The sequence below is a fragment of the Medicago truncatula genome, chromosome 6 (assembly GCF_003473485.1).
Source record: "Medicago truncatula cultivar Jemalong A17 chromosome 6, MtrunA17r5.0-ANR, whole genome shotgun sequence".
Taxonomy (NCBI): domain Eukaryota; kingdom Viridiplantae; phylum Streptophyta; class Magnoliopsida; order Fabales; family Fabaceae; genus Medicago; species Medicago truncatula.
Genome location: NC_053047.1, coordinates 35,402,643 through 35,474,731, shown reverse-complemented (window position 1 = coordinate 35,474,731; position 72,089 = coordinate 35,402,643). Strand labels below are relative to the sequence as shown.

The window sequence follows — 72,089 nt, the reverse complement described above, 5'->3', positions numbered from 1 at the left end:
ATGCGATGGAACATCGTAATATTATGAATACGCGCACGTATGATCCAGCAAAAAAGAAAGCACTATAAAAGCAATTTTAACAAAAAAAAACATAAAACTAAAAACACTTCTCTCTCTAAGTTAAACTTAGAGAGAGAAGCTCTCCCCTCCTTCAAAGAACACGCGACCGGAGAAGATGAAGAGGGGCGGCCGGAGCTGCTCCGGCGCGGTGGTCGGTCGGAGCGCCGCCGCGCCGGAGTTTTTTTTTTGCTTTTTTTTTTTGAAAATTTTTACATCAAACCACTCCTCTTCCCTTCCTCTACTCGAATCCGGTATCAGAAAATTCAAAACAAACTCCTACAAGTCTAGATCTAACAAAGAAAATTCAAAGAAAAGTGAGCCAAAAACACTACCTTTTGATCTTCTCCGGTCCGTTTACTCTTCTCCGGTCCGTTCTTTCCTTTTCCGGTTCGTTTCCTTCCTTTTCCGGTTCGTTTCTGCTCCCTTACGGTCCGGTTCCGCTTTCTGCTCCGGTTCGGCCTGCTTGCTGTTCTGGTTCGTTTGTGTTGTTGTTGCTTGTTTGGTTTGTTTTGTTTTTGCACAGATCCGGTCCGTGTTGTTTTTGTTGTTGTTGTGTTAGTGAACTTGATTATGAATTGGTGTATGATGAAAACGTGAATATGGCTGTTTATGTGATGTTCATCATATTTTGTGGTGTTTTGATCTGTAACTGTATGAGAGAGAAAGGGAAAAGGTGTTCTTGGTGGTGATTGGTGACTGATTTGACTCTCTGACGTGAATAGTGATTTTCTCCCCCATTTCCCAATGATTGACAGTGTTTAAATAGTGACAAATTAGGGTTGGCTCTGGTACAAACAAAAGACCAAAATGCCCCTGCAGCTGAGACTTGGAGAAAAAGATTTGACCAAAAAGATAAATAGATAAATAAAAAAACAAAATGAATAAAATAAATAAGAAAATAAAAAAATAAAAAGAAAAGAAAAGAGAAGGAAAGAAAAAAAAAGTCACGTGAATGACTTTTATAAAAATAAAGAAAATAAATAATAAAAAAACAAAACTAGCCTAAAAAAAGAAAGAAAGAAAAAAAATAAAAAGTCCCTTCGGAATCCGACATGAGGTACTTCAAAGTATCCTCCCTGCCGAAATTTTGTTTGAAAAGATTAATAAAAAAAACGCCTTTTAAAATGCGATTAGCCATTTTAAAATGACTTGTCTGTTATGACTAAAAGGATTATAAAATGCGTTTATAAAAATGCAAATGGAGTGATTTTAAATGTTGTAAAAAATGCAAGCGAGGACTTAAATGCAAGATGAAAGTTTTTAAATGATTAAGGACGAAAAACACGAGTTTTAAAAGGAAAAAAAACGAATAAAAGAGAATTTGAACTATTAAAAATGTGGACAAAAAAGATTTCAAATGGTCCAAATTTGGGGTATGACAGATGCCCCTATTTAAGTTTCTTCGTCACGAAGGGTTTAAAAGGGGACCTTTTAAACCAAAGGGTCGAGGAGACTTAAATATATAAAAAACGCCAATTTTGGACCGTTTGAAATGCCAGGGATGTGATGCTGATGAATGTGATAATATGACTGAATATGATGTAAGCATGAAGGTAAAGATGATGCAAAGACTGACTGGGAGACAAATGGATAGGTATCACTGGGGAAGGAAATGATAGGTAAGTATAAATGACATTGTTTCAAGGTGAAAGTAAAGACATGATTGGCCGACGAGTGGCGAAAGTAAAGACATGATTAGCCGACAAGTGGCGAAAGTAAAGACATGATGGGCCGACGAGTGGCTAAATTGAAGACAAGACGGGCCGACGAGTGCCTAAATTAAAGACAAGACGGGCCGACGAGTGGCTAAAGTAAAGACAAGACGGGCCGACGAGTGGCTAAAGTAAAGACATGACGGGCCGACGAATGGCGAAATTAAAGACAAGACGGGCCGACGAGTGGCTAAAGTAAAGACATTGTAAAGCTTGATATGAGTGGGGATTAACTTGACAAAGATACACCTGAGGGGAAAAACGAAATTGTCTGAAGACGATGGGGCAATTGTATAGACTGGTTACTGGCGAGACCTGCCACTTTGAAACATGATTAGTTTTATAACATACCTGAGTTTAGACCCATTTTGAGGATAATGAAGCAAAATATTGGGTAAAAAAGAAACTATGTATGAATGATGTTTATATGCGTGCTATGTATGCATGAATGAATGGATATGTATGAGACTCATATGATGGTGTAATGGTAAGATTGTTGAGACAGGACTGGGCAGGTCTACGAGGAGAATGGCCCGGCATCACTGTACGAACACTCAAAGCCTTCAATGGGGATAAAGTCACGGGGGATGAATCAACCATTGTTAGGGTACAGCCCTTAAACATACTGCTGAGGTAAGTCTTCACAAGCTGTGATAGAAGTCGCCATTTCATCAATGCAACACCGTACTGTCTTGTCTGAATGGTCATTGCTTTTTGTATATATATTTTTTTGAAATCCCTAACTTTTGCCTGGATCATCTTTTCGGATTTTTTTTGATCCATCGGGAGACACTTTTCTTTTTCTCTTTTGTATGCCCCTAATTTTTACCCGGACCGCCCTTTCGGGTTTTCGATCCACTAGGGCGTTTTTTTTTTTTTTTTTTTTTTTTTTTTGCAATGACTATTTCTTCTTTGTTGAACCTGCTTGTTTCGGACCAACTGTTGACACATACTTATGTGATACATGTTTTTAAAGATAATATGTTTGTCATTTTTGTGTTTTTTTTTTCTTTTTTTTTTTTTTGGAAAGAAAGCATAAAATCTTTAGAAAAGTTTTCAAAATTTTTGCTTCAAATACTAATACTAAAAACGAAAGAAAGATTTTTTTTTTTTTGCACATAGAATAAACAAGAATTCCAACAAAGGGGCACAGGCTCAAATTGATTTAATAGAAATGGTGACCGGCTAAAGGCATGGCACCATAGATTACAAAGAGTTGGAATATGGTAATTATAAGGGATAGGTACATTGAACACAATAACCGCTATACTTCTTAACCACTTTGAATTCCACAGTTTGGATGCTTCAACATTAGAGAACTTCTGACAGTCAAGGTGTCTCGGGCGAGTGGTGTTTCATCTGATGCAGTTACTTGTCTCGATCCTTAATTTTTGCATAGATCGCCCTTGCGGGTTTTCGATCTATCAGGATAATTTCCCTTCTTTTTTTTTTTTTTTTTTTTTTTTTTTTGTCTCTAATTTTTGCCTGGACCGCCCTTTCGGGTTTTCGATCCACCGAGACGCTCATTTTTGGTTTAAGCCGCCCTTTCAGGTTTTCGACCTACCGAGCTGTTCTTTTATATATTTAGACAAAGTATTTCTTGACTGCATCAGAATTCACAAGACGAGGTAACTCCTCTCCATCCATATTTGTAAGAATTAAAGCACCACCAGAGAAAGCTCTCTTCACCACGTAGGGACCTTCATAGTTTGGCGTCCATTTGCCCCTAGGATCTGGTTGAAAGGATTTGATACATTTGAGCACAAGATCTCCTTCCTTGAATTCGCGGGGATGGACTCCTTTATCGAATGCTTGTTTCATCCTTGACTGATATAACTGTCCATGACACAAAGCAGCCATACGTTTTTCTTCAATCAAATTCAACTGGTCGTACCTGCTCTGGCACCATTCAGCTTCAGACAAATCAGCTTCCATCAAGACTCTTAAAGAAGGAATCTCAACCTCTACAGGTAGTACAGCCTCCATACCATATACCAAAGAAAAAGGGGTTGCCCCTGTCGAGGTTCGCACTGAGGTACGGTATCCATACAAAGCGTAGGGTAACATTTCATGCCAGTCCTTATAAGTAACTACCATCTTCTGTATGATCTTCTTGATGTTCTTGTTTGCAGCTTCAACTGCCCCATTCATCTGTGGTCTGTAAGGAGAAGAATTGTGATGTTGAATCTTGAAGTCATCGCACAACTCTTTCATCATGTTGTTATTCAGATTTGTGCCATTGTCTGTGATGATTCTGTTGGGAACACCGTAGCGGCTGATGAGGTTGTTCTTGATAAATCTGACCACTACCTGCTTGGTCACATTGGCGTAAGATGCTGCTTCAACCCACTTGGTGAAATAATCGATAGCCACTAATATGAAGCGATGCCCATTGGAAGCCTTTGGTTCAATCCGACCAATCATGTCAATGCCCCACATAGAGAAGGGCCACGGGGAAGAGATGACATTGAGCATAGATGGTGGTATATGAATCTTGTCAGCATAGATTTGACATTTGTGGCATCTCTTGGCATGATCGTAGCAATCAGCGTGCATTGTTATCCAGTAGTACCCAGCCCTCAATATCTTCTTCGCCATGGCGTGCCCACATGAGTGAGTTCCGAAAGAGCCTTCATGAATCTCGCACATCAATTTTTCTGCTTCATGCTTATCCACACATCTAAGTAGGACCCTATCAAAGTTCCTTTTATACAAAACGTCTTCGTTAAGGAAGAAACGGCTTGACAATTTTCTCAATGTTTTCTTGTCCTTGTTGGATGCCCCAGGTGGGTATTTTTGAGTTTGAAGGAAAACTTGGATATCATGATACCATGGCTTGTCATCATCAATTGCTTCAGCTACAAACACATAAGCAGGTCGGTCGAGAAATTGGACATTGATTACTGGCACAGTATTGTGACCGTTCACATTGATCATTGAGGATAGAGTAGCTAAAGCATCCGCCATTTGATTCTCATCACGGGGCACATGGTGTAACTCTACTTTGTTGAAGAAAGTCAGCAATCGTCTCGCATAATCTCTGTAGGGAATCAAACCAGGATGGCGAGTTTCCCATTCTCCTTTGATCTGGTTAATCACGAGAGCTGAATCTCCATAGATGACAATTTTCTTGATCCTCAAGTCGATGGCTTCTTCGATACCCATGATGCAAGCTTCATATTCTGCGATGTTGTTTGTACAATCAAATCGAATCCTTGCAGTAAAAGGGATGTGAGTACCCTTAGGGGTAATGAGAACTGCACCAATTCCACTACCATAGACATTAACGGCTCCATCAAATATCAAACCCCATTCGGATTCAGGATCAGGACCTTCACCGAACACTGGTTCGTCACAATCTTTTGCTTTTAGATACATAACCTCTTCATCTGGGAAATCGAATTTGATTGGTTGATAGTCTTCGACTGGTTGATGAGCCAAATGTTCTGCCAAGATGCTACCTTTGACTGCTTTCTGAGTGCGATACTCGATATCATACTCGGACAATAACATCTGCCAGCGAGCAATCCTTCCAGTTAAAGCTGGCTTCTCAAATATGTACTTGATAGGATCCATCTTGGATATCAACCAAGTTGTATGATTAATCATATAATGACGGAGACGCTTGGCCGCCCAAGTTAAAGCACAACAAGTTTTCTCAAGTACAGAGTATCGGGACTCACAATCAGTGAACTTCTTACTCAAATAGTAGATAGCGTGCTCTTTCTTTCCGGTTTCATCTTGTTGACCCAAAACACAGCCCATGGAATCTTCCAGTACTGTTAAATACATGATTAAAGGTCTTCCGTCAACTGGAGGAACAAGAATTGGAGGTTCTAACAGATATTCTTTGATTTGATCAAAAGCCTTCTGACAATCATCATTCCACTTCACCCCTTGATCCTTGCGGAGTAACTTGAAAATTGGTCCACATGTGGCGGTCATGTGAGAGATAAATCTGGAGATATAATTGAGTCTACCAAGAAAACCTCTGACTTGCTTCTCTGTCTTTGGAACAGGCATTTCTCTGATGGCTCTGACCTTGTCGGGATCAACTTCAATACCCTTTTGACTGACGATAAAGCCTAGGAGTTTACCAGACCTAACACCGAAAGTACATTTGTTAGGATTCAACCGGAGCTTGTACTTTCTCAACCGCTGAAACATCTTCAACAAATACTCAACATGTTCTTCTTCTGTGCCAGACTTAACAATCATATCATCTACGTAGACCTCAATTTCTTTGTGAATCATATCATGAAAGATTTTGGTCATACCCCTCTGGTAAGTGGCACCAGCATTTATCAAACCAAATGGCATCACCACATAGCAGAAAGCACCCCAGGGCGTGATGAAAGACGTCTTTTCTCTATCCTCAGGAGCCATCCTGATCTGATTGTAGCCGGAGAAACCGTCCATGAAGGAGAAAACCTTGCACTTAGCAGTATTATCAACCAACACATCAATGTGAGGCAAAGGAAAATTATCCTTCGGACTAGCCTTGTTCAAGTCCCGATAATCAACACACATTCTGACTTTACCATCTTTCTTTGGAACAGGCACTATGTTGGCCAACCATTGAGGATACTCTGATGTGACTAGGAAACCTGCATCAATTTGCTTTCGCACTTCCTCTTTGATCTTGAGGGCCATATCAGGATGAGATCTTCTCAATTTCTGCTTTACCGGAGGACACTCAGGCTTCAAAGGCAGTCTGTGTTCAACGACATCAGGGTCTAGACCCGGCATGTCTTTGTATGACCATGCGAATATATCAACATATTCTCTGATAAGCTCAATTACTCTTTTCTTGACAGATACATCCAACGATGCCCCAATCTTGATTTCTTTCTTGTCTTCCTCAGTGCCCAGATTGATGATTTCTATCTCCTCCTGATGAGGTTGAATTGTCTTCCTTTCTTGTTCCAACATCCATTTGATCTCATTCGGGATCTCCTCATCCTCCTCTGCCACAGCCTCGTAAACCGGGACCTCAAAGTTGGGAGAAAGCATGGGGTCACTGTGTTCAACGGATTCACTTATGTTCAGTCTGCACATGATTCATGATTGATTTTAATGAGTAAATGCAGACCTTTGGTTTTGAAATTTAAAAGAAAAAGAGAATGATTTTTTTTTTGGATTTTTGTATTACCATTTTTTCCAGAAAAAGCAACAAAAAATAAAAAGTAATAAAAGCCGTGATAGAAACGACGATTTTTATTTGTAATAAAAGTACTAGAAGCAAAACAAAGCCCTACATGATTTCACTTTCGCCTTGGGCAGAACGAAAGGAGTTTTCTTAAAAAACAAAAAAACAACAAAAGACAAGACAAACACATTACTTAGAGCGGGGTGTCACAGAAGGAATGTCAACAGCAATCCAGTTGCAGCAAGCTCCTCCAGGCGTCACAAAGACCGGTGTCACTCCTCCAGGTGCATCATCTAAAATTGCATTGGTTTCTGGCGAATCATGAATGAAACCAGCACTGTGGAAAGAACCTCTGGTAGGGTCGAACATCCCAGGCTTACTGTTAAGGAAACCAATTCCCTCCTTACGCTTGTTTTCTGGCAACTCCACTAGCTGACCCCAGCCTTCGGTTTTGCCTTCCTGAATTACTCTCCGGGCATCCTTCAATGAAGCCATACAAGTCTCAATCTTACCGACACTTTCTTCGGCAGAGAATCCTTGGAATGATGGCCCGTCTGAACCACTACCACCGATAACAGAGAAAGCAGACAAATTGCTGATTAAAAAGGCCGATTCGCCACTCACAGTGATCAACTTTCCACGACTTACAAACTTCAATTTCTGATGGAGAGTAGATGTCACAGCCCCAGCGTCATGAATCCAAGGTCTGCCGAGCAAACAGCTGAAAGAAGCCTGGATTTCCATGACTTGGAAAGTAACCTGAAATTCATGTGGGCCGACCGAAATTGGCAAATCTACCTCACCATACACCGATCTCCTAGTTCCATCGAAGGCCCTTACTGTCACCTTGCTAAGTCTCAAAGGAGCCTCGGAGTACGCCAATTGGTCGAAAGTTGACTTGGGCATCACATTAAGTGCAGAGCCGGTATCTATCAGGACGTTGGATAACGAGTCCGTTCTGCAAAGTACAGAGATGAATAAAGCTTGATTATGCTTATTCCCCTCCGCCGGGAGATCTTCATCACTGAAAGTCAGACTGTTACACGCGGTCACATTCCCCACAATGCTTTCGAATTGACCCAGAGTTACATCATAATCCACAAATGCCTGGTCTAGTACTTTCCTCAGGGCATCCCGATGAGCGCCAGAACTTGATAACAGGGCCATGATGGAAATCTTCGCAGGAGTTTGTAACAGCTGGTCCACCACCCTGTATTCACTCTTCTTGATCAGCTTCAAGACTTCATCGGCATCCTCAAAGTCAAACTCTTTGGCCTGCTCCTCAGCTTTACCTTTACCGGCGTTTCGCTCTTTTACTGGCTCATCGACCGGAACACTAACACTCTTCGGACCCACCGTAGGAAAGATGCGGCCACTCCTCAAAATCCGGCTATTCTCTGCGATATTATCCACAGCAACAGGTGAAGTTGTCTCACTTCCGGGCTCAAGAATCGTGCCTTCGTACTTATAGGGTACAGCTTTCTGAGCCGTAGTAGGCGTGGGCCTAGGCACGCAGATTACCAAGGGAGTACCAACGGGCTTTGTACTGTTAGGGTTTATCACCAGCGGCCTCCTGGCTCTGAATACCGGAGTGACAACACAGACGTCCTTGCTCTCGGGTTCCCTTGTAACCACAAGTTCCCTTCTATTTAGGAGACCCTGCATATCATTCTGGACTTGTATACATCCACGAGGATCCATCAAACATATGTCACAAGCTCCATGATTGTGGTTGAAGAGAGTTGCTTTACACAGTTTCACATGTATCGGTACCAGAGGAGTCTTGATATCACCTACAGAGAGAATGCAAGCCTCTTCCTGATCGTCTTGAATCATATTAACAGCAGGCCCATGAGTAGGCAGAGGATTGTTCTGAGCTACAACATCAGAATCGGTGAAGGTTAACTCTTTACTATTTATCAGTTTCTGAACCTCTTTCTTAAGAGCAAAACAACGCTCCACATCGTGGCCTGGTGCCCCTTGATGGTAAATACAATGAAGGTCCGGACGGTACCAGCGTGGGAGAGGGTCCGGAATGCGAGGAGGTGGTATTGTTTGGACCAGATTCTGTGCAAGTAAAGAAGGGAGCAATGCTCCATAGGTCATTGGCAAGGGGTCAAATTGTTGTTTTTGATTTTGCTGGTTGTAGGGAGCTTGAGGACGGGGTTGTTGTTGTGGGGGGTTATATGGCCTTTGTTGGTATGGTTGTTGAGGATAGTAGGGTGGTTGAGAGAGTTGTTGTGGGTTATATGGTTGTTGATATAGTGGGGGATAGTATGGTGCAGGTCCTTGAGGTCTGGGTGATTGATAGTTTGGGTTCTGGGGTGCGGTCATTTGTGGGGTGATGTTGGCAACAAAGGGGTGATTAGGGTACACGGGCTGAGGTCCTCCATGAGCCACCATGCCAACCTCTTGAGCATTCCTCTTTGGGTAACCATTCCCAAATTTCTTATTACCATTGGACGAAACCCCTGAAGAACCACCTGAAGAACTTCCCGAAACAGCTGCTCCCTTACGAGCCCACTCCTCGATACGCATTCCTGTTTCCACCAAGTCAGTGAACTTCTGTGATGCACAGACAATCATCTTTTCTGAATAACAAGGGCTCAGGGTTTCATAGAACAATTCTGAAAGTTCCCTCTCATCCAAGGGAGGACGAATCTGAGCAGCTTTTTGAATGAACCGTTGTGCGTATTCTTTGAACGATTCTTTATCTTTCTGGGTTAAGGACTGCAACTCTTTGCGACTTGGCGCCAGATAGGTATTATATTTGTACTGTTGCATGAAGGCCTCAGCCAACTGTTCAAAAGTAGTGACTCCTTTCAACCCCATGAACCAGGTATGTGCCGGACCAGTCAAACTATCCTGGAAGCAGTGAATGAGTAAGGGAACATTATTCTTGTAAGCTATCATCTTGCTAATATACATAGTTAGATGATTTTGTGGACATGTGTCCCCTTGATACTTCTCAAATACAGGCATCTTGAACTTTGGAGGTATGTTTACATCTGGTACCAAGCAGAGGTCATATATGCTTTGGACGACTGTTTCCTTTCCCCGCATATTACTCATCTTCTTCTCTAGAGCACCGAACCTTTCTTCCCAATCGATTGCTTTATCATCCCCCATTATACTGTCAGAGTGATAAATCTGCTCTTCATGTTGTGGCCCAACATGCACAGTAGGACCTGCTTGAGTCATGGTAGCTTGAGGAATCGGTTGACTCATCTGGAAATGTGCCGAAGTCTGTTGACCCTGTGGGAAAGGCATTTCAGTAGCGCCTGGACCAAAAACCCCGTTAGTTGCAATCGGCATGCCCCAAGGGTAGCCTGAAGGCATGGAATATTGAGGAGTAGCAAAGGGACCCTGGGGGCCAAGAGGACGGAAGCCTGAGTTGCCCATAGTTGCCATATTACCAGAAGAAAAATCAGTCATCAGAGGCTGGGTGAGGCCGATAGTTGTAGTAGTAGTCGGAGATGGTTGCGGGGGACCCTCAGGTGCAGCTGTGACGACCACAACAGGAGTTGAATTGGAGATTGCTGCTTGCTCTCTCTCAGCCATCATAGTTTCCATCATAAGTGCCATTCTTTCCATCTCCCCCTTGAGGTTAACCAGTTCCTCTCTGAGCTGAGCGTTTTCCTGTTCTGCCGCTAACATCCTTTTCTTGATACGAGCTCGAGTGTTGTGAATGCGAGCGGGCTTGTACTGAATACGCCGGGCCACCTTGCTTCTCTCTGAGGCAGAAATGAGGAGAGTATGAGACTTGGATTTTGATACTTTTTATGAATGCAATATGATGCATGATATGCTATATGCCAAAATATGCAATTTTTATATATATATTTTTTTTATTTTTATTGAAGGACCTATAAAAGCAGTTTTGTAAACATACCAACCTAAACAAATCATAAAAACAAAATTGATTACAAGATAATTCCCTTTCTAACAACAAAGCCAAGGGATAAACTTTCAAAGGAAAACAAGATAATTCCCTTTCTAACAACAAAGCCAAGGGATAGACTCCGTAACTACACAAAAAACATCAAAAACAAACTGAAAGACTCTCAAGCCTCTGAACCGAGCTACTCCTCAAAATCAGAATGCGGCCCATCAAAGAGATCCATACGTTTCTTCTTCCGCCCGGGAATTTGATCCAGCGCGGCATCTTTCTCCTTGATACTCTTTTTCAGCTGGGCGATTATCACATCTTTCTTGTGGCTATCATAGGCTTCTTGCTCTAGTAAGGCCATCACAGTCTCATACTCCTGATCCTTCTTGCGGTACTTCATTTCCCACATGGACCTCTCACGCCTTTCGATATCCAACTGCTTTTGATACCCTTCTAAGGACTCGGGAGGTAAAGGTAAAGGTATAGCTGGGACGGTTGATGTTGCAATCCTTTGTCGTGGGTATGGCATCTTCAATTTGTTGGCTCGATCAATAACCCATTGGACATAAACTTCATGGGCGATAACCGATCTCTTTCCTAACTGATTCTTATCTTTCTTGACGATGGAATGCCAAGCTTTCTCGAACTGCACTCTTTGATTTGCATCATCTTTTTTGTAGAGGAAGAAATCCCTATCTAGGATGAGGTACACAGGCTTCATCTCCATATAATACCCAAACTGTCGTCTCACAAGAATTGGGCTGTAGCTAATTCCTCCCTGCGTACCAAGAAGAGGTACGTTGTTGAAGTCACCACAACTGTCAATAATGAACTCTGGGTCACAAGATGGGTTAAACCAGATTATGTCCTTTGGGGTCCAAGTCATGAGCTTTTGGGACCAGGGGATAGGTTCTGGTCTAATACTGGGACGGGGTAAGTGTGAAGTAATCCAGCGGTGGAGTAAAGGTGTACAACAGACGATGGTCCCCTTTCCATGACTAGTGCGATCATGAATAGCAACATACGTGTCAGCGAGTAAAACAGGAACCGGGTTTTGGGTTAAGAAGATCCGTATGGCATTTATGTCAACAAATTTGTCAACTTTCGGGAAGAGGACTATGCCATAGATAAGAAGGGCAAGGATAGACTCAAAATCATCGGTTTTGGATTTCTCGAAACAAGTGGTGGCCTTTTGGTGAAGGAAGTTGTAAGGTAAGCATGGGAGACCGTCTTTGGTTGTGAACTTGTCTTTTATGTCGGCTACTTCAAGGTGAAGGGCTTTTGCGATGGTAGGGATTTTAGGAATGGGCCCACAGGCATGAAAGGGTACTTCATCGAGCACCGGTAAACCAACCCAATGGGAATACTCCTCTAGAGTTGGGAAGAGCTGAAAGTCTGGGAATGTGAAGCCATGGTAAATCGGATCATAGAACTGGACCAAAGTATTGAGAAGCATTACATCCACTTTTGTCTTGAGAATGTCGAGTAAATTACCATACCGCTCCTGAAAATGACCCGGATTTTTCAACATCTTCGTCAAACCCCTCAAACCCTCTAGACTCTCTGTATCTGGTGCCTTGAATTTATACCCGTGGGTCCTCCTTCCAACAACCTCCATAACCTATGATGTTTATAAAAAAACCTATATAAGTCCTTCAATATTTCAATGGATGAGAAAATATGTTTATGAATGAATGCATGTATGTATGATAATGCTCAAGTACATAGAATACATGATGAGGGTAAGTTCCACAATGTTGGAGTCAAGGGTAACAACGCCGTTTGGTAAGGACTATGGTTTAAATTGCACTTGTAACAAAGGTTCTACCGAGGTTCCCAAAGTCATTGACCACTTCCGAATATTATCGGATACCGAGAAAACACCCGGTCCAACAACGTTCGTAGGAAAGTCTCATTTGAGTGTAGTATCGCGTGTCGACTAATTCCGAGAAAACACTCGGTTAGCCACCGCACTACATCCTAAAAGGCCAAGATGGGTTAAGGGTTACTAAAAGGTTCTTAGCTTCATTGGAAACTTAAGAGTAATAAAGTCTAAAACGTGAAAACACACGTCGACATATATTACTTCAAGCTCCTTTGCTAAGTGTGGTTATCTCACGTGTGACAAGACACGAGTATACTCTCGGTATGCCACTATGAGTCTACCACTCCTATCTTATATTTCCCTCAAGCTCGGGTGTAGAGCTTATCTCACCACTCACGTAATAAAGTAAACATGTAAGCAAAATATTTACAAAGCACAAACAAATAATAAACCACAAAATAAAGAAAGTAAGGTGGGTTTAACCCGCGTAGGATCTATGTCTCCCCAGTGAAGTCGCCATTTCTGTGCTCGCGATTTTCGGATATCAAACCATTAATTGATTTGAATCGTCAATCTTTGAACTCTCGATTTTTATTCTTGGGAAGGGAAAAAATGAGTAAAACCCTTATCGAGACTTTGGATTCGGGGGTTGGTTACGCGAAGGGAAGGTGCTAGCATCCTAAGCGTCTATGGTATTCCATAGGAACCTCTTACCTAAATTATCTTATGCTAAATTCACTTGGCTTACTTTGAAAAATTATTTCCTAAAATCTAAGTGAAAGAATGGAGGGAGAAGAAGTATGTTTTTGGTTATTTTTATTTGATTTGGAAGGACAAGTCCTCTGCCTACGTACCCTTTTTGGAAAGGGATCAAAACCGACGTAGTTCCACTCAAAAATTTCTTTGGTGGGTTAGGTTGATTTTAAGATTTTTTGAAAATGGTTTTAAGAAGAGAAAGAGGCCTCAAGGCATGAGATAAAAGAAAATGAGTGAGGTTGATTGATTTTAAATTTTTGCAAATGATTGAAGTTGAATTAAAATTGATTAAAAATTTGATTAAGAAAGTAAAGGGAAAATGTTGCTAAGAAAAAATATTTTTTGAATTTGACATATTTGATTTTTTTTTTTATGAAAAATGATTTTTCTAAATTAACGGTGAGAACTAACGTAACGTCGTAAAAAACTAACGGAAAGCGGTAAATAAAATGTGGTAGTGTCGGTGCATGTGTCGGTGCTTGTGTTACCTACATTATTACATCAATTCCTAAATACAACCCTAAGGCCTTTATGCCAAAATAAAATGCAAGAAATAAAATTACATCAATTCCCTATTTATACACACTAAGTCAATGACAAAATAAAATGATGGAAAAAATTAAATGTGCATGCTACGATTCAAGACAAAAATTTTAATAGTTAGTAATCACAAGAAATATTATGATGAATGAGACATGAGAAATAATAAGCAAGAATTAAGACAAATAATAATTAAGGTCATCATATAAGAAATAAATAAAATAAAAGAAAACAAATAGAATGGATTTTTAAAATTAGAGAAAATTAAAATAATGAGAAAAATATTTTTTTTTAGAATTTTTCTAAACACCAAAATGTCAAAAAGTGTAAAAAACAGTATTTAAAAATAAAGATAAACAAAAATAAGAAATAATAAAACATTTGCTCAGCAGGATTAATTCTGGACCATTGGATTAAATCAATAGTCCAGATTCATTCACTGGATTCATCACAGCCATAGGATCCAACGATCCAAGGGTCACAAAAACAACATAGAAACAAAGGAATTAAACTGAAAACACAGTGACCGTCAGATCAACGATCTGACGGTCCAAACAGAAGCCACACCACACTCACGCAGAAAAAACACACACTTGATTTAAAAACAGACCATACGGTAGCCGTCAGATCAAGGAACGATCCAGATCTGATGGCTACTAATGCGATGGAACATCGTAATATTATGAATACGCGCACGTATGATCCAGCAAAAAAGAAAGCACTATAAAAGCAATTTTAACAAAAAAAAACATAAAACTAAAAACACTTCTCTCTCTAAGTTAAACTTAGAGAGAGAAGCTCTCCCCTCCTTCAAAGAACACGCGACCGGAGAAGATGAAGAGGGGCGGCCGGAGCTGCTCCGGCGCGGTGGTCGGTCGGAGCGCCGCCGCGCCGGAGTTTTTTTTTTGCTTTTTTTTTTTGAAAATTTTTACATCAAACCACTCCTCTTCCCTTCCTCTACTCGAATCCGGTATCAGAAAATTCAAAACAAACTCCTACAAGTCTAGATCTAACAAAGAAAATTCAAAGAAAAGTGAGCCAAAAACACTACCTTTTGATCTTCTCCGGTCCGTTTACTCTTCTCCGGTCCGTTCTTTCCTTTTCCGGTTCGTTTCCTTCCTTTTCCGGTTCGTTTCTGCTCCCTTACGGTCCGGTTCCGCTTTCTGCTCCGGTTCGGCCTGCTTGCTGTTCTGGTTCGTTTGTGTTGTTGTTGCTTGTTTGGTTTGTTTTGTTTTTGCACAGATCCGGTCCGTGTTGTTTTTGTTGTTGTTGTGTTAGTGAACTTGATTATGAATTGGTGTATGATGAAAACGTGAATATGGCTGTTTATGTGATGTTCATCATATTTTGTGGTGTTTTGATCTGTAACTGTATGAGAGAGAAAGGGAAAAGGTGTTCTTGGTGGTGATTGGTGACTGATTTGACTCTCTGACGTGAATAGTGATTTTCTCCCCCATTTCCCAATGATTGACAGTGTTTAAATAGTGACAAATTAGGGTTGGCTCTGGTACAAACAAAAGACCAAAATGCCCCTGCAGCTGAGACTTGGAGAAAAAGATTTGACCAAAAAGATAAATAGATAAATAAAAAAACAAAATGAATAAAATAAATAAGAAAATAAAAAAATAAAAAGAAAAGAAAAGAGAAGGAAAGAAAAAAAAGTCACGTGAGTGACTTTTATAAAAATAAAGAAAATAAATAATAAAAAAACAAAACTAGCCTAAAAAAGAAAGAAAGAAAAAAAATAAAAAGTCCCTTCGGAATCCGACATGAGGTACTTCAAAGTATCCTCCCTGCCGAAATTTTGTTTGAAAAGATTAATAAAAAAAACGCCTTTTAAAATGCGATTAGCCATTTTAAAATGACTTGTCTGTTATGACTAAAAGGATTATAAAATGCGTTTATAAAAATGCAAATGGAGTGATTTTAAATGTTGTAAAAAATGCAAGCGAGGACTTAAATGCAAGATGAAAGTTTTTAAATGATTAATGACGAAAAACACGAGTTTTAAAAGGAAAAAAAACGAATAAAAGAGAATTTGAACTATTAAAAATGTGGACAAAAAAGATTTCAAATGGTCCAAATTTGGGGTATGACAAATAATAATCCATTTTATTGAACATCCATCTTTAGATATATTTATAACAGTCCAAAAACGCCTCTACAATACTATATCAAATTCTCCAAGTTCATTGTAAACAATTTCTCATTTAGAGCATAAAACTATATTCCACATTCTCAACTTTATCTCATTTCATGAACTAAGCTACTCGAACATGAGAGTTATCATAGAAAACCTGACTTTCTCACACAATTCACATACCTGTTATACCTGACCAATAAATCCAGTCTTAACAATTCAAATTCGAGCTTAATTTGGGAATCTCACCTTGTTTGTTGAAGAACATAAGAAATTGGTAAGTTGTGCGAGAAGGTGGTTGAAATTGAGTTTGGCAATGAAGGGTATGGCTCGGCGAGAGAGAATAAGAGAGAATGAGACTGGTTTCATTCCTTCATTCTTTCTTTTTAGGGTTAAATAAGTAAATAGTCCACATAAATGTACCAACATTTGATTTTAGTCCATCTAAAATATTTCTTAGGTTTTTGGTCCCTCCAAAATTATTTATCCATGAAATTAACCCCTATTCTCAATGTAGAGCAAGGACTAATTTGATGGATGAAAATTTTTAGAGGGATCAAAAGTCTAAGGATTATTTTTGTAGGACTAAAATAAAATGTTAGTATATTTACAGGGACTATTTACTTATTTAACCCTTCTTTTTATTTAGGGTTATAATGTTTTACCCCCTATAATATTGGTCATTTCCGGCTTTCCCTCTGTAAAATATTTTTTTTGAATTTCATCCTTGTAATGTGAAGATTTTTTGGTTTTGGACCTTCAGGGAAAATTTCACCCCTGTAATTTTATTAAATTTAAGTTTACCCCCTTATAGTTTGAGCAAATTTCGGTTTACCTCCCCATGTTAATTTGACAAAATTTCGGTTCATCCCCTACCATATCTTCGATTTGGTATAGTCAAAATTCATGAAGGTCCAAAACAAAAAATATTCAAATTACAAGGACGAAATACTATAAAAATATTTTACAGTGGGTAAGACCGTTAATGACATATATTACACGGGGTTAAAACACTATTAACCCTTTTATTTATTCCTCAATTGACTACATATTTCCCTTTGTCCAATTTACTTGCTTATCCTTCACACATCTTCAAAACTACTAGTTTGCCCTTTTCTTCAATAATTTCAATTATTAACTAATCCTCTTAGTCACCATAATTTCTATTTAACCTCTAATACTAAAAAAACATAAAGAATACTAATTATACTAAATGCAATTAAGTTTTACCATTGGGCACTAATGGTTATTATAGTTGTGTGGGATGTTACATTTACTCCTCATTAACACACACCCATATATATAATATTTTACATTGTAGATCCCTAGAATAGTAGAGTTTTTAAACAGGTTCCTAAACTAAAAAAATAAAAAATAGATGATTAAATCTTTTCATTACATGTTGGCTAACGGTTAACTAGCAAAATTGTAAAGAAATGACCTCATCACATAAAATATATTATTTTAATGATTTGATTACCATTTTTTTCAGTCTATGACCTCATCGCATAAAATATATTATTTTAATGATTTGATTACCATTTTTCTAGGGTGTTTTGATGTAATTTCTAAAAGAGCGTTTTGTGGGAGGCAACCCACGCTTTTAATTACTAATCAAAACCATATTGAATTGAATCAAGATTCCGATAATATAACAAGCATTCAAATCTGGGTTACAGAGCAAAACTTATGACTCAAATACCACATGTATACCCATACGAATTTCTACTCAAATGTCATAAAGCTCAAGTATAATCACTTTTAACAATAATAATCCATTTTATTGAACATCCATCTTTAGATATATTTATAACAGTCCAAAAACGCCTCTACAATACTATATCAAATTCTCCAAGTTCATTGTAAACAATTTCTCATTTAGAGCATAAAACTATATTCCACATTCTCAACTTTATCTCATTTCATGAACTAAGCTACTCGAACATGAGAGTTATCATAGAAAACCTGACTTTCTCACACAATTCACATACCTGTTATACCTGACCAATAAATCCAGTCTTAACAATTCAAATTCGAGCTTAATTTGGGAATCTCACCTTGTTTGTTGAAGAACATAAGAAATTGGTAAGTTGTGCGAGAAGGTGGTTGAAATTGAGTTTGGCAATGAAGGGTATGGCTCGGCGAGAGAGAATAAGAGAGAATGAGACTGGTTTCATTCCTTCATTCTTTCTTTTTAGGGTTAAATAAGTAAATAGTCCACATAAATGTACCAACATTTGATTTTAGTCCATCTAAAATATTTCTTAGGTTTTTGGTCCCTCCAAAATTATTTATCCATGAAATTAACCCCTATTCTCAATGTAGAGCAAGGACTAATTTGATGGATGAAAATTTTTAGAGGGATCAAAAGTCTAAGGATTATTTTTGTAGGACTAAAATAAAATGTTAGTATATTTACAGGGACTATTTACTTATTTAACCCTTCTTTTTATTTAGGGTTATAATGTTTTACCCCCTATAATATTGGTCATTTCCGGCTTTCCCTCTGTAAAATATTTTTTTTGAATTTCATCCTTGTAATGTGAAGATTTTTTGGTTTTGGACCTTCAGGGAAAATTTCACCCCTGTAATTTTATTAAATTTAAGTTTACCCCCTTATAGTTTGAGCAAATTTCGGTTTACCTCCCCATGTTAATTTGACAAAATTTCGGTTCATCCCCTACCATATCTTCGATTTGGTATAGTCAAAATTCATGAAGGTCCAAAACAAAAAATATTCAAATTACAAGGACGAAATACTATAAAAATATTTTACAGTGGGTAAGACCGTTAATGACATATATTACACGGGGTTAAAACACTATTAACCCTTTTATTTATTCCTCAATTGACTACATATTTCCCTTTGTCCAATTTACTTGCTTATCCTTCACACATCTTCAAAACTACTAGTTTGCCCTTTTCTTCAATAATTTCAATTATTAACTAATCCTCTTAGTCACCATAATTTCTATTTAACCTCTAATACTAAAAAAACATAAAGAATACTAATTATACTAAATGCAATTAAGTTTTACCATTGGGCACTAATGGTTATTATAGTTGTGTGGGATGTTACATTTACTCCTCATTAACACACACCCATATATATAATATTTTACATTGTAGATCCCTAGAATAGTAGAGTTTTTAAACAGGTTCCTAAACTAAAAAAATAAAAAATAGATGATTAAATCTTTTCATTACATGTTGGCTAACGGTTAACTAGCAAAATTGTAAAGAAATGACCTCATCACATAAAATATATTATTTTAATGATTTGATTACCATTTTTTTCAGTCTATGACCTCATCGCATAAAATATATTATTTTAATGATTTGATTACCATTTTTCTAGGGTGTTTTGATGTAATTTCTAAAAGAGCGTTTTGTGGGAGGCAACCCACGCTTTTAATTACTAATCAAAACCATATTGAATTGAATCAAGATTCCGATAATATAACAAGCATTCAAATCTGGGTTACAGAGCAAAACTTATGACTCAAATACCACATGTATACCCATACGAATTTCTACTCAAATGTCATAAAGCTCAAGTATAATCACTTTTAACAATAATAATCCATTTTATTGAACATCCATCTTTAGATATATTTATAACAGTCCAAAAACGCCTCTACAATACTATATCAAATTCTCCAAGTTCATTGTAAACAATTTCTCATTTAGAGCATAAAACTATATTCCACATTCTCAACTTTATCTCATTTCATGAACTAAGCTACTCGAACATGAGAGTTATCATAGAAAACCTGACTTTCTCACACAATTCACATACCTGTTATACCTGACCAATAAATCCAGTCTTAACAATTCAAATTCGAGCTTAATTTGGGAATCTCACCTTGTTTGTTGAAGAACATAAGAAATTGGTAAGTTGTGCGAGAAGGTGGTTGAAATTGAGTTTGGCAATGAAGGGTATGGCTCGGCGAGAGAGAATAAGAGAGAATGAGACTGGTTTCATTCCTTCATTCTTTCTTTTTAGGGTTAAATAAGTAAATAGTCCACATAAATGTACCAACATTTGATTTTAGTCCATCTAAAATATTTCTTAGGTTTTTGGTCCCTCCAAAATTATTTATCCATGAAATTAACCCCTATTCTCAATGTAGAGCAAGGACTAATTTGATGGATGAAAATTTTTAGAGGGATCAAAAGTCTAAGGATTATTTTTGTAGGACTAAAATAAAATGTTAGTATATTTACAGGGACTATTTACTTATTTAACCCTTCTTTTTATTTAGGGTTATAATGTTTTACCCCCTATAATATTGGTCATTTCCGGCTTTCCCTCTGTAAAATATTTTTTTTGAATTTCATCCTTGTAATGTGAAGATTTTTTGGTTTTGGACCTTCAGGGAAAATTTCACCCCTGTAATTTTATTAAATTTAAGTTTACCCCCTTATAGTTTGAGCAAATTTCGGTTTACCTCCCCATGGTAATTTGACAAAATTTCGGTTCATCCCCTACCATATCTTCGATTTGGTATAGTCAAAATTCATGAAGGTCCAAAACAAAAAATATTCAAATTACAAGGACGAAATACTATAAAAATATTTTACAGTGGGTAAGACCGTTAATGACATATATTACACGGGGTTAAAACACTATTAACCCTTTTATTTATTCCTCAATTGACTACATATTTCCCTTTGTCCAATTTACTTGCTTATCCTTCACACATCTTCAAAACTACTAGTTTGCCCTTTTCTTCAATAATTTCAATTATTAACTAATCCTCTTAGTCACCATAATTTCTATTTAACCTCTAATACTAAAAAAACATAAAGAATACTAATTATACTAAATGCAATTAAGTTTTACCATTGGGCACTAATGGTTATTATAGTTGTGTGGGATGTTACATTTACTCCTCATTAACACACACCCATATATATAATATTTTACATTGTAGATCCCTAGAATAGTAGAGTTTTTAAACAGGTTCCTAAACTAAAAAAATAAAAAATAGATGATTAAATCTTTTCATTACATGTTGGCTAACGGTTAACTAGCAAAATTGTAAAGAAATGACCTCATCACATAAAATATATTATTTTAATGATTTGATTACCATTTTTTTCAGTCTATGACCTCATCGCATAAAATATATTATTTTAATGATTTGATTACCATTTTTCTAGGGTGTTTTGATGTAATTTCTAAAAGAGCGTTTTGTGGGAGGCAACCCACGCTTTTAATTACTAATCAAAACCATATTGAATTGAATCAAGATTCCGATAATATAACAAGCATTCAAATCTGGGTTACAGAGCAAAACTTATGACTCAAATACCACATGTATACCCATACGAATTTCTACTCAAATGTCATAAAGCTCAAGTATAATCACTTTTAACAATAATAATCCATTTTATTGAACATCCATCTTTAGATATATTTATAACAGTCCAAAAACGCCTCTACAATACTATATCAAATTCTCCAAGTTCATTGTAAACAATTTCTCATTTAGAGCATAAAACTATATTCCACATTCTCAACTTTATCTCATTTCATGAACTAAGCTACTCGAACATGAGAGTTATCATAGAAAACCTGACTTTCTCACACAATTCACATACCTGTTATACCTGACCAATAAATCCAGTCTTAACAATTCAAATTCGAGCTTAATTTGGGAATCTCACCTTGTTTGTTGAAGAACATAAGAAATTGGTAAGTTGTGCGAGAAGGTGGTTGAAATTGAGTTTGGCAATGAAGGGTATGGCTCGGCGAGAGAGAATAAGAGAGAATGAGACTGGTTTCATTCCTTCATTCTTTCTTTTTAGGGTTAAATAAGTAAATAGTCCACATAAATGTACCAACATTTGATTTTAGTCCATCTAAAATATTTCTTAGGTTTTTGGTCCCTCCAAAATTATTTATCCATGAAATTAACCCCTATTCTCAATGTAGAGCAAGGACTAATTTGATGGATGAAAATTTTTAGAGGGATCAAAAGTCTAAGGATTATTTTTGTAGGACTAAAATAAAATGTTAGTATATTTACAGGGACTATTTACTTATTTAACCCTTCTTTTTATTTAGGGTTATAATGTTTTACCCCCTATAATATTGGTCATTTCCGGCTTTCCCTCTGTAAAATATTTTTTTTGAATTTCATCCTTGTAATGTGAAGATTTTTTGGTTTTGGACCTTCAGGGAAAATTTCACCCCTGTAATTTTATTAAATTTAAGTTTACCCCCTTATAGTTTGAGCAAATTTCGGTTTACCTCCCCATGTTAATTTGACAAAATTTCGGTTCATCCCCTACCATATCTTCGATTTGGTATAGTCAAAATTCATGAAGGTCCAAAACAAAAAATATTCAAATTACAAGGACGAAATACTATAAAAATATTTTACAGTGGGTAAGACCGTTAATGACATATATTACACGGGGTTAAAACACTATTAACCCTTTTATTTATTCCTCAATTGACTACATATTTCCCTTTGTCCAATTTACTTGCTTATCCTTCACACATCTTCAAAACTACTAGTTTGCCCTTTTCTTCAATAATTTCAATTATTAACTAATCCTCTTAGTCACCATAATTTCTATTTAACCTCTAATACTAAAAAAACATAAAGAATACTAATTATACTAAATGCAATTAAGTTTTACCATTGGGCACTAATGGTTATTATAGTTGTGTGGGATGTTACATTTACTCCTCATTAACACACACCCATATATATAATATTTTACATTGTAGATCCCTAGAATAGTAGAGTTTTTAAACAGGTTCCTAAACTAAAAAAATAAAAAATAGATGATTAAATCTTTTCATTACATGTTGGCTAACGGTTAACTAGCAAAATTGTAAAGAAATGACCTCATCACATAAAATATATTATTTTAATGATTTGATTACCATTTTTTTCAGTCTATGACCTCATCGCATAAAATATATTATTTTAATGATTTGATTACCATTTTTCTAGGGTGTTTTGATGTAATTTCTAAAAGAGCGTTTTGTGGGAGGCAACCCACGCTTTTAATTACTAATCAAAACCATATTGAATTGAATCAAGATTCCGATAATATAACAAGCATTCAAATCTGGGTTACAGAGCAAAACTTATGACTCAAATACCACATGTATACCCATACGAATTTCTACTCAAATGTCATAAAGCTCAAGTATAATCACTTTTAACAATAATAATCCATTTTATTGAACATCCATCTTTAGATATATTTATAACAGTCCAAAAACGCCTCTACAATACTATATCAAATTCTCCAAGTTCATTGTAAACAATTTCTCATTTAGAGCATAAAACTATATTCCACATTCTCAACTTTATCTCATTTCATGAACTAAGCTACTCGAACATGAGAGTTATCATAGAAAACCTGACTTTCTCACACAATTCACATACCTGTTATACCTGACCAATAAATCCAGTCTTAACAATTCAAATTCGAGCTTAATTTGGGAATCTCACCTTGTTTGTTGAAGAACATAAGAAATTGGTAAGTTGTGCGAGAAGGTGGTTGAAATTGAGTTTGGCAATGAAGGGTATGGCTCGGCGAGAGAGAATAAGAGAGAATGAGACTGGTTTCATTCCTTCATTCTTTCTTTTTAGGGTTAAATAAGTAAATAGTCCACATAAATGTACCAACATTTGATTTTAGTCCATCTAAAATATTTCTTAGGTTTTTGGTCCCTCCAAAATTATTTATCCATGAAATTAACCCCTATTCTCAATGTAGAGCAAGGACTAATTTGATGGATGAAAATTTTTAGAGGGATCAAAAGTCTAAGGATTATTTTTGTAGGACTAAAATAAAATGTTAGTATATTTACAGGGACTATTTACTTATTTAACCCTTCTTTTTATTTAGGGTTATAATGTTTTACCCCCTATAATATTGGTCATTTCCGGCTTTCCCTCTGTAAAATATTTTTTTTGAATTTCATCCTTGTAATGTGAAGATTTTTTGGTTTTGGACCTTCAGGGAAAATTTCACCCCTGTAATTTTATTAAATTTAAGTTTACCCCCTTATAGTTTGAGCAAATTTCGGTTTACCTCCCCATGTTAATTTGACAAAATTTCGGTTCATCCCCTACCATATCTTCGATTTGGTATAGTCAAAATTCATGAAGGTCCAAAACAAAAAATATTCAAATTACAAGGACGAAATACTATAAAAATATTTTACAGTGGGTAAGACCGTTAATGACATATATTACACGGGGTTAAAACACTATTAACCCTTTTATTTATTCCTCAATTGACTACATATTTCCCTTTGTCCAATTTACTTGCTTATCCTTCACACATCTTCAAAACTACTAGTTTGCCCTTTTCTTCAATAATTTCAATTATTAACTAATCCTCTTAGTCACCATAATTTCTATTTAACCTCTAATACTAAAAAAACATAAAGAATACTAATTATACTAAATGCAATTAAGTTTTACCATTGGGCACTAATGGTTATTATAGTTGTGTGGGATGTTACATTTACTCCTCATTAACACACACCCATATATATAATATTTTACATTGTAGATCTCTACACTAGTAGAGTTTTTAAACAGGTTCCTAAACTAAAAAAATAAAAAATAGATGATTAAATCTTTTCATTACATGTTGGCTAACGGTTAACTAGCAAAATTGTAAAGAAATGACCTCATCGCATAAAATATATTATTTTAATGATTTGATTACCATTTTTTTCAGTCTATGACCTCATCGCATAAAATATATTATTTTAATGATTTGATTACCATTTTTCTAGGGTGTTTTGATGTAATTTCTAAAAGAGCGTTTTGTGGGAGGCAACCCACGCTTTTAATTACTAATCAAAACCATATTGAATTGAATCAAGATTCCGATAATATAACAAGCATTCAAATCTGGGTTACAGAGCAAAACTTATGACTCAAATACCACATGTATACCCATACGAATTTCTACTCAAATGTCATAAAGCTCAAGTATAATCACTTTTAACAATAATAATCCATTTTATTGAACATCCATCTTTAGATATATTTATAACAGTCCAAAAACGCCTCTACAATACTATATCAAATTCTCCAAGTTCATTGTAAACAATTTCTCATTTAGAGCATAAAACTATATTCCACATTCTCAACTTTATCTCATTTCATGAACTAAGCTACTCGAACATGAGAGTTATCATAGAAAACCTGACTTTCTCACACAATTCACATACCTGTTATACCTGACCAATAAATCCAGTCTTAACAATTCAAATTCGAGCTTAATTTGGGAATCTCACCTTGTTTGTTGAAGAACATAAGAAATTGGTAAGTTGTGCGAGAAGGTGGTTGAAATTGAGTTTGGCAATGAAGGGTATGGCTCGGCGAGAGAGAATAAGAGAGAATGAGACTGGTTTCATTCCTTCATTCTTTCTTTTTAGGGTTAAATAAGTAAATAGTCCACATAAATGTACCAACATTTGATTTTAGTCCATCTAAAATATTTCTTAGGTTTTTGGTCCCTCCAAAATTATTTATCCATGAAATTAACCCCTATTCTCAATGTAGAGCAAGGACTAATTTGATGGATGAAAATTTTTAGAGGGATCAAAAGTCTAAGGATTATTTTTGTAGGACTAAAATAAAATGTTAGTATATTTACAGGGACTATTTACTTATTTAACCCTTCTTTTTATTTAGGGTTATAATGTTTTACCCCCTATAATATTGGTCATTTCCGGCTTTCCCTCTGTAAAATATTTTTTTTGAATTTCATCATTGTAATGTGAAGATTTTTTGGTTTTGGACCTTCAGGGAAAATTTCACCCCTGTAATTTTATTAAATTTAAGTTTACCCCCTTATAGTTTGAGCAAATTTCAGTTTACCTCCCCATGTTAATTTGACAAAATTTCGGTTCATCCCCTACCATATCTTCGATTTGGTATAGTCAAAATTCATGAAGGTCCAAAACAAAAAATATTCAAATTACAAGGACGAAATACTATAAAAATATTTTACAGTGGGTAAGACCGTTAATGACATATATTACACGGGGTTAAAACACTATTAACCCTTTTATTTATTCCTCAATTGACTACATATTTCCCTTTGTCCAATTTACTTGCTTATCCTTCACACATCTTCAAAACTACTAGTTTGCCCTTTTCTTCAATAATTTCAATTATTAACTAATCCTCTTAGTCACCATAATTTCTATTTAACCTCTAATACTAAAAAAACATAAAGAATACTAATTATACTAAATGCAATTAAGTTTTACCATTGGGCACTAATGGTTATTATAGTTGTGTGGGATGTTACATTTACTCCTCATTAACACACACCCATATATATAATATTTTACATTGTAGATCTCTACACTAGTAGAGTTTTTAAACAGGTTCCTAAACTAAAAAAATAAAAAATAGATGATTAAATCTTTTCATTACATGTTGGCTAACGGTTAACTAGCAAAATTGTAAAGAAATGACCTCATCGCATAAAATATATTATTTTAATTATTTGATTACAATTTTTTTCAGTCTATGACCTCATTGCATAAAATATATTATTTTAACTATTTGATTACAATTATTTTAATTATTTGTACTTAATATCTGGTAAATTTAGTTTTATTTACTCCCTTAATAGGCCAAATAAAATCTAATTTTTTTTTAAGAAATTTTCGTGTTTGTTTGGCCTATTAGAGAGGGTAAATCAAAAGATTTTTTTTTTCAGGAGGTAAATAAATTTTTTTTTACTAAAACCGAAAATGACTTATACTACAAGGATAAAGACCTAATAACCTTAAAAATTAAAAAACCCAAAAATCATAATAATATTCATATTTTCTTCCTTAAACAACAATCTTCATCAAATTGAACCTAGCAAATCAAAATCCATAATTTTATATATAATTTATCTTTCAAGCCAAAAATCAAATTATCCCAATTTATTATGATGAGTATTCACTCTTTTGATTCTCCGGTATATGAAACAGCAGCTGATGTTGTAACATCCCGTTTTCCCAACATAAAAATTTCATAAAAATAATCAGAGTATTCATATTAAACAAAATGTCACATTCTTTTCTTAAAATCATAAATTGAATAAATAACTATTTATCCTTTAAAATTCAATAACAAAATCTTTAATACTTCGCAGCGGAATTTATTCAATAACTAAACAGTCTTTGACACGAAGGCCTCTTCATAAATGTCTCATAAAAATCTAATCTAAAAACATAGTCATAAATCTTCAAAAACAATACGTAAGGAATAGAAAAGCAATAACAAAAGATCACATCCCGTTACGTATCAGAGCACCTAAGACACACGAGAGAGAAAGCTCACACGATATCAACTATTCTAGGTTACCTGCCAGTTACTCATACGAAGAGCAACATTTCCAAGCAGAAGGGGTGAGATTTCACAAAATAATAATATCAAGCATATAATTCATTAATTATATTTAACAACATATAACTTCATCTATTAGTAATAATAATTCTTAATAGTTCAAGCAACTTCTAATCATCATTTCATAATAACATAACAACACAACTTAATCATCATTTAATAATAATAATCATATACAACATGACATAATCATCACTTAATGATAATAATCATACAAACAAACAACATATTCATCTTAATCATAATCATGTAAACAAACAACATATTCATCATCTTATATCGATATAACAACAACATAAACAACAATGATTAATAAATATTAATACTTCACTTAGTTCTTTATTAACAACTCATTGACAAATGACAACTCAACGACAACGACAACGCAATTTCTACAACTTATCAACTCGACAACTTGACCATCTTGACAACTCGACAACTTGACAACTTGACTATGCAACTTAATCTTCTAATCATGCATGTGGTACTAATCTTTGAGCGTAAATAGGCTCCCAAGGCATCAAGCCCTCAACTTTATTTGAGCGTAAAAAGGCTCCCAGGGCATCAAGCCCTGAACTTAATTGAGCAAAGGCTCCAGGGCATCAAGCCCCCAACAATGAAATGCTAATGCATGGACTCAACCTCTTAATATCTTAAATCGACAACCTCTCATATAATCTAATAATTTGGAACTTCATCATCTTAATCAACTTAGACCGACTCATGTAGCTTAGTTAAATAACAACAACAACACAACAGTATACAAAAACAGCATGACATAATAATATCAAATGCAAGTCAACAACGTCTCAATTATTCACATATAATTCAAGTAATGCATATACAATTATATCACAATATAACAACATCAAATAATAATCAACATCTTAAAACATCATATATATACATATAACACTTCATCAATCATGGACAATATCGTATTCACAACATATACATTCATATACTAATTCATCAATCATATTCAATTATTCATTGTGACCTACGTGCAGTAATTTGACTATAACTCAAGTTCTATAAATCTTTTTGAAGTCAAACCAACGGAATTAGAAAGCTAACATTCATACCTACAACTATAGTGTTTACACCTAAGACCAATTCTCTACCAATCAATACCAGTTTTCATTTCAAGTTCAGACAAAGTTGTGCTGAAATTCATAAAAATTCACTGTGACCTACATGCAGTAATTTGACCATAACTCATAAACCAAAATTCATTTTCAAGTCAAACCGACTCCACTGGAAAGATAACACAATTATCTACAACGTTCATGTTTACACAATGGCTAATTCAAAACAGAAACGTGTGAAAAAGACGCAAGAACATGAAAGAGGACATGCTGTCAGATAACAACTCGGGAAAAACCCATTTTTCACCCCAAAATCCCAATTTTAACTTCCATATACCCAAATTTAATCCCAAAGTTTGTCTAAACATTTATATACATCAAAAGAGACTCAAAATCATATAAAACTTGACCCAAAACATTTATTTAGAAAATCATCAAATAATCACTTTTAACCCTAATTCTCAAAAACTAAAACCTACAACATGTAAAATCCAATTTTCAGAATCAATGACTTAAGATTATTGAATGTTAGTCCCACCCTTACCTTATAACTCAAAATCGCCGCTTTCTAGGTCTTTCTCCCTTCTCTTGGCTTTTTCTCCCTTTTCTTCAAAATTGATCGTACGTTATGTTTTTTTTCTTTCTAAAATAGGTTTCTCCTATTTATAACCCTTTATTCTATTTTATCTTATTTCTCTTTCTCCCCAAAATTCTCTCAAATCTCATAACAACCCTTAAACTCTATATTATTTTATTTTCAAATCTTATTCTATTAAATAATATAATAAACTACTTAATAAATCATATAATATATTCTAAACACTTCTTAATAAATTTTACTCAATTAAATAATTAAATAAAACAAATAATTCAAAGAGGGCGTTACAGATGTCAATTCTTTGCTAAAGATTAAAAGCTGAAGTAAAATTTAAAAAAAAAAAAAAAAAAAAAAAACCAACGAGAAATGAAGTTAGAGAAGAATAAAACCTTTGACGAACAATTTGGTAGAAGAACCATGGCTATGCAAATGACTGAGAACTCTTTTTCAATTAAGATCTCTTCACTTCAATATAAATTTAGGGTTCTATTAAATTTGGGAATTTAGAGTTTTTTTTTTTTTTAGGAGGGGAAATTTAGAGTTAGTTTTTAATTGCTGGTAAATCTGATTGTAAATTTGGCGATGACATTTCCCACCTTGTCCGCTCCGCTTTCCTAACAGGTCATTTTGATCCGGAGATCTCAAACACTCTCATTGCACTTATCCCAAAAATTGACTCTCCAAATACATTCAAAGATTTCAGGCCGATCAGCCTTTGCAATATAGTTTACAAAATCATCACTAAGGTTTTAGTACAACGCCTTAGACCTCTCCTTAATAATATTATTGGCCCCTACCAAAGTAGTTTCCTACCTGGTAGGGGTACTTCTGATAATTCAATTGTTTTGCAGGAAATTATACATTTTATGAAAAGATCCAAAAGGAAAAAGGGTTATGTGGCCTTCAAGCTTGATCTGGAAAAAGCGTTTGATAATGTCAACTGGGAATTCCTCAAACTTTGTCTCCATGACTTCGGTTTTCCGGATATTACGGTTAAACTTATTATGCACTGTGTCTCCTCAGCCAATTACTCTCTTTTATGGAACGGAAATAAAATGCCTCCTTTCAAGCCCACGCATGGCCTCCGGCAAGGTGACCCTCTCTCACCTTATCTATTCATACTGTGCATGGAAAAGCTTTCAGTGGCGATTCACGACGCTGTTCTTAAAGGGGAATGGGATCTGATCCATATCACAAATGACGGCCCACGGATATCTCACCTTCTTTTTGCTGATGATGTTCTTCTTTTTGCTAAGGCGAAAAGCTCTCAACTTCAATACATAACCACTTTGTTTGATAGTTTCAGTCGAGCGTCCGGGTTGAAAATCAATATCTCCAAATCTAGAGCCTACTATTCTTCTGGTACTCCAAATGGAAAAATCAATAGTCTCACTGCTATATCTGGTATACAAAGTACAACCTCATTCGGCAAATACTTGGGTTTTCCAATGCTTCAAGGTCGTCCGAGGAGAAGTGACTTTAATTTTATGGTCGAAAAAATGCAAAACAGGCTCGCATCTTGGAAGAACAGACTCCTAAATAGAACAGGTAGATTGACTCTTGCAACTTCTGTTTTATCTTCCATACCTTCATACTACATGCAGATTAATTGGCTTCCACAGAATATATGTGATAGTATTGATCAAACTGTCCGTAATTTCATCTGGAAGGGATCCAATAACAAAGGGATCCACCTTGTCAATTGGAAAACAGTCACTACGCCCAAGTCTATTGGTGGTTTAGGGGTTCGCTCCGCAAGAGATGCTAATGTTTGTCTACTAGGGAAACTAGTTTGGGATATGGTTCAATCCACGAATAAATTATGGGTGAATCTCCTTGCAAATAAGTATTCATCCGGACCAGCCATGCTTGAGGATAGCGTGAAAAGCAGCATCTCACCTTCATGGTTCTCTATAATTCGAGCTAAGGATATTCTCAAACCCGGATATACTTGGCGGGCGGGGGCGGGCACGTCCTCCTTTTGGTTCAGTAATTGGAGCTCTCATGGCTACCTTGGTTCATTGGTCCCTATCATTGACATCCACGATATCCATCTCACTGTCAAAGAGGTATTCACATCCGTTGGCCAACATACTGATGCCCTTTACACCAATCTTCCTCAAGGCATAGCTGATATGATCAATAACTCAAACATGAGATTCAATGCTAATATCGTGGACGCCCTCATCTGGAATCACAACAAGAATGGTGTGTACACTACTAAAAGTGGATATTCATGGCTCTGCTCCCTCTCGGAATCATCAGGTAATGGCACTTCTTGGTCTTGGATTTGGCATCTGAAGGTTCCAGAAAAATACAAGCTCCTAATCTGGCTTGCCTGTCACAACGCAGCTCCTACCTTATCGCTGCTACACCACAGAAACATGACTCCAACAGCTATTTGTTCGCGCTGTGGGGAGGAAGATGAAAGCTTCCTCCACTGTGTCCGCGACTGCAAGCATTCCGCAGCCATCTGGCATCGAATGGGATTTATTAGCGATGCTTTCTTCTCAACGAATTGTGTGCAGCACTGGATCAAGAATCAGTCCTCTGGGCCGCGCTCAACCACTTTTCTCACCGGCCTATGGTGGTCTTGGAGGCACCGCAACATGATGTGCATCAGCAATGAAACTTGGCCTTTAACTCGGATCAGCTACCGTATCAACGATTCTGTCAACATCATTGAGACATGTTTCAAGAGGAACAATATCATCCCTCCAGATCGCATGGTTAAATGGAATCAAAATAATAATAATTGTAGCATTCTCAATGTGGACGGAAGCTGCCTCGGAACACCAATCCGTGCGGGGTTCGGAGGTATCATTCGAAACAATGGTGGAGCCTACCTCGCTGGTTTCTCTGGCTTCATTCCGGATTCGACAGACGTCCTGCTAGCTGAACTCACTGCTCTTCGTCAAGGCTTACTCATGGCGGTTTCAATGGGAATAGAGGAATTAGCTTGCTACTCGGATTCCCTTCTCTCCATCAACCTCATTACAGGAAGAGTTTCAAGCCTTCATGTGTACGCGGTCATAATACAAGACATCAAAGATCTCTTATATGTGCATAATTTTTCAGTTCATCATTGTCTCCGTGAGGGAAACCAATGCGCGGACTATTTGGCCAAGTTAGGAGCTTCATCTAATGAAGAGTGCTTATTCCACGCCACACCACCTCATGAGCTCTTGGATTTGATTCGCTTTGATGCCATAGGAACTCTGTTTCCTAGACAATAGTTTCTGTTTCTGTATTTTTACTTTCCGCTTTTTCTTTGTTATTAGCTTTGTTACCAAAAAAAAAAAATCTGATTGTGAAGTGATATAAACTATGCAAGTATAAGAAATTGGAAACAGAAATCTGGGTTTTAATTTGATGATTCCTTTTTCAGGTTTTGAGTTTTTTTTTTTTTGTTTTTTTTTGTTTTTTTGTGGGTTGAAGGTGGAGAAAATGATGAAGATTAGATGAACATGAAAATCAAGAAGATGAATATTGTTATGATTCTGGGTTTTTTATAATATTCAGAATAAAGAAATAAAATTATCCCATGTGGCTTGCCACATTACTGATGTTTTAATAAAAAAACCAAAAAAAAATTGTGTGTAAAGAAGGTCGACTAGTATAGTAAATATGGCATGGCAGTATTGATATCAGAATTGTGTGTTTTTGTTCTTATTCATGTTAGATCTTATATATACAAGAATACAAGAATATTACCTAATAATGACTAACCTATAATATGATTATAATATAAAACTATTAAATACATTACATGAGTCAACTGCTGTACAAGGAATATGTCATGATGTGCTTCTTTAATTCCATAATATGCATTTATATGTCAATGATCATTAGTGTTGACCACATTCCATGATATACTCTCAACACCCCCCCTCAAGTTGGAGATGGGATTGAAATTTCAATGACACCCAACTTGCCGAGTATTCGTTTATAAGCGTCACCTCCAAGTGGTTTAGTAAAAATGTCAGCTAGTTGGTCAGAAGAACGGATATAGGAAGGAGCTATGAGACCTGATTTAATTTTCTCACGAACAAAATGACAATCAATTTCAATGTGTTTGGTGCGTTCGTGAAAAACTGGATTTTCGGCAATGTGAATGGCAGCTTGACTATCGCAATAAATTGTGATCGGCTGAGGATGATCAATACCGAGATCAGAGAGAAGATATTTTAACCATTGCAACTCAGAAGATAAAGTTGCGAGGGAACGATATTCTGCTTCAGCAGAAGAGCGAGAAATTGTTGGTTGTTTCTTGGTTTTCCATGAGATGGGATTAGAACCTAACATGGTAAAATACCCAGTAGTAGATCGCCGAGTTGTAGGACACCCAGCCCAATCAGAGTCTGCATATCCAACTAAATTAATGGAGCTCGATGCCGAAAGAAATAAACCTTTTCCAACACTACCTTTAAGGTATCGAAGAACCCGTGTGGCCGCATCGAAATGAGAGGAATATGGGGATTGCATGAATTGACTAAGAGTATTAACAGCATATTGAATATCGGGTCGTGTCACTGTTAGATATAGGAGACGACCTACGAGGCGACGATAAACTGTCGGATCAGAAAGAGGGGTTCCGTCATTTGGACGTAGACGAAGATGTTGCTCCATAGGAAAATCTGATGGGCGGCAACCAGTCATACCAGAGTCAGATAAAATGTCAAGTGTATATTTTCTTTGACATAAGAATATTCCCTTTTTAGAACGAGATACTTCAATGCCTAGGAAATAGCTAAGATTACCAAGGTCTTTGATAGAAAAAGATTGAGCAAGAAATTTCTTTATTTTTGAAATGGCATTTTCATTGTTGCCGGTGATGATGATATCATCAACATATACAAGGACAAATATGGTTGTTTGATCACAATTATAAGTGAATAAACTATAATCAGAAATTGATTGACGAAAGCCTTTTTGAATAAGAGTGGTGGAGAATTTAGAAAACCATTGGCGAGAAGCTTGTTTAAGACCATAAATTGATTTATTTAGTTTACAGACACATGGTTTCTCTTTATGAGAGAATCCAGGAGGTAATTTCATATAAACTTCTTCACTAAGATCTCCTTGAAGAAATGCATTGTTAACATCAAATTGATATAATGGCCAGTTTTTTATGGCAGCAATGGAGAGAAGAAGCCGAACTGTGACTAGTTTGGCGACAGGTGCAAAGGTATCATGATAATCGATGCCTTGAACTTGAGAATAGTCTTTGGCAACTAAACGAGCCTTATATCTATCAATGGATCCATCAGAGTGATATTTGATTTTGTAAATCCACTTACAACCAATTGCAGATTTACCTTCGGGGAGTGGACATAAAATCCAAGTGTTATTTGACTCAAGGGCTTGAATCTCCTTAGCCATAGCGTCACGCCATTCAACTGATTTCATGGCTTGAGAATAAGACTTTGGTTCTTTATTTTCAATGATATTAATGAGAAAGGCTCTATGGGAATTACTTAGATTGGATAATGATAAATAATTTTCCAAAGGAAAATTAATTTTTGATGTAACATTATTAATTTTACATATATAGTCCTTGAGATGAATTGGAGGATTACGAATACGTTGAGAATGACGATGATTTGGAGGGTTCATTTATGTAGAAGGAGGATTATTTGAGAGAGATTCTGCAGAAAATGATGGAGGATTAGATGAGGCATCATCTTCAGGAGTGGAAATAGTCACAATTGTATCATTTGAATTATCATTGTGACTATTTTCAGGAGGAATATTAGGATGAGTTGGTGAACCAGTAAATAGGTCATCAAATTCATTATCAAGAATTTGAGTGTTAATGCTTATTGCATTATTAAATGGAGGGGATTGAATATCTTGATAGGGAAAAACAGTTTCATGAAATTGAACATCGCGAGAAACATATATTTGACGAGTTTTCATGTCATATATGCGGTATCCTTTTTGATTAAAAGGGTAACCAACAAAAATACCAGGTTTAGAACGCTCATCGAATTTATGTTGAATGTTCATATTTTTAGCAAAACATAGACATCCAAACACGCGAAGTGATGAGTATGAAGGAGGAGAACCAAGTAAAACTTGATGAGGGGATTTAAATTTTAGGATTGGAGTTGGAAGTTTATTTATAAGATAGGCTGCAGTAAGAACACATTCACCCCAAAATAGAAGAGGTAAGTTTGCTTGAAAACGTAAAGCTCTTCCGACATCAAGAAGATGTCGATGTTTTCGTTCCACAACTCCATTTTGTTGCGGAGTTGCAACGCAACTACGTTGATGAATAATTCCATGATCATGAAACCATGTTTGCATTTGTTTGGACAAAAATTCTGAACCATTGTCAGAACGAACAGTTTGGAGTTGAGGAAGAAAAATGTCTCCATTACCAGAGTTGATTTGATCAATTTTGATATTAAATTGACGATTGATTTGATTAAAAAAATGAACTAACATAGTGAATGTTTCTGATTTATGTTGCATTAGATACAACCAAGTACATCGCGAGTAATCATCGACAATGGTTAGAAAATAGCGTGATCCATTATTAGATGGAATGGAGAATGGACCCCAAATATCAACATGAATTAGTTCGAAACAATGAGATGAATTAGTTGTTCTTAAGGAAAAGGGTAAACGTGGTTGTTTTGCACGTGGAAAAACTTCACAAGAAAAATCTTTGTTTGCATTAATTTCTGGTGAATTTTTAACAATGAAATTGAAACGAGACATAGATGGATGACCTAGGCGTAAATGCCATAGGTCAAACTTATTACAATGCTTAGAACTAAACAAGGAACTTAATGGATGACTAAGGCAATAGTGATCCTTGTCATGCTTATTTGAGACTAAATCTTGATTCAGATAGTAGAGTCCGTTGCAAGCACTACCCCGACCAATCATCTTCTTCGTTGCTTGGTCCTGAAATACGCAACCAGAAGATGAGAAAATTGCATCACAATTAAGTGATTCTGTTAATTGTGTAACAGACATTAGATTGAATTTGAAAGTTGGAACGTGATAAACATTCGTGAGTATAAGTGATGGTGAACAATTGATAGTGCCTATGTGTTTCACAAGCGCTTGAGATCCATCAGGTTGTTGAACTGAGATTTGATTATTAACGGGATAATATGAAGAAAAAAGGGAAAGAGATGTACATATATGGTTAGAAGCACCAGAGTCAATAATCCATGAAAACGGAATACAAGTAAAAGCTGTACCTGCTAAATTCACAGATGATCCCACATTGTCCTCTTTGGCTAAGAGAGTCAGAAGCTTGTGATATTGTGCACTTGACAGTTGATTAGCGGAAGTGGATGGTGATGTTTCTGTTTTCTTCTGTGGCTGACTTGGGTTACTTGGGAAGCCATGAATTTGATAACAAGTAGTGATGGTATGGCCATGTCTGTTGCAATGTTCACAGAAAGGACGCTGACGTTTTCCCGGTGTGCGATATGGCGCTTTAGAAGTTTGGAGTGCAGCAGATTCTGCAGCAGGAACAGGTCGAAAATTGATCTCTTGCTGTTTTTCTTCTTGGCGTACAATATTATAGATACGCTGAATCGAAGGGAATGGATCCATCAGGAGGATTTGACTACGAACAGCAGAAAAACGATCATGAACGCCTTGAAGGAATTCCATGGCACGATCTTGATTCTGTTGATCAAGGATGCTTTTAGCATTACCACAGATACAAGGATTGACAAGAGCAATAGAATTGAGTTCATCCCAAAGAGATTTGAGTTGGGTGAAATAAAGAGAAACAGACATGCCTTCTTGTTTGAGGGCAGAAATTGATTGTTTTAATTGATATATTTTAGGAGCATTTGATTGAGAAAATCGATCTTGTAGATCGGACCAGATCTGTTCTGCAGTTTCAGCATACAAAATGCTGGGACGAATCTCAGTTGAAACTGAGTTAAGAATCCAACTTGCAACCAAATCATTGCATCGTTGCCATGTAAGAATGTCTTTTTTCTTCTTTGGAATGGTTAGTGATCCATCAACGAAACCAAATTTGTTTTTTGCACGAAGTGCCATTGTCACTGCTCGACTCCATGAACCATAGTTATCACCTGTAAGTAAAGGGGTGACAAGAACAGTTGAAGGGTTGTCTGAGTGATGAATGACACAAGGGTCTGGATTTGTGGTTGAGTGGACAGTTATGGGTGAGGAGATGGAAGAAAGTGGAGAATTTTCTGATGGTGGTATATCAGACATGATGGCAAACAGAAGCAAAGGGAAAAATATTTGGAGCAAAGTGATGATATAAAGAGGACAAACAACTGATACCATGTAAAGAAGGTCGACTAGTATAGTAAATATGGCATGGCAGTATTGATATCAGAATTGTGTGTTTTTGTTCTTATTCATGTTAGATCTTATATATACAAGAATACAAGAATATTACCTAATAATGACTAACCTATAATATGATTATAATATAAAACTATTAAATACATTACATGAGTCAACTGCTGTACAAGGAATATGTCATGATGTGCTTCTTTAATTCCATAATATGCATTTATATGTCAATGATCATTAGTGTTGACCACATTCCATGATATACTCTCAACATTGTGTTTACAAAGATAAATGACCTATGTGGGAAAGAAAGAAAATAAATGACCAATATATTACAATTAAATAAGATAAATGACTTAATTATTTCTGGTTATAAACTTACATATTATGTCTTTTTTGTTGTTTATTAAAAAAACTTCTAACTGATCACAATTAATATGTTAGTTTTTTACCATTTAATTTTGTTAATTTTAATAATCAAATTTTGAATTTGGAGGAAAACTTTAGTTTTTTTTAATGACTAATGTCATTAATTAGTGGTTAATAAGTTTTTCTTCCTGGAAAAACTCGAGTTTGAATTGTGACTAGAGTTTGAATCATGATGTTTGAGTTACCCATTCTCTAGGAAAACTCAAGTTTAAATCATGACTAGAACGATTATTGATAAAACTTTACTTGATTTTTGATCGAAATCGGATGTCCTTTTCTCCAAAACCATAGCGTTAATACAAAAAAAAAAAAAAAAATGAATTACTAACATGTGGTTAGTCCAAATGGTAAGGGACTAAAGCATTTAGGCAAGTTGTAAGAGGTGTAAATTATGACACTACCAGTTATGGAGAAAAAACCCATAATCCACCTTGTGTTTCTAACATATTATCCAGCAAAGTTTTGTTTGTTTCGTTGTTGACAAAATTGTCCAAAAAAGATTAGTCACTACCACATTGCGGTAGATATTTCGTACATATAACATTTTTTCATGAGAGAATTTCAAAAATCTAAATTTCCTTCCTTAAAAAATAAATCTAAATTGATTTAAGGGTATTTTAGGAATAATAATGAATTTTTTTTAAGAAAGAATAATATTATCATTGAATAATGTGAAGTTAGTTTATATTTTAAACGACCAAACACGATTTTTTTTGCCTATATTTGAGACTGAAGTAGAATGTGTTGTGTGTGTCCTCGTGAGTTTAACTCAGTTGGTAGAGACAATACATAATAATATATGCAAGGTCCGGGATTCAAACCTCAGCCACCGCAAAAAAGAATGTGTTGTGTGTTGGCTTTGATAAGAACAAAGATCTTTGTTGTGATCCATTGAGTTCTATCTGGCTTTGTGATCAGCATCCAGTCTTTGACATTTCATAACATTTTTTGGTATTAAACCTACGGTTCTCAAGAACAATCCAGGGTTCGGTTGGTAGATAATTAAAGTCTGGCCAATGATTGTTCAAGTAACCCGGGTTCTCCTAAGCGATCCATCCTTAATTGAAGCTCATTAACCACTTGAGCTAATCACTTGGTTATGTACTGTTTTATGATTTATATTTTCCCTTTTAAAGTTGAGTTGAACTGGATTCTTTCATTTTAAAATTGCTGAGATGGTACCGAGATAAATATATTGACGTTTTTCTGAATCTTCAAGGAAATTACATGAATCATTTTGGGAAAGATGAAATTCCAATTCTGTCAGAAACACATGGACAACGATCTGATGAACCTCAGGATTCTACCTTCCGAAGAAACATATCGAGGACACGGAGTGCTTCAATTTATATTCCTATGGCTTCTCCGGATCCATATGAGAGACAACCAAATCTTGTTGGACATACTGGTTCACTTCGTATCACGGCGAAAACTCCTGTTAGCCAAATGAGTGGTCCATTATTTGCTTCTCCTGCAACTGGAAAACCAAGAGCTCCCACTATATTTGATCCCAAGGTATCTTTCTTCCTAAATTAATAGACTTATATTTCTTCATAAATTTAAGAAAAGACCGACTTCTATGTTTTTAAATTGACTTCATGACGATGATTCTGCCTTCTTTTACAAATATAATTTATATATATCTGATGATTTTCATATTTATGGATAGTTGTACTTTTGTTTTCAATGGCAATCACTATTCTGAATGCGCCTTTTTTGTCATATAGTTGTGCACATTTTGTTCGTGTTTGCTGTTACTTTCACATAACCAATCATACATTTTTCATGTTTTGAATGTTTACAGTTCCACAATTCTCTTTATGGCGTCGCCAAAGGTTATGGAAGAAAACTTTTTTCTTTCTGCTCTTCATGGATTCCTGAAGTTATGGAATCCTCAAGCGAAAGTTGTACAACAATGGAACAAGGTTTTGGCCATATTTTGCTTGGTCGCAATTTTTATTGATCCATTATTTTTCTTCTTACTCTATGTGAACAAGGTATAATTCTTTTCATTTTATTTAATTGTAAAATCTTCCAACATCATTTACTGTACCTTTTTCCTTGCTTAAAAATAAAATTAAAACTTAACTTTTTCTCATTCGTTTTCTGCAGGAAAATAAATGTATCCGAATCAACATGGCAATGTCAAGAACACTTGTTGTACTTAGAAGCATAACTGATATTGTGTATCTCTTGAACATTCTTCTCCAGGTAATTTCTCAGTACTCACATTTTCGGATGTAATTTTGCTAACCCATCTATTGATAGAATGATAGACCATTTAAATACAAATATTTATAATGGTTGGTCTTATAATTTTTCTTGGTCCCTCTTTACCTATAGGAAGAAAAAAGTGCATGTGTCCTGAATCTTAAACATGATTAAATAACTCTACCAAGTTTCTTTTTTGCAGTTTAGGTTAGCTTATGTTGCTCTTGATTCAAGAGTTGTTGGTGCTGGAGATTTGGTTGACCATCCCAAGAAAATAACTGCTAATTACTTTAAGAGCTATTTTTTCTTCGACGTATCTGTTGTATCACCTCTTCCTCAGGTATATTTCTTCCTATCTCTCCTTGTTGGTCGACACCAATACATGTAATTACATTTCAATGTTTCTGTGCAAATTGCATCGGTGTTATGTCAATTTCTTAATAAATAGTATGTGGAATTGAACAAGTGACTGGCAACATGTATTTGACATGGAAGGAAAGGGATTTTAACCTGTGAAAAAGAGTACAGGTTTATGATATATGTTGTGAAATACTTGCAGATAATGATATCGTTTTCCTACCACATTCCCTGGGGTCATATGGAGCAAATTACTCATCACTATGATAATAACCTATGACATTTACATAATTTTCTGTGTAGTATTATCATGGCGAGTCAATTCAATATAAATATTATTCCTAATTTAATATCTATGTGAAAACTTCATAAATCTTTATCCATGATCCGTGAGATGAGATCATCAGTTTATCCACATAATAGTCTTTGTGCTTCAATGCTATACCACTTCCAAATAAAGTTTGACTAGAGATACTTTAAGAATAATTTTCTTTAGTTTAATGGAGTCTCACGATTAAGTCACACACTTAATTATGTTCCGTTAAACATACTAGTTATTCTAAGGACTTTATTATTTTGAAACAAAACATAAATAAAGAAATGTCTTATTATTATTATTATTATTATTATTATTAAAAACGAAGACAAAAGAATTCTTTGAACAAATGAATTTAAAAATTGGTATAAATTCCAATATATTTATGTATAAAAAAATTAAAATTCTTTGACTTTTGAGTTACGTGGTTCAAGTGGCTTTACTCATTTTCATACTTAAAGTTATGTGTTTTGAACAGTCGAAATGAACCTAATGAGCCGAACCAAACTGTTCGTGAATTTTAAACGAGCCGAACTTGAGATGAAAAAAAAGTTCTTGTCAAACTCGAACCGAGCCAACTCTTAACGAGTCGAGTCGAGCTCATACATGTTCGATTCGACTCGAATCATTTCCAGCATAACCGCTAGTCAAAGTAATTTATGAGACAAAAAAATTGCACCCCCTAAACCAGGGTCCTAGCAACGCCACTGTATGAGATGGAATCACTTATTGTAATTAGTTTATTACTAATATGTCCTTTCAATCTTTCAATGATCACACATATATCTATTTCTAGCTCGCTGTTCTTTACTAATTAACGGCACTGGAGTTTTTAGGATAATATTAAGGGGAATTTATTTGATGACAGTAAAGCACCTGCATATAATTTTTCAATTGCTATTCCGTTTCTTAAATATCTGTGCATGTAAATTGATAGAAAATAATAGGTTCTTAAAGTTATTTTTAATTGATAAAAATAATTTATATAATATTAATGTTTTTATGCACACTACAAGCATTTTCTCACCATCTGCAAGCTTAGTGAAACTTGTGTGCTCATATGGACATATATGAATGCCCGCTCTTATGAAATAAGACTCTATTCGACTATACCAAACTCGTGGTGCTTGTTTTAGTCTATATAGTGTCTTCTTTAACTTGTAGACATTCTTCTCATTCCCTTGCGTCTCATATCCCAATGGTCGCTCAACGTAGACGTCTTGCAATTCACCATGTAAAAAAGCCGACTTAACATTAAATTGATAAATAGACCACAAATTTTGAGCTACGGCTGAAATAAGTATAGCCACCGGAGAAATAACTCTTTATAATCAACCCCATACTCTTGCTTATAGCCTTTAACTACCAGCCTAGCCTTGTATTTATCCTAGAGAGACTATGTAATGTAAATAAGCTAAAAATAACTTATGGACGTGTTATAAGATGTTTACATAAACTCTCTTATAAAGTCTTATAAATGCTTATGCCAGTAGGTAAGCTCAAATGAGCTAATCCAAACAGGTCCTCCTAGGTTTAAATTGAAGAGGGGAATTCAGTTGTTAGAGGTAGGAGAACACTATAATCCAAACTATTACGGACTTAAACAAGGGTGACCTTTTTAACATGGTAGTGTGAAAGGCTTTTTTCATACTCTTTTGTTCATTTGCCGCTTACCATTTTTTCATACTCTTCTGTTCATTTGCACTATTGCAGTATCGTTGTGTTAGTGAGCATGTCAGTGATCTCTTATCAACCAGGTTAACTTTCATGTGTAGTATCTCTGTGCTGGTTATTTGCTTTTTTTCTTTGTTGTAGTATCTTTCATGTTGGTTAAATAAATATTCCATCGCATATTTTCATCATTTGCAGTTAATTCTGAGTAATGTTTCTGTTGCTTCAGACAATTGTTGGCAGACCAACAGTGCCGGATGCAGCTGTTTTTGAGAAGTACCCAAGGAGAAATGATATTTATAGCAGATAATCTTTCTCTTCCACTTCAATTAAATTTGATATGCAGATAAACTTTCTCATTATGGGATTAGGAATATAATTGGTTTATAATACAATGATAGTGCCTCCTTCAGTTTTAGGTTGCATTTTTTTCTCACTAGTCTTTGTTTGCAATCAGGATTGTGACTAAATGACATAAATTCCTTTAATTGTGAAAAACTTAAGAAATTAGTTATTGCATTTACCTGTTTGGATAAATTACTTAATGAGTAAATTACACTTCCCTCAAAGATGCTTGAATTACACTCCCCTCCCCTCTTAAGTTAAAATATACACTTTACTCCCTCAATATTTTTTTTATGTTAAAATTTATACTCCCCTCTCTTATAAGATGCTTGAATTACAAACCCCCTCCCTTAATAATTAAATATGTACTACACTTTAATCTATTTGAACATAAATAAATATTCTTATAATACATATATATTAATTTTGAATCACCATTTAAGAAAAATTAATTCATTTCTTTATTGTTTAAATGTCATGATAATTAAATTTAAATATATTGCTATTGATTTTATAAATTAGAGTATAAAATTAACTTTTAAATAATTATGTTTTAATGATTTTAGTAATTTTTCACATATTTTAATTTTGTTTTGGGTTGTTTCATGTTTTATAATAGAGTTTAAAACTACATGTTAATGAAATTGTGAATAAAAAATAGCGAAAAATATGTATTCAATTTTTTATTATATTAAAATAGACCCGCAATAATATTTTTTTTAAGTGTGTTAAATTATTATTTTTTGCTAGATTATTAGAAATAATAAAAAAGAATATTGAGGGACTAAAGTGTAGATTTTAACATAAGAGGGGAGGGGGGTGTAATTCAAGCTTCTCTTAGGGGAGGGGGTGAAATTTTTTCTAATATGTTTTGAATAAGAGGGGAGGGGAGTGTATATTTTAACTTAAGAGTGGAGGGGAGTGTAATTCAAGCATCTTTGAGGGGATGGGAGTGTAATTTACTCTTACTTAATTAAGCGCTATATAACATACTTCTTCCATCCCAAAATATAAGTGAAAATTAGTCAACAAAAGTTATTGTATTTAGTTCAAAATTTGTACCAAATAAATTAACTTTTGTTACCAAATTTTGCTTATACTTTGGGACGGAGGGAGTACATGCTTGCCGTATGAATCACATTTTCTCTAACTTTCTCTTCCAGTTTGCATGAACCATAATCAATTGAGAATAGAAAGAACACATTATCATCGCTGTTCAGCGTACCGCACGACGTTCTTAGTCCTCCGTGCATTCTCATCATCCAGGATACAATTTGATGCAGATTTTCCTGCCCCATTTGCTTCGGAAGTACCTACGGGCATTTTTGCAGGAAATGTACTTGCAGAATAATCTGCAGGAAACTTAGTACGAAAAACACTTAAAAACTACAATCAACAGTCAAGTTTCTTACAGATATTTTCACGTTTCCTCCAGATAATTACGTAGAAAATTATAAGAGGATTTCAAAGTTCACAGGAATCATTTACTCACGAAGGTATTACTTAAACACCTAAATCCTTGGAAAAATCCATAAAAAAAAAAAAAAAAAAAAAAAAAAAATAGAATAAGGAATATCTAGTAGTGTACTTCATAACTCCTTATAAACATATCACTACTCTATTCCGAGGACTAGAGATTACAAACAATAAAGTTCATGGCAAAGTTTAGTGAATCAAACATTAGAGTACAGTCTATAATTTCAATGTTTGATAATTATTGTGTGGTATTAGCTCGTCTTAGATGCTTCTTCCTGTTTGTCCATGCAACCTGAATTCTGCTTACTCTATGTGATTTCCCATAAGGCGATTCATACCTAACATAACACAATCATCAAATCATTATGTCAGAGCCATGGTTTTGATAATGTATATTATGCATAAAAGTCACACCCTTGTAATATGTGTATGTATGTGTGAAGGCCATCTATATGTCCTTTTATTTCCTAATTATTTTGTAGAAAATGATGGATTTGAATTGTCGGATTTAATCATACATGCAAATTGTTAAGAGTCTCATATATTAGATGAGGTAAGGTTTGATAATGTGTATACAAGTGGTAGGTAATCCTCATCTCTCTAGCCGGTTTTGTAAGAAATGAGTTAGGCTCAACCCAAATTTTAAAATAGTATAAAGTCAACTAATTTGGACCACTCATCATTTATATTCATGCACCAGTGATGCAGCGTACGTGATGGAACAAAACAAAATATCGAATCCTCGTTGATTCTACAAATACCCGAGAGATTGACAGCAAAAGATTGAGAATTTCTCAAATTTTATTAAACATCAAGTCTGATTCTCATGACGGCAAAACAAATATAAATAGTGTTAACAAAACCCTAAGGATGAAACAAAACAAACGAAATTACAAAAATATCCCGAAATACTAATAAAATTTAAAACAGCTATTTCCACCCCCTTAAGTGTTGTCTTTTGGTGGAATAGACTTTTTCACTGCATCATCCTCTCCGGGGTGGAAAAGATTCGCCCTCGAATCAGAAGCCATCTCATCTTCGGAAGAAGCATCCACAGAGTAAGGGATAAGGTGCTTGATATTGAAGATATCTGAAGTGTGAACATGACTAGGAAGCTGCAAACGATAAGCATTCTGGTTGATCTTTTCAGTAATTTCCAACGGGCCAATTTTGCGAGCAGCAAGCTTTTTATACTCATGAGCAGGAAAACGGTCTCTTGTCAAAATTGCCCAAACATAGTCACCAACAGAGAATTCAACAATCCGGCGTTTCTGATCAGCCTGTAACTTGTATTTAGCGGTGGAAGCAGTCAGACGTGAGTGGGTTTGTTGGTGTATCTGATGCAGCTGGTCCATAAACTCTACTGCAGTGGCATGGGGACGCACCTTGCAGGGAAGTGCCAACAAATCAAGAGGACCACAGGGAACCAAGCCATAAATAACCTGAAACGGACTGAATCCAGTGCTGCGATTGACCACATGGTTGTGAGCAAACTCTGCTTGACATCCCAGGATTTAATATTGTCACCAACCAAATTGCGTAGCAAGTTACCAAGTGAGCGGTTTACCACCTCAGTTTGACCATCAGTTTGTGGGTGGTAAGCACTACTAAAGTTGAGCATCGTGTTTGCTGAACGCCAGAGACTTCGCCAAAAATGACTGAGGAAACGAGAATCACGGTCAGAAACAATGGACGTTGGTAGTCCGTGTAAGCGGTAGATTTCGCGGAAGAAAAGCTGGGCTACATTAACAGCATCTGATGTGCGCTTACATGGTATAAAGTGCGCCATTTTAGAGAAGCGGTCAACCACCACAAAAATGGAGTCGCTTCCCCGCTGTGTACGTGGAGGGCCAAGCACGAAGTCCATGGCTTAGAACAGCACCAATACCAGTTTTGGATGCATCACAGTAGCTCAAATGGTAGAGAGAAATCTGGAAGCACTAGAAGTGGCGCTGTAGTTAATCGATGCTTGATTTCCATGAAGGCAGATTCAGAATCAGCTGTCTAGGTAAATTTTGTTCCCTTTATACAGTCAGTAATAGGTGCCATGATGCTACTAAAATGAGGGATAAAACGTCGGTAAAAGGATGCCAGGCCATGAAAACTGCATACTGCAGTAATAAAAGTAGGTTGCAGCCACTGCTCAATAGCCGCAACTTTGTTATTGTCGACAGCAAGACCATCCTTAGAAACAACATATCCCAAAAAATGGACAGAATCTGTCATAAAAACACACTTGCTAGCACCAACATAAAACTTATCGCGACGTAATACAAGCAGAACTTCACGTAAGTGTTGGAGATGCTTCTCAGGATCAGCACTATAGATAAGGATATCATCGAAATAAACAACAACAAATTTACCTATAAAAGGACACAAAGCCTGATTCATAACCCGCATAAAAGTGCTTGGTGCATTAGAAAGCCCGAATGGCATTACCAGCCACTAATATAAGCCTTCACGCGTCTTAAAGGCAGTTTTCCATTCATCACGCGGACGGATTCTTATTTGATTGTAGCCACTCTTCAAATCCAATTTACTGAAAATTGTAGCTCCGCATAACTGATCAAGTAAATCATCTAATCGCAGTATCGGGAAGCGATAACGAACTGTGATCTTATTAATAGCACGACTATCCACACACATACGCCAGGTGCCATCTTTTTTTGGAGTGAGGAGGGCGGGAACAGCACATGGGCTAAGACTCTCACGGATGTGCCCTTTAGCAAGTAGCTCTTCTACCTGACGACGAATTTCTTCATGTTCTTTCGGACTCATTCGGTAATGGGGGCGATTAGGTAAAGAAGCTCCCGGAACAAGATCAATCTGGTGTTGAATGTCACGAAGTGGAGGCAGTGTATCAGGACGTGTTCCAGGAAAGATGTCTCTAAAATCTGCTAATAATGGTGCTACGACAGAGGAGGTAGCACCGAGAGGCGTATCATAAACAGTCACGTGCTTAGATAGAAGGACAAAAACAAGTCCTGACTCAGTCATAGCTTCTTCAAAGGGGACTCTAGACAGTAAAGTGGTACTGTCCCACCAGTGCGAGTCTTATTGGGTAGTAGCACAATCCTTTTTCCCCGAAAAAGAAAGGAGTAGGTGTTATCATGACCATCATGCATAACCGAGCAGTCAAATTGCCATGGACGACCCAGAAGAAGGTGGCAAGCATTCATAGGAACCATGTCACAGAATATCTCGTCGGAGTATGTAGGGCCAATAGAGAAGGAGAGCAGTACTCCATGGGATACCACGCAAGTTTGTACGGTCTGGGATGCTTTTCTAGAGTTAATCCTAATTTCTGCACTGCTAGTTCAGAGGGCACATTTTCACAACTGCAAGAATCAATAATAAGTTGACAAACCTTTCCTGCAATTGTGCAAGAGGAACTAAACAGAGCAGTACGACACCAGTCTTCATCAGTAACATTAGAATTGAGAAAGGTACGCCGCAACATGAGTAAAGGGCCCACGTCCCCCTCTACAAATTCATGTTCAGTATCTCCATCAACTGGGTTCAGCCTCAGTGTCAAAAATAGGTGGAGAGTCCACGTCTAAATCATTAGCCAGCAAACCTCTCGAGTTGGTTTTTGCGGTATTAAGACAATCTGCTTGCCGATGGCCTAACTCACCGCAATTAAAACAACGAATGCCGCCAGTGGGACGTGGCTGTTGTGACATGGGACGTGACAGTTGTGGCATAGTAGAATGCGGTTCAGGACGGCTCGGAGGCATAGAAGAATTGGCATTTATGGCAGGGGTAGGATTGACACGCCGTGCTAACTGTCGTTCAGCCTGTAGTGCGCGTTGATGGGCTTCTGCAACTGTCACAGGGTCAAACATATTAAGAACATCACGAAATTGCAGGCGCAAGCCGCCGATGTATTTAGAAACAAGTTGAAGAGGAGATTCTGCAGTTTCAGTGCCCGCAAGCAATTCATAAAATTCAGTGGTGTAATCATTCGATTGCCCTGACGAAGTAGTTGAAAATGCTGATACAACTCACGTTCATAATTGTATGGAAGAAAGGCAGACCGCATGTGTTTCTTAAATTTCTCCCAAGAGTTAATTTTGGCCTTGCCCATTCGTGTACGATTTCGCTTGGTCTGCTGCCACCAAGCTTGAGCCCGTCCACGCAATCACATGGTGATCAGAGGAACACGGAGATTATCCGGCACTTCCTTGAAATCCAGAATTTCCTCTACTGTGTGTAGCCAATCAATAAGTTCATCTGCATGTAGATTGCCGTGAAATTCAGGGATGTCGACCTTGAATCCCGCTTCCCAACGACGATCAATACCGTGACGGTCAGCATAAGGGTTGGCGTTGTCTTCGGTGTCAGAGTCAGAGGCTGTTGGTGGCTGGAGGGCAGCCAACTGTTGCGTCAGTCGCTCTTCCTGCAAATGCAACTGTGCTATTTCCTCACGTTGAGTCGCGTCATTTAGGGTTGCATGAGGAGCACGGTTTCGTGGCATCATGGTGAAGAACTTACAGACAACTGATACCAATCTGATGCAGCGTACGTGATGGAAAAAAACAAAATATCGAATCCTCATTGATTCTACGAATACCCAAGAGATTGACAGCAAAAGATTGAGAATTTCTCAAATTTTATTAAACATCAAGTCTGATTCTCATGACGGCAAAACAAATATAAATAGTGTTAACAAAACCCTAAGGATGAAAGAAAACGAACGAAATTACAAAAATATCCCGAAATACTAATAAAATTTAAAACAGCTATTTCCACCCCCTTAAGTGTTGTCTTTTGGTGGAATAGACTTTTTCACTGCATCAACCAGGCAGGATAGCATTGCAGGTATTGAGAAAAACCGAAGTCACACATAGAAAATAGATGAGTTGTGAAAAATGTGTTTATAAGTGATGGGGTGATCCTAACCTTACAAGACAGTTTTGCAAGGGTTGACTTAACCTAATCCAAATTTTAAGGCAAATAATTACGAATGGTTTTTATTGGAAACGAAGCATTGAATGCAATGTAGAAAAGTTATAGAAAAAATGAAACAACATTCTTCATGAAAGAAAATGCAGTTAATCATAAAAGGGTGAAGACATGCTGAATATCGACAGAAAGACAACAAGGAAATGGAAGGAATGAATGACCTCAATGTTTGATAATCATTTTGTGTGGTATTTGCTGGCCTTAGACGCTTCTTCCTGTATCTCCATGCAACCTGAATTCTCGTTGCTGCAAGGGATCTCCAATAAGGTGATTCATACCTAACATAACACAACAACCATATCATGATGTCAGAGACATAGTTATGATAAGAGATATTAGGCATGTAAATAACACTTGTTGTGTGTGTGTGTGTGTCTGGTTAGGACCACCCGCCATCACTTACAAACACGTTTTTTACAACTTATCTATTGTTCACCTCTCAACCCGATTTTATAAGGGTTGAGTAAGGACTTAGGCGCAAACCATATTCTAAGATGATATAAGAGCCTACTGATCTAGGTGACCCATCATTTATATTCATGCACCAAACACAATTTGAGGGGCATATTGGAAAAAAAAATACCAAGTCCCGCGTAGAAAAGAGATAAGATTTGAAAATTGTGTTTATAAGTGGTGGGTGGTCCTAACCTTACAAACAAGTTTTGTAAGGATTGAGTTAGACCTATTCCAAGGTATAAGACAGATAACTATGAATGATCTCTATTGGAAATGAAGCATGGAGATATATATGCAATATAGAGAAGTAATAGAAAAATGAAACAACATTTTTTCTATCGACAGAAACACAACAAGGTAATGGAAGGAAGGAATGACCTTATGACTTGTTGAACATGAGGGCTCCGCAAGAGTTTTGAAAAAAGAGTTGTGACTTCTTCAATGTCTTTAGCTTCGAGTGAAAATGCCTCCACATTGGTTAAGCAATTTACTGTTCTGTCACTAATTAAGTCCTGTCCTTGAATCTTTACTTTTTTACCTTCTACAAGAGAAACCGAGTTACAAATCACAGGATGACAGAGATGAAGATGTAAAATAAGCTTGAGAGCTTGTTTTGGCAGATATATGCTTTAGAGCTTGATGGAGAGAAGAATTTCTTAAAATTCATATTGATTGATAAAAAGATAAAATTAAAATGATTACAATTTGCTCTTCATATAGAATCCTTATTAATTAAAGTCTAACTAATTTCTATAATTTCTAATAAACTATATTGATGGAACATGTTTCTCCTTTTCTATTAATGCCATACCAGATTATTATTGCTACTTCTTTTGAGGCATGTTATCATTATATCAAGTATACTTGTACCTTTTCTTTCAGAAGACTGCTCAAGAAACCGTATTAGAAGCTCTTCACCACAAACATCCCCTTCAGATAGAGAAACTTGAATTCCATCTGCTCTGATGCTCTCCAATTTTCCACGCACAACAAACATCATTTTATGTACAAGATCACCCTGACTCAAAATTTTATCTCCTCTCATGTACATCGCACGTATTAGTCGCTCACGAATGACATCTAAGATAGGCGCATCCTCATCCAACAGGGAAAAAATTCGAACCTATAGAAATCTTAGATCATCATTACAAAGAGCATTTGGACTTTTTTTAATATAAATGGCTTTTGATGTGTCACTATCATTGTTTTAATTTCAAGATGAATATGCATAAAGTTGTCCTCAAAATTGTTTTCTCATTCAACTTATATTGGATTCTAGTGAGTTACATGTAGACACAGGGAAAAGAGAATCATAATTAGTTCATTTAAAGAGTATTCATGAAATTCTTTTAAATGTTCAAATGCATACTTTTTTAACAAATCTGAAGATATGACGTCGTAGATCTATCTGGAGATTTTTTGGCAAATTCTCGAGAACCGTTCTCTCAGGAACATTATGCCAACTATCCCATTCAGCCAGTAGTACTCTCCTGCATGACAAACAATATAGTATCCATCATTTGTACATTATGCATTTTCTATAGATGCATTTTGACAATGTTGATGAGACTCGTTAAAAGAATCAAAACATTTCATACCTTCTGAGATCGTCTGGTACGCGATGGTGGCTCATCCATTGCTCAACATCACGGCCTCTACGTATCATTTCTAGGCTCCTGTAAGCAGGATGGAACACGTCAAAATTTTACAAATGTTCCATTATTAGTCAAAATTTGTAGTTTTAGATAAATTCAAACTGGCCAACAAGGAAAAAAAAATAGCCTACAAAGAATTAACATGATACAATATTTATTCTCTTTTCCCTAGTCTTACATAAGTATCTCATTCCAAAATAATGATAATATGTATCACAGGGTGGTGTCTATAGAATTGAATGCAGTATCCATAAATGGATCTCCTAGTATCCACGCACCCTCCCCAATCAGCATCACTAAAACCAAAAAGCTGTAAATCAGAAGATTGGGGAAAAATAAGCCACACCTCGGGGATCTCTCGAGATATCTGAGAACTCTAATAGAAGCTTTATGATGTGTATCAGTGGGAGAAGCCATAAATGGACTCAGTTGTTGGATAGCAAACGTTATATCTGGTCTGGTGGTGGTAAGATACAGCAACCTTTCTATTAATCTCCTATAAGCTGCAATATCAGGATAAGCTGAACCTCCATCTTGATATAAACGTGTAGAAGGATCAAGGGGAGTACTGACAGGTTAGCAACCAGTAAGACCTGAGTCCTCTAGGAGATCTAAGCAATATTTTCTCTGACACAAGGATATTCTCTTAGAAGAACGAGCTACTTCAAGGCCAAGGAAAAATTTAAGTTGTCCTAGATTTTAAATTCGAAAAGCTTGGTTCAAAGCATCTTTAAGCTCATCAAATATAACCAAGGAAGTTTCAGCTAATATAATGTCATCCACATACACAAGAAGAACGGTAAAAGATGTAGGAGTGGATTTAGTGAAAAGTGTGTGAAGTGGCCTGTGAAAAACCTCGAGTAAAAAGGAATTGAGTCAACTTATCGAACCACTGCCTACTTACCTATTTAAGTCCATATAGAGACTTAAGAAGCTTACAAACTTGCCCAGGTTTTGGAGATGTGACCCCTTGAGGTACTCTCATGTAAACAGCCTGTTGGAAGCTTGATCAGAGTTTATAAAGAGGAGGCACTCCTTACCTTACAAGCCGGTTTTGTAAGGATGAGTTAGGCCCCAAATTTCTACACAGCCTCATTTAGGTCACCATGCAAAAATGCACACTGGTGAAAATATTTCAAAGTAATCCAAACCGTCAGTTTGATTATAACCTTGTGCCACTAGCCTAGCTTTGAATCTCTCAATGGTTCCATCATCATGTCTTTTGATCTTATACACCCATTTACTACCAATAGACACTGCATTAGAAGGTAATTCTACAAACTCCCAGGTATTGTTTGCATTCAAGGCTTCAATTTCACTATGCATAGCTGCTATCCATCTTGAATCTTGACTAACAGTATGAAAGTTAGAGGGTTCTACTTCATGTGTAAGAGAAAGAGCATAGGAATGATGTTGAGATGAAAGTTTAGAGTATGCTACATAGTTAGACATGGGAAAAACAAATGAGTAGGTGGTTTACTAATTCTCTGAGATTTTCTTAGTGTCTGGTTAGAAATAGCTTCAACGACCCTATTCTCTTCTGGTTCAATAGGTACATCCAATATCTCAGAACCTTCTGTATTTGGTGATGAGGTATCGGTTACCTCAGCATCTATATCTTGATGTTGCTTAGGAAACAAGGTAGCTCTGCTTTCTATGCAAATATGGGTATTTGGCACAAGGTTTAATGAAGTAGAATGAAAAGGGAACTCTAGATCAAAGAACTTAACATTTCTAGAGATGGTTATTTCAGAACTATGAACATCAACCAAAATGTAGCCTTTCATTCCTGCCTTATACCCCAAGAAGGCACACTTTCTAGCTCTAGGATCAAACTTGTGCCTATTTGTAGGCAAAGTAGAAGCATAACTCAATCAACCAAACACTCTAAACTGACTTAAATCAGGAGCATGCCCATATAAAACTTCATAAGAGGATGATGCAGTGAAAAAGTCTATTCCACCAAAAGACAACACTTAAGGGGGTGGAAATAGTTGTTTTAAATTTTATTAGTATTTCGGGATATTTTTGTAATTTTGTTCGTTTTGTTTCATCCTTAGGGTTTTGTTAACACTATTTATATTTGTTTTGCCGTCATAAGAATCAGACTTGATGTTTAATAAAATTTGAGAAATTCTCAATCTTTTGCTGTCAATCTCTCGGGTATTCGTAGAATCAACGAGGATTTGATATTTTGTTTTGTTCCATCACGTACGCTGCATCAGAGGACTTGTTCTACAAAACCTTAGCTGGTATTCTGTTCAATAGAAAAACTGCACGTGCACATCACAAGACCAAAACTTCTTTAGCAATTTTGACTGAAACATTAGAGCTCTGCTAATGTTCAAAATATGTTGATGTCTTCTTTCTATCCTTCCATATTGTTGTGGTGTATACACACAACTTCTCTGATGCAAAATACCTTTTTCTGCATAAAATTCTTTCAAAAAGAACTTAGGGTCATTGTTACTTCTGATAGCTTTCACCTTCTTTTCAAATTGGTTTTCTATCATGTGAACAAAACTTTTAACTTTATCTGAAGCTTCTGATTTCAACTTAAACATAACAACCCAAACATGTCTACTGTAATCATCTAAAATGGTTGAGAAGTACTTAAAACCATGTATAAAACTGGTGGAAAAAGGTGTCCAAATATCCACATGTATTAGATCAAATAAAGCTTTAGCATTATTCTTACTCAGGAAAAAGGTAATTTCTTCTGTCTAGACATTTGACAGATATCACAAGCAGTATGCAAACTAACAGGAATGTAACCGTGCATTTTATTCATGCATTGCATTCTATCATGAGATAGATGCCCAAGTCTAAGATTCCATAAAATTCCAGGAGGAATAACATTCTTAGAATTATCATCAGAAACAGAAATACTTGAAACTTTGGCTGCTTTATTCTCATTCTTCTCAGCCTTCAAGTAATAGAATCCATCCAATTCCTTAGCCAAACCAATCCTCCTTAAATCCTTCCTTTCCTATATAATACACTGATTAGTCTCAAAAGTGACACTGTAATGTTGTTCTTTGCATAGTTTTGAGACTGATATGAGGTTCACAGCAAATTGAGGTAAATATAACACATCATCTATGTGTAAACTTTTTGATATTTTCACTTTTCCTTTGCAATGTGCTTCTACTGTGTTAGCAATAGTTAAGTTAACACTAATTGGTTTGATTTCATTATAGGTAGTGAACCAACCTATATCATGGCAAATGTGATGTGTGGCACATGTATCTACAATCCAACTTGTATCATCATATTTTCATCTAGAATGATCAGCATAGAATTTACCTCCAATGTTAGCAACTGAGCTACTTGCTTTCATCACATTTGTTGAGTCTTTTGCATCAATATTGCTTTTCTCTAACAAAGCCATCGGATTCTAGTATTGATCTCTTTGTCAGCACCATCTCATTCTCATCATTCCTACATGCAGAAGCACCATATTTTGACTCTAAATCCTCACAATCAATCATGTTTGCATAAGAATTTCCTCCTCCTCTACCAAAGCTTGGAGGATAGCCATGCTTCTTATAGCATGTCTCAATAGTATTCCCTGATTATCATTGAATGAATCAATTTAGTTACAGATTATGGTATATATACAAGAAACAATGAAGTTTACTACTGGATGGTGCATGTTTTTAGGAGATGCCCTTCTCTCCTGGAAATGCAAGAAACAAGAATCAGTCTCTAAATCTTCAACTGAAGCAGAATATCGGTCCATGTCTGCAGCATGCTCTGAGATTATCTGGTTGTAAGGTCTTCTTTCAGAACTTGGTTATTCACAAACACAACCAACTCCGTTGCTGCTGATAATACAAGTGTCATACATATTTCTGCAAATCTGGTATACCATGACCTCAATACTACCACTCTGCCTCATGTCTCTACATCTGTTCGACTTGCTGACATACTCACAAATCCATGACACGTCAGCGCCATAATTTCCTAATCAGCAAATTGATGCTTGTAGACTTACCAACATCAATTTGAGGGGGATGTCAATAGATTTGAATGCAGAATTATTCATTAGTGCTGATTTGGTGCATATATGTTGGCCATTAAAACAAGCAGATTTTCACAAACTTGATTGCAAGTCAAACCAGCATAATCTACATTATTGTACAGTTACAATTGTGTAATTATTAAATAGCCTAGTTGTAGATAGAAGTTAAAGATTGTATTATCACTATTTAAATGAAAACATTCCAGCAAAAGGGATCATAGTTTTGTCCCTAATTTCTCTAAGTTTAACAAGAAGGTTTGAACAAACTAAAAGGCGTATACATTTCATGAACTACACCGTATAGTTTGATACAATATATGATGGCTAGAGAATCATCCTACTACATTCTTTTAACATGATTAATTTATAAGAAAACTGATGATATGTTGGCTTCGTGGTAGACAGAGCCAAAAGTGATTCTATTTAAAACTAATTTTTGTCGCTATAGAACCGAACTCACACGACAAATGAGAACCACTGTTACCAACAGATAACATGCGCAGAAAATAAGAGAAACATTCTACCTCTTGCCTAGAGACTGAATAAAGCTCTGCATGTTTCCGATGAGAAGCACTAGAAGCAAGAGTCCCAATGCTATGATGGACATTGTAAAGAGGACTTCCCACACAAAATAGCTTGGAGTTTGATTACCAGCCAGAGTCATGACTTGCTGTATTAAAGCTCAGAGAGGTGTAATTGGTAAGTATATCAAACTATTCATGTGCTTTTAAGTGTTACTTAAATAACACGGTGGATTTTTCAAAATCACGGTGAGCCACAATGATTTTGCAATAGCTACAAGTAGTAATTTTTGCAAAATCAATGACTCACCGTGATTTCTGCTAACCCACCACGATACTAAACATAAACATAAAGTTCATTTGGTTTAGCATTGGCTAATAAATTCTCACGTCCCTGTCTCCTAAACGTGAATTTTGAGAAGCTACAATTTCTTGCTTCGAGTGGACATGTGGTGGGTAGGAGATCCACCACAATTCCAAACATGTCTTGTATCGACTCATTAACTTTTGCACAAGTTTTCATATCAAATTATATTGTTTATCTTCATAGCTTCCTTTCATTATGTGGTTTCATAAAGAATATATGTTATTAAGCTGTTTATCATCAATGGAGGCACATTGTAGGGAAAAATGTATATATAATTACAACTAAAGGAAGAAAATAAAAGAACAAATGCATACCTGGAATCCCCAAAAGAGTGCATACACATATTTGTTGATCACCTTAGTTTCTATAGTAAGTGGTATAGCATTTGCATAGATTCCATAAGAAAAAGCACCAGATGTGGCGTTTAAACAAGCATCAGCACCCTTATCTTTACTCCATAGTGTGGCTGATATATTCCCCGCTTTAGAATCACAATCAATCAAGTACGAGCATCCTAGTAGATTAGAATGATGGCAGGCATCTCGTAAACATTGGTTAACCCTCTGGAAGAAGAGAAAGGGATAAAAGGCAAAGAAATTGGTAAAATGAAAGTAATCAAACATTCATTTACTTAATGAAATTACTAGATGAACCGTTCATCTTTAAAGGGTCGACAGAAACATAATTACTCTGATCAATTCGTTCTTAACTTTGACTATAATTCTTGCAACATTTGGCCATTTGGGTGACCGGTTAGTAAGTTATTTTTTAAATAAAAGATAAAATAAAGTTTTTATAAGCTTTACTGGAGAGCTTATGGAAATAAGCTGAAAACAACTTATGGACATGTCATATATTGTTTCCATATGTCCAAATAAGTCTCACAATTGTTTGTCAATAGATAAGCTCAAATAAATCAATCCAAGTTCTATGTAACATTATAAATCAGAACTGTTCAAGTGAATCAATTAATATTTCTTATGCTTTTTCCTTTCATTCTGTGCAGATGCAGAGTTCTTTTTCCCTTTTTCTATTCAAGGTGAGAGTTAAAGCAAAGTCTGAAACTTTTGTATTTTCTGAAAAGAAGCTTCAAATGTCATTTTTACGCACCTGTAGACCAAAGACGTACCAGCATGAACCAACAACATGAAAAATAAGAAGAGCTATAATTAAATTTGCCCAGGCTGACACAAATATGATTCGGATTGGAGACTTGCCAAATAGCCGAGGCAAAAATTTGAATAATCTCGGAACAAACTGTGCAAAGATCACTATAAGTAGAAGATTCTTCGCATAATTTGCACCTGAAGACCCCAAGGAATTTGCTAGGATAATCTGCAAATATTTCACAACATATTAGTAAACTACTCCCTCTGGTCCTATTTACAAGAAACATTTGACTTTTTTAATTCATTGAATAATTGATGTATTTGATCTATATTTTAGACCGGATACATCAATTACTCAATTGAATCTAAAAAGTCAATTAGTTGTGTATATTTAGCTTTCCTAAATCAGGCAGTATAATATTTGTAACTAATAGTTGTAAATGGTTGCAAATGCTCATGCCAGTGGAAATACAATGAAGAAATACAAATGTCAATGGGGCGAAGTGAGAGCGGGGAGTACTCCCAGCTCCCAATTCTCCGTCATCTAAGATGCTCCCTGTTGAAACATGATACAAAAGAACTGGAAGCTAACTTACTAAGCAATGAAGATGAGCACCATAAACCTTAGTTACTTGCGCCACAAGCAATCGAAGCTTAAGATAGTTTAGGCTTAGTTTTTCTGTTGTAACTGCTCAACTGGATTTTAGGGAAGTTAGTTATGATAGAGTGAAGCAAGGATCACAATAGTTATAATAGTCCTTCACTGAAAAGCTATAAATACATGTAATTGCTTCTATTGCAAATTAATGTGAAAAAATGGTTCATTGAACTAATTGTCTCATTATTTTTCTTGTTTTCTCTTACTTTCTCTCATTTCCCATCATTTTCTTGTTAACTCAATAGTCAATACTCCCCATCCACATTCCCCACCTCAGAGAGTATTCTCTCCCCATCCCTGTCCTCGTAGATCCTTACGGTCATCGTAGGAACCCACTAAGCCGTGGGGCGCCACGATCCCACATAAGTTGTGTTATTTTCAGTAGTCCTGTCACTCAACCATTGTCAAGATTGAGTCGCCGACACTAGTTTAGAAAACTCTGACTAGTTCTACGCATAAGTTGGTTGTTTGGACGGAATGACAACATCTAACCCTATCTTAATATAGTTTCGATAAGATGCAATTTGTGAAACTTTATTGCGGCTCTGATGCTAGTATTTTTGGTTTGGTCTTCTCTTTTTTTAATATTCTAAGACTTCCACTCAAAGCAAAGCTTTGTAAGCTTTAGCGTGAGGGGAAGTCTTATAATATTAAAAAACATCTTATAATATTTTCTATATTATATTAGAGTATCTTAAGTTATTGTCCTCGTTAGCTTAGCTCAGTTGACAAGGATAATGCATAAAATATGCAAGGTCTGGGGTTCAAACCCCGGCCACCACCAAAAAAGAGTATCTTAAGTTATTTCCTATTATGAGTTTATAATGTTAGAGTATCTCTTATGATTATATTTTATATTCTTATTCTTATTATGATTTGTTTTTGATATATGATTGAGTCTATGTATCTCTATAAATAGGAATTACTCCCTCGTTATTATAGGTAACAAAATAAAATAAATTGAATCAGCTCCTTATGTAACAAAATTTTCCTATAATAAGTTTATTGTCATGGGTAAGAAAATTTTGTTTAAAAATAAAAAAGAAACTTGAATTTTCTAAATATATAGCATTAGTTAATTTTATTGAAAAGAGTAAGTAGGAGTAATTGAGAAAATGGTATAATTGACAGATTATACCTTTAAACTATCAAAACGACAGTTAAATAGAAACACAAAATACGTACTCAAACGATGCTTAAAAAGGAAACGGAGGGAGTAATATTTAGCATTCTGTATCAAGCTACTATTGAGTCGGTATCAATAATATTCGAAGTTCTTATTATTTTCTCTCTACCTTTATCTAAAATCTCACAACTTCAGCAAAAAGTATTTATGGTCATGCACCTAACAACTTAGGCTTTTGAAAACATTTGGCGTTAAACAACAACATGGAGAGATAAGAAGAAATATACCTGAGGAAGAGGTGATGCAGCAAGTAAGTCGAAGAAAAAGTAATTCTTAAGGTAATTAAGAGCAATTTTCTTAGGATTGTCAACTAACTCTCCAGCACCAACCACATTAAACAAAGGAGAAGTATAAGCCAACCTAAACTGCAAACAAACAACTTGATATCAGAAAAGGTATTAGCACAAATTAAATCAGAAAAGGTGATTACGGAGAAATTACTTGGATAAGAATGTTCAAGAAACACATGATATCAATTATGCTTCTAATTACAACAAGTGTTGTTGCCATTCTCCAATTGATAACAATACATTTATCCTGCAGAAAATGAATGAGAAAAGGTGAAGTTTTTTTTAAGCAAGAAAAAAAAGTAAAATAAATTGTATTGGAAGAAGATTTACAATTAAATAAAAGGAAAAGAATCATACTTTGTTCACATAGAATAAGAACAAAAATAAAGGATCAACAAGAATTGCGACCAAGCAAAATATGTCCAACAACTTGTTCCATTGTTGTATAATTCTCGCGTGTGGGTTCATAACTCCTGGAATACATGAAGAGCAGAAAGAATACAGATTTTTTCCAAAACCTTTGGCATCACCATGAAGAGAATTCTCAGACTACAAACATTCAAAACATGAACAGACGTATGCATTAGAACATCAGCTATAGTAACAGAAGACTAAAGAAAAGAAAATTGCATGACAATGAACATGATAGTTTGTTTACCCGGTTTGGTTAATTATGCCTACCTCAGCGCCTCTAGGACAGCTATAAGCTATAGTGTTGTATATTAGTTGAGTGAATTAGGGTTTACACTGTTACAAGTCATTTATATAGTACTACGTTTCATCTTACAACAATACTCCTGAATTGTACCGTGTAGCTATCGCCCCAGCACCCCAAGACGCCCACCACAACAAATAGACGGGCCTAACACGTGTTTGGGTCAAACGCAAGAGCAGGGGCAAAGGGTGCTTCACCAGCTTAGCTTCCTGCCCCATGCTCCTATTTTGTGTCCATATATGAGTCATACTGAACAATATCCGCCTTGGCGAATATCAAACTTCTATGAAGATTTCTTGCTTGACGCTCACATCATGGCAACACCTTCATCTCACGCAACACCTTCTGTAACTTTGCTGAGTCAACAGATCATTAACCCTCCTTTGCTGTAATCTGAAATTACCTATTTCGTGGAACTTTGTTACCTTGAATTTGGCACCAGGGTTAATCGCCATCTGATACCAAAATTAGAATAACAAGTAACAAAAGATCAAGAAAACAAAAATTGATGAACATGATCGTTTGTTTAGGTAATTCGGTCAATTGTGTCTACCTATGTGACTATAGAGCAGCTATAATTTTGTACATTACTTGAGTGAATTAGGATGTACAGTCTTACAAGTCATATATAGTATTATGGTCCAAATTACAATAATAACCCCAGTACCGCGGGAGGCTGTCACCTCTAACACACCCCTCCTGCAGATGTCCCCCACAACAAAACGTTAGATCTAACACATGTTTGGGCCAAGTGCAAGGGCATGGGTAGAGGGAGCCTTACCAGCTCAGCTACTCACCCCTTGCTTCTCTTCTGTGTCTATATACGATTCATACTCAACAGTATATTTGGTTATATGAAATTAATAGAAACCAGGAACAAATTGTGGACAACTATATGACGAAAATGGTGCATTCATCATAATGATTGGATTGCAATAAGGATCATTACACATTTCTAGTTGTCCATACCTCTACAAGTGTTCATTTTTATATGTGCCATCAAATGTAGAAAACTTTTCTTTCTTGTTCTTTCTTACCTCGTTTCCAGTAGTAGTAGGAGTAGCATATAGTGGACCACTCATTTGGCTAATGGAAGTTTTCCTCGCGGTACGAAGACGACCAGTATGTCCGACAAGATTTGGTTGTCTATCATATGGATCAAGTAAAGCCATAGGAATAGAAACGGGAGCACTTTGTGTCCTTGATATGTTCCTTTGGAAGTTAGAATTCTCAGATTCATCGGATCGTTGTGGATGTGTTTCTGACAGATTCGTAATTTCATCTTTTTCAAAATGATTCATGTTTCCTTGATGATTCTGAAAACATAAAAAACATCAATATATTTGCCTATGTACCATCTCAGCAAATGTATAAAGAAACAAACCAATTTAGCTCAAAATTTCAAAACGAAAATATAAATCATAAAACAGTACATAACCAAGTGGTTAGGCTCAAGTAAGGACTAATCATTTGAAAGAACTCGAGTTTAAATCCTGGACGAAACAATCATTTAACTGAAAGATTCATTGTTCGGACTTCACTTAATTCTTAACTGAAGTCCATATTTACCCTAGACGCCGGAGCGTTAAGACAAAAAGAATGAAAATTCAAAGATTGTATACCAGTGACAAAGCCATATAGAACTCGTATCACAGGAAAGACCTTTGTTCTTATATATCGCCGGCAGTCTAATATAGAATGATGTATTTGACATTACACAGCTAAGTTTCTGATGACATAAAAAGGATATACAAGCGGAACTTTTATTAAGAGAGAAGTAATGAATACCCTTATTAAGGAAACCCTTATCCTAAACCTTGTGAAGCTTGGAAGAAACCAAGCATATCAATTAGACATTCATTGACCTAAGCTAACTATACAATTGTATCTTCCAAGTATCCAATGTCTATAGTTTTAAATGAATTTTATTTTTTAAAACTCGGTATCCAACCCAAGGACCGACTAATCCAAGAGATTTGATTCCACGGTTCACTTGCGGAACCCTATTTAAAGTCAGAGCATAGCTCTATATGGACTTAGCAATGTATCATTTAAAATGAAAAGTTAGTTAGTTACATTTAACAAACACAGGTATGCCCCTTTTTCATGCCATTGAATTTGAACCTACCTCTACAAAGCATCAATACTTGTGCTCAAATTTCAAAGCTAACAATATGTTGGATTGTCCAAAAACAGTTTGCCACCTATGAGGAAAGCAATAAGGGTAAAGGAACCAGTGGCAGCACCAACAAAAAGACTAAGAGTCTGTTTGGTAAGGCCTATTTTTAAGCTTATAGTTTATGGCTTATGTCTTACAAGGTCATTGGACTAAAAAAGACATGTTTGGTAACGGTTACTTTCTCACGAGCTTATAACTTATTTTTCCGAGCTTAAGTGGTTTGCTATAAAGCACGGATACGGACATTGACACGCCGACATAGCTAATAATTTAAAAAAAAAACACATAATTCAGTGTAATTACAAATGTCGGTGTCAGACACGAGACAAGTCTGACATCTCGTGTCTGACAGTGGGACACACCTAATCCGAGGAGTGTCTGTGATTCATAAGGTGGTTTGTGATAAGCTAATTCAAATAGCTTATACCTTATCAGTTTTTATCTCAATTTTACCTCTGCTAATTCAAGAATTACTTACATATGAATAGAAGGCAAGCGGGGCAATAAGCTAGCTTATCCACTATCAGTTATAAACTAGCTTATAAGTCATCATCTATAAACTAGTTTATCAACTATATATTATTTTTTACCAAACAGAGACTAAGAACAAATCAACAAAGCAAGCGAAGAAAGAGTAAAGAATAAGACCTGATTAAAGAGGAAGTCAATGTGAAACCACAAAAGCTGTTTAACACCAATTCAACTTAATATGTATAAACAGAATTTGGAAGTGCATGTGTGTGTTTGGAAGTGTAGTGATAGTGAAGGTGAAGACTCACAAGTCAATCTATCAATTATTGTATATAATTTATAACAAAGGTAAAAACCGGGTGTGTAATAGAACCGGAAAATAAACCCCAAAAAAACCGTAAAAACCAGCGGTTTCAACAGTTTAAGAGGTTGAACCCTGTTTTTTTTGTCTTTATTATAAAAATAATAAACTAAAAATATCAAAAATAATGTAATCATTCCCTCAAAAAAAATGTAATCATTAATTGTTGTATCTTTTTAAATATTTTTACAAATAAATTTTTTTAGAAAGTTGTAAAATATTAAATACATTCCACTAATATTAAAAAAGCAATCATAAAATAAAAGGTAGAAAAGTCTTTTGAACAATAATTACAATTTAAAAATTGTGACATATCAAAAATAAAATGCAAATTTTTTTGCAATAAGAATTGGTGGGAATATTATATATGTATATATTACACACTTGACTTTTTTTATTTTTGTTTGTCTTTCTGTTTTCTTTTCTCACATGTCTTGTCTTTCAACGTTTTGGATTATAGAATTAAAATTCAAACAATGTAAAAAAATTGTAAAAAAAACATCCTCCAATACTTTATAACTTTTTTAGATTTCGTAATCCGAAAAGGTGAACTAGGTGAGAATAGAAACTGTATTTTTTATTTTTGAGGGAATGACTCCACTAGATTTGGTGCTTTTAAATTGAGTACATTCATTTTGTAATTTTTTTTTTCATGTTGTAAGTACATTATTTTCGTGATTATCTATTTGTTTTTAGGTTTTTTATGGATGTTTATAACCTTTCTTTTTTGTCTCTTTTATAATCTTTCTTTGCAATGGTTTTTATTTTCGGATTTACTATGGTTTATATATATATATATGAGAATGATGAGAATGAATATGAGTCATCAGATAAAAAGAAAAGGGTTAAGATTAAAACACAACTTAACATCTGTCAAACTCATACACTCCTTTCACGCATTCATTATTCTTCCTCTGCATTCCAACAAGCTTCTTCCTCTTCCTCTCCCACAACGCCTAAGCTTCTTTTTCTGATGCTCCACACGTTTTTCCCACCAAGAGCGTCATCAGAACCACCCAAACGTTCCTACAACAACGAGGGTTGTCGTTCGCAAAACCCCCCGACCCTACCACAATATATATGTATATATATATATATATATATATATATATATATATATATATGGGATTTGCTATAACGCACCCACTAGTTTTTATGTGGGAGTGTTTTTTTTGCAAATCCCTAAGGTGTAGCTTTGCTAAAACACTCCCACATAAAAACACTAGTGGGTGTGTTCTAGCAAATCATATATATAGACACAGACACACATGAACACACAAAATTTGTTTTAATCTATACTATATATAAAGAAATCTACCCCTTTCAAAAAAACACTTTTGGGTTGGACTTTTCCTTCCAAAAATACACTTAATTTTAAATTTAATTTTAAAAAACATGTAACAAATAAATAAATAAATAAATATATATATATATATATATATATATATATATATATATATATATATATATATAGGGGGCATATCACATGAGAATGGGTATCTTATGTGAGAATGATGAGAACAATTATAGACCGTTAGATTAAAATAAATGGATTCGATTAAAACCCTTATTTTATTGACTCGTGTGCTGGATGTTTCCCCAATTTCATTAAGTTCTGGACTATTCATAATCCCTCCTCTCATCTTCATCCTCTAAAATCAATATCACGGTATGTAATTTCCCAAATCCCTTCGCGCACTAACAGAACAAAGATTTGTAGTGATTGATATTTTTGCAATCAACCGAAATAGCCTTTCTCATGCACCAAATTAACAAGTTACTTCCCTAATGCCTAATATAGTTCATTCTAGTTATTTAATACTAATTTTATGATGATTATGGACCTAATTAACAAGTTACTTCCCTAAAATAAAGTTTAAATTAAGTTCGTCTCCAAAGGAGGAACCTTTGGTGACCAAAATTTATCCTACCTTTTTTGGCTTGGATTCTTGCCAAATTCCTAATATAGTTCATTCTAGTTATGTAATACACACACACATATATATATATATATATATATATATATATATATATATATATATATATATATAACCCTTTCAGCATACAAAATACCCTTAATTTTAAATTTAACTTTAAATACAAATAACACATGTAACAAATATATAACAATAAATTTAATTTAAGGAGAAAACTTACACACAGTTCCTTATGAACTGTTCTTACGACTAGCCAATTATAAAATAACACATGGATTACTAATCCATGTTACTGATCGTCCCCGTTAACCCTCTTTTACCTATGTAACCACAGATCAATCACACAAAAAACTAGCACAAAGCAAAAACTCATGTTACTTTTTTATCAACCGCTTTTATGTTGTATGTTGTACATATGTGTTTCCCTAAAAAAAAAATGTTGTACGTCTTTGTTGTTCCCCTCAATACAACTGACAAAGATTGCCAAGTATTTTCACATGCCTTACACAAAAAACAGTATTTCGATATTATTTTATTTTATTAATATTATTATTTTATTTTATTAATATAAGTTACTCTTCCTTAGCCTTTGATCAATTGAACAAAAAATAATGATAAAGATTGGACTTTAAATCTTCTAAAAAAAAATTAGTAACAAACGTGAGCAACCAATAATGTTAAAGATTGGACTTTAAATCCTCTAAAAGAAATTAGTAACAAACGTGATCAAAAAATAATGTTAAAGATTGGACTTTAAGTCCTCTAATAAAAAATTAGTAACAAACGTGATCAAAAAATATTGTTAAAAATTGGACTTTAAATCCTCTAAAAAAATATTAGTAACAAACGTGAGCACAAAATTATGTTAAAGATTGAGCATTAAATCCTCTAATAAAAAGCTTAGTAACAAACATGAGCAGAAAATAATGTTAAAATTGGACTTTAAATCCTCTGAAAAAATATTAGTAACAAACGTGAGCAAAAAATATTGTTAAAGATTAGACTTTAAATCATCTAACAAAAAGATTAGGACTCAAAATATTTTAGAAAAAGATTCGTTAGCACTATATTAAACATTAAATATTAGTAAGGTTCTCACAATTCATAATTCGTTTCCGCATTGTTTAGTTTTTCTCAACCTCTCTCAGCCCTTTGCATCAGAATTCAGAATTAACTTGTAAGTTTTTTTTCTTTTTCTTTCATGTTACAACTAACTAATCAAAGTCGATTAATTTTATGGATTATTTGACTTTATTGGTTTATAAGTGATTATGATTCAAATTATTTACGATTAATTTCAAGAATTATTTGACTTTGTTGGTTTATAATTGCTTATACAAACTATGATAACGTACCTTTTTTTATATGAAGAGAACCGTGGTTTTTTTTTAATTAACAAATAAATCTTTATTTTGTTTAAAGCAATGTTTCTTTTACATAACATGTCATTTATACATATGTGTTATGATGTTACTAATTATTGCTAAAAAAAAAATGATGTTACTAATTACTATTAGAATAAACAATAAAAGATCATCATTATATCTTTATTTTATATGCATACAAACTAAAATATGTTGAGTTATCAATAGTTTTCATTAATATTTTAAGATTTAATCAAAATTATACAAACAAACATAATAAAATAATCACATGCGTTACCACAATAGAAAGAGCGGACAGACCGACACGATAGTGTCTGTCTTTCCACTAGTAAACATAATGTTGACCATCAAAAAGGTAAATTATATACCTTAAAAATTCAAAATAATTATTTATAATTTTCGAATAATTTAAAAGTGTAATAATAATCTATAGTAAAATGGAGAAGAGGGTGGATCACAATATAATTTTATTTAAAAATCAAAAATGTTTTAGTAATTTTTAAGTGGGGTGCGTCGTGGCCCACCCGAGCTCTAGAGGTCGCCACCTGACATAACCATATCTATATTTTTCATCTTCGACTTCATTTTTCTAATCAATAAAAATATTTATTTTGTAGAAAATTTGACTTACGCTCTAGTCTCTCTAACACTATGTTTGGAACGAAAGAGACACGTGAGAGAGAGTAATTGACGAGAGAGAAGTCTGAAGAGAGATGGTTTCTCTATTTTGGAGCATCAGAGGTTAGTGAAGATAGATTATATTTCATGGGTCCCACCTACTTTTTATTTCTCTTCACTTGTGAGAAGAAAGTGTCTTGACGTGTTTGATTCCAAAAATGCCCTCCCCTACTTTTCAAAGCTAATGCGTTATTTTTTTCTTTGATTGAATGTTAACATGTGAAGGTATATGCTATTATCAAGGGGTATGTTTTAATTAATTTACTCATTAAAATAATAATAAAATTAATTATGTAAATTAATAACTAAAATAATAACTAAATTATATTAAAAGACAAAATAAACTTGACCAAAAAGAAAAAAATCAATCAAAATTAAATGCAAAGATATTTTTGTCTTTTTAAAATTAAACACACTTCTCTCTCTTCTATTTCTCTCTCTTCTATTTCTCTCTTCTTTCTCTTATATTATATCAAACAACCCATCAAATCTACTATATTTTTTATCTATTTCTCTCTTCTTATACTCTCTCACCTATTTATCTCTTTTCACTTTATTCTTGCTGCCAAACACACCCTAACCGACTAAAAAGAAAGACACGAGTAAGAATCATGAACAAATAAAAATAATTGAAGCAAGAAGTTTTTTTTATATTTTCTATTAACAATAGATGACTTTTGGTCTTATATCATTTTTTTTACGAAAAAATAAATAAGATGACAAAAACTAGCTGGTCCCCTAAAAAAAACAAAAACTTGTATGGTGGCCACAATTTTTGGGATAGTGGTCGTCAGCATAATTGTTCAAATCATGAATAATTTTATAGAAAAATATTTGTTTCCAGAAATACCAACCAAAAAAAAAAAGTCAAAACTACCAAAAAAAATATATTTTTTCTTTACAGACCAACTAAATAATTACAAAAATGTAAAATATAAAAAATTATGTGTATGGATCGACTCTCTTATATATATATATATATATTATTCATTCATAGACAATGTAGAACTTAAATACTCTCACACTTAAAACTCAACACTTATGTGGAGTGGGAGTCATTTGCATAGGATAAACATAAAGGCAGCTTAAAATTATGTGTATGAATCAACTCTCTTATATATCTATTATTTTTCCTCACTATTATTATTAATTTATAATCACAAAAATTAGCTTTGAGGCTACTTTTAATACTCCTTAAATTTGGTTTCATATTCCTTTTATAGCAACAATTTTGTATTGTTTTTTTTTTGTTACAACAATTTTGTATTGTTTATGTTAGTTAATATTGGCTTTTCCAACAGTGAAAAATGTTGTATATTTTAGATATAATATTTCATTGCTATATATCGAAAGTGCCTTGCAAATCAGTACATGTTAGATATAATATTTCATTAGTAACATTACATACATGAATACATACAGAGTTCTAACATCAAAATACAAACGTTGTATCTGACACTGTATATGTTTATCTCTACCTCTCGATTAATTTTTATCTTCTATAATTTACACACATTTAAAAATACACATAAAAATCAAAACACACCGTATTTGACATCAAAATTTAGATGTCAAAGAATCATTTCGCTTACATACATGTAGCTAAATGTACAACTTTTATGTTTGATTATTTGATTGTGAAGTGTCAGCGCGACAAAGACGTTTCTTTCTGTATCTCCACGCAACCTGGATTCGCGTAGCGGCGAGACATCTCCAGTAAGGTGATTCATACCTAAGATGAATTATGCATTTTATCTCAGTTATTAATAGTTTGAGTACAAAGACAGTCATTAAAGTACACTTATACAAACCTTGATTATCTTAAAAAAATGTAAACAAGTTCTAAAATCTAATACTAAGTGGTAATAATATACTAATCAGAATCACAATTTCATAAACATAGGACAAAAAGAATATACCTTATGGCACCTTGAACACCAGGACTCCTCAGAAATCTTGCAAAAAGGCTTGTAACTTCTTCAAGGTCTGCTGCTCTAAGGGAAAATGCCTCCACATTTGTTAGGCACAATACTGTCCTATTGCTAACTAGCCTTTGTCTTGGAATTCTTGTTTTAGCACAAACTGCAAGGGAAAGTTGTTAACATTTGCAAGTTTTTAACATTTTTATCATGTTTATTTTAGCTTTTTAAGAAATCGAAATCTAGAAAAGAAACAGTTTAGTGGTTATAATCAGAAGCTATTTTGATTTTGATTAGCTTCTCAAAAAGTAAGTAAAAAGCTATGTCAGAAGCTATTTTGATTAGCTTCTTAGGATCTATTTGGAATGGTTATTTGAGCTTATCTAGTGGCATAAACGCTTATGAGACTATTAGGGAAAGCTTGTGAAAACAACTTATAATTTGTCCCATAATATGTCAGGAGAGCTTATGAAAACAACTTATATGTTTAGCTCATATGTCAAACAGGAGAGATATCATGAGACTAAGGAATTGTATAAGAAGAAACTTATATGTATATAAGAAAATGCAGTGAAATGAAATCTAACCTTTGTTTCCTGAAGTATGCTCAAGACACCATGTAAGAAGTTCTTCACCACAAACATTGCCTTCAGATAGAGGAACTCGAATTCCATCTTCACCAATACTCTCTAATTTTCCACGCACGATAAAAACGACCTTCTCTACTAAGCCACCATCATACAAAATTTTGCTTCCTTTGATGTAAATTTTTTGTCTTAGTCTCTCGCAAATGGCGTCCAGAATAGGATCATCCATCAAGGAAAATATTCGAACCTACAATATATAAATGACAATTTCATGCAAAATCCTTAAGATTATAAGATTAAAATCTTATCACTAAACAAACACCTCATCGTCGGAAATACTAATATACTCACCTTCTTAACAAATCTAAAGAGATGTCGTCTAATATCCCTCTGAAGATCTTCTGGCAAATTCTCCATGAGTATTTCTTCATTCACTCCTCTCGTTGCAGCCCAGTTGTAACGTTCAGCTTGTCGCACTCTCCTGCATCACAAACCAAACATTATAATCCGACAGAAATCTCGAAGACTTTATATCATCAAATCATTTTATGATTACAATGCTTATATGAAGTGATAGATTGTTGATTTTTTAGCATTTTCTCATACATAAATGTTATTTAAAAAAGGAATAATAAGATACCTTCTCAGATCATCTGCTAAGCGCCTATGGCTCATCCATTGCTCAACATCGCGTTGTCTAAGTGACATTTCTAGCCTCCTTTAAGAAAATGAAATATAAGTCAAACATGTTATTACTTATTAAGGACTAAAATACTGACATATAAAAAGTGGAAAATATATTAGTCATAAATAACTACAGACTTGATTATCATAAATTAAATATCAACTAGCACTAGCAGCATTAGATAAATTTCATGAAGCATTGCATATATGAAGCAAATTAAAACATTCTACCTTTTTCCAAGAGCCTGAAGAAAGTTTTGTATGTTTCCAATGAGAAGAGCGAAAAGCAAGAGTCCTAATCCAATGATTCCCATCGTAAAAAGGACTTCCCAAATAAAATAGCTTGGTGTCAAATTTCCCGCCAGAGTACTAATTTGCTGCACAAAATCACCCAGTCATAGCATTAGTAGAATTTCATGTATTGACAGAAAAGATATTGAATTAAAAAAGCATACCATAGCTAAATTGAATATCTTATTCCGAAGAAAACTTCAATAATGTGTTCTGGATTATATAGAATTATTTTCGAATTCCAGGCTCTAAATGATTTCACTTAAGGTTTATGGAATTTCAGATTTGTTGAACTTATATTTACATTGTTCTGGTCTGACCAAAAGAGTAGTCAAACCTACATCAAACTCAAGTGGGCCGTGCTGTTTGAGATCCACCTTGAGGTGAGAGCTTCACTTACGATCTCCTATGACATGATCAAAAACTCTCGAACCATAGGACACAAGTCACTCCTTTTTACTCGAAGGCCGTCATAGCCGTCCATGTTATACTTCTGACCAGACATCCAACGCTCCATTGTGTCTCACGGATGGAGGCGTTCCATAATTAGAAAATGGTATTCCTTACTGGTGCTTTGTCAAGGCCAACACTTGGGCATCAGCGGTACACTCACAGGTAACTCTAGACAGACTTGCAATAAAATGAAATCTAACCTTTGTTTCCTGAAGTATGTTGAATTATATTTGAAGGGAGTATAAATGATTGGGAGAAACAGGTATGAAACTTTCTTATTTTTTAACAATATTTGTATTATAATAAACACTATTTGCCTCAATTTTCATAACTAGGAAAAGTATATTCATAAAAGCTTTAAAAAATACAGAAGATAATGAGTTATGTTGTAAAAAACATATTAAAGAGATACCTGAAATCCCCAAAATGATGAATATACATATCTTGTAAGAACATTAGATTTTGTAGTAAGGTTGACTGCTTTAAGATAGATTCCATACTTAAAACCATCTTCTGTGAAACAAGCACTTGCATTGTCATTTTTCTTCCAATCAGGCCAATTTGATCCCTTTTGATATTCCTGAGTGCTTCCATGACCACAATCAATGAGTTTTGAGCATTCATCAAAATATATATGCTTGCACGCATTTCGTAGACATTGATTAACCCTCTGGGACAAGACAGAAGAATTATGCTGAAGATGAGTCCGAAAGTAATATAACAGTGATATCATGATCAGATGTGATTGAATGCATCTGTAAAATTTCTCTGTCGGTGTATTGTCATTAAACTCAAATGATAATTGCTGGAAAAAGAAATTATAGAAGCCTAACATTACCTGCAAACCAAAGAGGTACCACCATGAGCCAACAACATGGCCAGACAGCATAAAGGTAAAAAGATTAATAAAGAAACTAGCCCATG

At 35.1% G+C, this 72,089-nt stretch overlaps 4 protein-coding genes across 7 annotated transcripts in view; 1 reads left to right on the top strand and 3 right to left on the bottom strand.

Annotated features, from left to right (window-relative positions):
• Positions 1–298: 298 nt before the first annotated feature.
• LOC120576103 (uncharacterized) lies at positions 299–10,665 on the bottom strand. The gene is made up of 5 exons (XM_039827093.1): positions 7,115–10,665; positions 6,050–6,822; positions 4,123–5,857; positions 3,667–4,026; positions 299–350 (listed from the first exon to the last, which is right to left on the bottom strand). Exons 1-5 carry the CDS (start codon positions 10,576–10,578, stop codon positions 299–301), a joined length of 6,384 nt encoding a protein of 2,127 aa, XP_039683027.1. The 5' UTR covers positions 10,579–10,665.
• A 28,425-nt stretch (positions 10,666–39,090) lies between these two features.
• On the top strand, positions 39,091–40,109 carry LOC25496694 (uncharacterized). Of its 2 annotated transcripts, XM_024785459.2 has the most exons (3): positions 39,092–39,413; positions 39,703–39,895; positions 40,011–40,109. In XM_024785459.2, the coding sequence occupies exons 1-2, from the start codon at positions 39,126–39,128 to the stop codon at positions 39,859–39,861; spliced, it is 447 nt and encodes a 148-aa protein (XP_024641227.2). In that variant the 5' UTR covers positions 39,092–39,125; the 3' UTR covers positions 39,862–39,895; positions 40,011–40,109. The 2 variants fall into 2 exon arrangements, with proteins under 2 accessions (XP_039682705.1, XP_024641227.2); XM_039826771.1 differs by lacking the exon at positions 40,011–40,109 and having other exon boundaries at positions 39,091–39,413; positions 39,703–39,896.
• Positions 40,110–44,154: 4,045 nt separating this feature from the next.
• Positions 44,155–63,206, bottom strand: LOC112422688 (probable cyclic nucleotide-gated ion channel 20, chloroplastic). Of its 3 annotated transcripts, XM_024786066.2 has the most exons (14): positions 63,048–63,206; positions 61,258–61,536; positions 59,863–60,054; positions 59,657–59,752; positions 59,443–59,580; positions 57,373–57,597; positions 56,577–56,825; positions 55,899–56,044; positions 51,294–51,371; positions 51,065–51,185; positions 50,566–50,818; positions 50,074–50,236; positions 49,401–49,517; positions 44,155–44,612 (listed from the first exon to the last, which is right to left on the bottom strand). In XM_024786066.2, the coding sequence occupies exons 2-14, from the start codon at positions 61,519–61,521 to the stop codon at positions 44,513–44,515; spliced, it is 2,142 nt and encodes a 713-aa protein (XP_024641834.1). In that variant the 5' UTR covers positions 61,522–61,536; positions 63,048–63,206; the 3' UTR covers positions 44,155–44,512. The 3 variants fall into 3 exon arrangements, with proteins under 3 accessions (XP_024641834.1, XP_039682526.1, XP_024641835.1); XM_039826592.1 differs by lacking the exon at positions 61,258–61,536 and having other exon boundaries at positions 63,048–63,188; XM_024786067.2 differs by lacking the exons at positions 61,258–61,536; positions 63,048–63,206 and adding an exon at positions 60,164–60,675.
• Positions 63,207–68,584: 5,378 nt separating this feature from the next.
• The window catches only part of LOC25496693 (probable cyclic nucleotide-gated ion channel 20, chloroplastic), an 8,775-nt gene continuing 5,270 nt past the window's right edge, over positions 68,585–72,089 (bottom strand). The window contains exons 6-13 of the mRNA XM_039826591.1: positions 72,004–72,089; positions 71,578–71,835; positions 70,653–70,798; positions 70,378–70,455; positions 70,089–70,218; positions 69,738–69,984; positions 69,151–69,313; positions 68,585–68,963 (exon numbers count right to left, since the gene is read on the bottom strand). The exon at positions 72,004–72,089 is cut by the window's right edge and continues 157 nt beyond it. Of these exons, the coding sequence (XP_039682525.1) occupies positions 68,849–68,963; positions 69,151–69,313; positions 69,738–69,984; positions 70,089–70,218; positions 70,378–70,455; positions 70,653–70,798; positions 71,578–71,835; positions 72,004–72,089 (1,223 nt within the window). The 3' untranslated portion in view covers positions 68,585–68,848. The remainder of the gene's footprint in view (positions 68,964–69,150; positions 69,314–69,737; positions 69,985–70,088; positions 70,219–70,377; positions 70,456–70,652; positions 70,799–71,577; positions 71,836–72,003) is intronic.

What these genes read in the sequence shown, in the direction of transcription:
- LOC120576103 (XM_039827093.1), bottom strand. Translation starts at nt 10,578, where the DNA reads ATGTTAGCGGCAGAACAGGAAAACGCTCAGCTCAGAGAGGAACTGGTT. An exon ending in TGGTGCCACTTACCAGAGGG is followed by an intron (nt 5,858 to 6,049) that starts GTATGACCAAAA and finishes GTAAACTCCTAG; the next exon opens with GCTTTATCGTCAGTCAAAAG. An exon ending in GCTGAATGGTGCCAGAGCAG is followed by an intron (nt 351 to 3,666) that starts GTACGACCAGTT and finishes TTTCTTTGTTAG; the next exon opens with ATCTAGACTTGTAGGAGTTT.
- LOC25496694 (XM_024785459.2), top strand. Translation starts at nt 39,126, where the DNA reads ATGAATCATTTTGGGAAAGATGAAATTCCAATTCTGTCAGAAACACAT. An exon ending in CCACTATATTTGATCCCAAG is followed by an intron (nt 39,414 to 39,702) that starts GTATCTTTCTTC and finishes GAATGTTTACAG; the next exon opens with TTCCACAATTCTCTTTATGG.
- LOC112422688 (XM_024786066.2), bottom strand. Translation starts at nt 61,521, where the DNA reads ATGAATCATTTTGAAAAAGATGAAATTACGAATCTGTCAGAAACACAT. An exon ending in TCTTATTCTATGTGAACAAA is followed by an intron (nt 59,753 to 59,862) that starts GTATGATTCTTT and finishes CATTTTCTGCAG; the next exon opens with GATAAATGTATTGTTATCAA. An exon ending in AATGATTATCAAACATTGAG is followed by an intron (nt 44,613 to 49,400) that starts GTCATTCATTCC and finishes GTGTTATGTTAG; the next exon opens with GTATGAATCGCCTTATGGGA.